Below are 72,089 nucleotides of genomic sequence, written 5' to 3'. Positions count from 1 at the left end.
AAAGAAGCGCGTCCATGCTCACAGGTGTACACACGGGTGCTCACAGACACAAACTACACCCTTTTTGGCTCCTACCTGAAAGCACACTGTGCGCTGTCGATCTTACGTGCTGCACAATAATGTTTAATATTTAGTATTTACTGTTATATTCCCATATATCATCATGATGTTGTTTATTGTATTGCTCTCGTTTTCTTCTGCTTGTTTTCTTTTTTCATTCTCAACAGGTGAAATTAAAAAAGTATCTACTGCTATCTATTAAAAAAAAAAGATTTTACCAATTGCATTAGAGAGGTGCGTGTTTCGGCTTCTTTTTCATTCTAAACATTTACCCAACATATTCTCAGGATTCAAACCCTCCTGTGAGCCAAGATTTGCTACATTAATCACTATGCAGTTGCTCAGTTGATTAATGGTTCCACATACAACGTAGTAATCACTGTCATCCTGCTTTAGATAACTAATTATAAGGTGAGCGGAAGCCAGCTGCATGACCTCCAGGCTTTGTTCGAGCAGCTGGAGGTTTCAGTGCACTACAATGACCATTTGGCCTGCACTGGTGACTGAGATCTAATGACTCTCTTGAGGCAAGATTACAAATGTATTACTTAGTGCTACTTGTTGGTGATCCATGAGAAATCCATTTTTAGTGGATTTGTAATTAAGAGCTTGATTTCAGGTTGTTTAGCCTCAGAGTGATTTGCCTGGCTAACATTTGCCATATTTGGAGTGCGTCTGTTTATAAATTCACTGTTAATTTACTACTAGATACCGAATAATAAAGTGAAAACACGACTCCTTTTTTTTCTGCAAATATGCTAAAAGTAAAAAAACTGAAATTTGTTCCCAGGTTTTGCACAGCTGGACTCTTCCTGGCAGATCCTGTCAGACTGGATGTGACGCATGTGTGAACTGCAGTCTCCAGACTTCTCCACAGATCATCTAAAGGCTTTGACTCGGCCCCTCAAAGACAGTTAGAGACTTGCCCTGAAGTCACACCAGCCTTGTCTACATGATGTGATTCACAGTTGTGCTGATAGGTAAACTGCCACCTCAGTCTCAGGTTGCTGCACTGTGAAGGAGGTTTTTACCCCAAGGACCTCTCTATATTTTAGTGCATTCATTCTGGTTTAAATTATGAAAGGTGTCCCTGTCTCTGCGTCTGAGAAGCACCACCCAAAAATGTTGCTGCTATCAATAGTAGTGTGCGATACTGAAAATTTTCGTATTGATCCAATACCAAGAAAAGACAGGGTTAGCTTTGGTGTTATTGACATATGCTGAACTTAGAGGATAGAAACAAAGTATTGATCCTCTTGCACTAATATTAATCCAATACCAATACCTGAGTTGGTATCGATACTATCGATATTTATTGATACAATCCACCCACCTCAAGCTACCACAGTTCTTTAATATCTGCTTCTTAAGTGATTATCGGCCCAACTTTTGGGTCCTACTGCATTCATTGAGGCTATTGTTGTTTTATTGTGTGTAATAGTTTTTATCTTGTTTTAATAAATATAAAGAAGGCCACAGGCTCACAATTTGCCAGACACTAAATAACTGAAAGCTTCAGAAAAGAATCTTTCTCAGATTGAATAAGAAGTTATTGAGGATAAGAAGCTCAAGATCACAAATTTAAAAAAAAAAAAAAAAAAAAAAAAAAAGATCACAAATTGTTCATAGAGAGTCATCCAAACCATGCACGAGATTATTAATGACTAAACTCAAAGTTTGAATTTATTTTCAGTGTCTTCTTCCTGCCATGTGTGTGCATTTCTCTCTGTCGATTTGAAAAACTCAGTTTGACATTTACTTAGGGCAAAAACGTAAACCCTCAGTCTCCATCTCGAATGTGCTAATGTTTTTATATTATCCTAACCATAGCCACCAGGTAGCAGACTATTATATGTCAGCTAGCCTAACTTCAGAAACCAACAAAAATCACTGCTGTTTAGTTTGTTGTTCTTTATTTTATGTCCAAAGTGACAGCAGAGCTGTACACTTGAGGGTTGTTTTTTTTCCCAAAAATCTTTCAGTCAGAAAGTGGTCTACATCATCTCGATAGAAACTAGCAGCTAACCTGCTAACATCTAATTCTTATAAAACCTGAGTGAACAGATACACTGATTATTTATTGGAGATGAAAGAATTTGGATTGCTTTTAGCGCTCAGTGATGCGGCTGCTTTATATTGACAAATTCTAAGGAAACTCTCGTGTGTCTTACTCAGAGTTGCTTCCATCTAGGTAGTCTGCTATCAATGCCTCATTAATAAAGTGAGCTGGTGAGCTGCAGGTTCTTGTATTGCTGCAGAACACATTTTTGCTAGAGTGACAGCTTGATTCCATATTTATTAGATGGAGAGATTGTTGTTGAACTTTTTAATGTATACTTGAATACCATCTAGATTATGCATTTAAAAGCTGCAGTCAAAAAGCTCATTGACTGCATCCATTAAAGCAAAAACCATACCTAATCTAAAGTTGACTGTTAGTCATTTTGCGCAGCAATACACCACTCCAGGGCTCCTGTCACGCCTGGAGCACTCACTGGAAGTCCTATTTAGAAAGCGCATTAAACACCATCTGCGTCACATGCTGAATATCCTACACTGTATCAAAAATTGGGAGAAGAGCATGAATTCACAGGGAGCCAAATCTGGTGAGCTAGGTGGGAATTTACATTTGTGTTGGTGCCAAAAATCTTGCATACTGTCGTGTCTTAGTTTAAGTTCCCTCCCTCAGGCGCCTCAGGATGTTGTAGCAGTAGACTGCATTGGTCCTGGGAGAAACATTAATGGTCTACAAATGAACCTCAAGAAAATCACTGACACTGCTGATGGTCACCCCTCTGATCTTTCTGGCTTTGAGATAGCAGAACAATCCTCAACACAACGGTTGGTCATCTATTAACAGAGATCCTCAGAGACTTTGACCGGGTACAAATTGCACTTTCAAGAGATGAAAAACTGTGTAACACAGGTCTCGATGCAGATCAGGTGATGCCACATGCAATCTTGACTCATGAAAGTTACCAGAGGCACTAGTTGGATTGCCACGATCCTTTGTGTTCAACAGGCCTCAAAACCTTTTTCATCTTACCACTTACATACACACTTTAGTTAGTCAGACATGGACTCCAGCCAAAGTTTTAACAGCACATTCCATATGATTAAAGCAAATGTTATTTATTTTATCCATTTAAATCTACAACTGGGCAGCACAGTGGCGCATGGGTTTGCCTTAGAGCAAGAAAGCCCTGGGTTTGAATCCACCAGCTGGGGCCTATCTGTGTGGAATTTAAGTGGGCTCCCTTCTGTCAAATGTGGGTTCTCTCCATGTACTCTGGCTTCATTCTACTGACAAAAAAATACATGTTATGTTACTCTGGATTGACCATAGCAGGGGTAGGCAACTCCAGGCCTCAAGTGCCAGTGTCCTGCAGGTTTTAGATCTCACCCTGGGTCAACACACCTGAATCAAATGATTAGTTCATTACCAGGCCTCTGGAGAACTTCAAAACATGTTGAGGAGGTAATTTAGCCATTTAAATCAGCTGTGTTGGCTCAAGGACACATCTAAAACCTGCAGGACACTGGCCCTCGAGGCCTGGAGTTGACTATCCCTGGACTATAGGTGTTAATGTAGGTCTCTGTCTATGTTTTAGCCCTGACCCTTTGCCCTATCACAGCAGGTCCCAGTGGAAGTGGAAGAAAAAATGAATGTAATAAATTAGCAACTCATCAAAGTCAAGGGGATCCAAAATCATCACTTTGATTTGAGTTTTACTTCAGTTGACAAATCAGTTTCAGAAGTTCCCATTATTCTTTTAAACTAATAAGCAAATGTTAATGCTAACAGGTTAAATTAATATGGCAAACAGTCTAAAACAAAACCCTTCTAAACAGGGATTTTAGGATCTCCAAACTAAGCTGTGCTCAGGTGTTGAGGTGCAAGCATTTGCAGACTGTTCTCTTTTTTTATGTTGCCAGCTCCTGCAGAGTTAATCTTCTTGACCCATGTGGATTTTTTACATTTTCAGCTTTCCTGAGCTTTTTAGAAAAAGCTCATTATTAATTACTGTCTTTTAAATCTTTGCATAATGTATCACTTTTTTCCTGTCAGATATTAACACCTACTCATTTTAATGATTTATCTACACACATCCTCATATGTATCCTAGGTAGTTAAGTACTGGATGTCTATTGATTTTATTATCCCCTTACATGTAAATTTAGACTTAATGGACTCTTCCACATTAAACCCAATAAAAGGGTTCTTCCATTAGACTAAAAGCTTCTTTCTGCTTTTGACACAGAGGCTATTGGCCTCCTTGATGCATTTCTTTTTGACCATGAGTCTGTTGTTTGAAGACCTTTCACTTGCTAATCCTAAGACTTGATACTTTCTCATCACACAGCTGAACTTTGATTCTGCAGTTTAATTACAAGAGACATTCTCCACCACAAAGGTTATTTCAGTCAGGATGGCATTCTTTCAGCAGTCTTTGTGTATAAATCCTGGACTGTATTCAAAGTCAGCAGGCAAAAACCAAATGACCTACCTCCTGACAAATTATCAAACTGAAAGAGAAGCTGAATGCCAGGGAAAAGCAAATGAGTCCAGTTCCTCAGAATAGCTTTGAACTTGTTGCCAGAAAGCAGTTAATTATGCGAAATTACCTCATTAGCTTATCTCCAATCAGCAAAAAGGAAAATACATTTCCCAGTACTTTTGCTAAGTCGTGAAATTTAACAGTATAATTTGGGGTATTGTTTGGCATTTCTAATGTATTTAGTTCGTAGCATTAACTATACTGGTGAAAGAAGGCAGGATTATTGAAAGATTCAGTCATGCTATTAATAGCTTTAAAATGATGGTCATATATTTTTTAAAAACAGAGACCCATTAGATCTTAGAAACAGAGATCAATTTCAACCTTATACAGATTTCAGCTTAATTCAGAAAGCTATCATCCAACAAAATTCAGCAACAACTGAAAATAACAAATTTTATGGTTTTCAACTTGGAAAACAGTGAAACTGTTTGTTTTAGTGCCAGGCAGTATCATATTACTTCTTTAATTATACAATGCAGTATTCTGCTAATTACCATATTAATATGCATTCAACTGGTTATCTATACCAGATACAACCCAAGTATGATTACGAAGCATACCGAAACCAAGCAGTTTTAAACAGGAGCAGATTTTGGCAGCAACGCACTGTTCTGTATGGATGTGGCTCCCACAGCTTCAGAAAAATCAAGACACAAAATTCCCAGTTGTCATGGAGACAAAAGAATCTGAGGTGCTTTGTATATAAACTACTTGTTGGTAATGTGCAGAACTGAGATGTCAGTCTCTTCCGTTAGATCTCTCAAAAGATAATAAAACAAGCAAACACGATTTAGAAAGTAATGTAAGAGTCAAAAACCCTGGTTCTTTGCGTCTAAGTGCATGTTAGTACAACACATAAACACAGACTCTGCTCAAGAATCTGCAATCAAGAATCGGATCCCTTTCTCAAAGCTTGAGTCACACTGCAACTCACAGTTCTGTCAGTTAAATAGACCAGATTAAAATGAACCCCTTTGCATGTACAAATGTACAAGCAGGAGGCAGAAATGAATGGCTGAACAGGACGTTAAAATGAAAAGTTAAAAGTTAAACTACAAGAACTGCAAAAGTATGAAAAAAAAATAAAAATGGAAAAAGTTCATCACATCAATCGGAATATCTGCTTGTTTACAGACTCTGAACTCCAGCAACCTGATTAGCTACAAATTGCTGAAGATAGAAGTTGGAGGGTTATAACGTAAAGGTATGAAATGCAAAGGTCACTTTGAAATCTTGATTTTCTAAACGTGTCAAAGATCTGATGGCCCCCTGCACAATTGCAATAAAATAAAATAATTAAATGGCCTTGCTAGGATCTAAGAGGGGATCAGGCCAATGTCAGTCACTTATTTAGCCACTGGAATGTAGTTCATAGCTAATCTAATATTATTCTCAGCTGTTCATTCAGGAAGCTAAGTCAACCCTGTAGCCATAATTGGCTCGGCTCATAAAAGTCATTACTTTTGGATAATGGGTGTGTAGGCTTAACTCAGACCAGCCGCTGGATATGTAGCTGCTAGTTAGCTAATACCAGGCAAACTCTAAAAAAAAGAAAAGCTAATGAACTGCTGTTTCATTTCATTAGAGAGCTTTTTTTAATATTTTGAGTCATCAAGATGCTTTTGTTTTCTGACATGCATCGAGTTGACATCAACATCACGAAATAAACTTGGCGTGGAGAAATAAAGTTGGACAGTGAACTATGTTAAAAAGCCCAAATCAAATGACCTACCTGTTAAATTCACAATGACTGGGCCATTTCTTACAAAATCCTATAATTTTGTGTAATTGAACTGATGAGAAGCATGAAAAATTGGAAGCACAAGACAAACTGTACTTGTTTGGCCAGCTAAAAGAAAGAAAAGAAAGAAAGTAGTACTCCAGATGGTAGAAAAAACACATTAATATGGCTGTGACTAATCTTAAACAACAGTAACTGAAGCCACTAAAGCTCTTAGATAAACATTAGAAATGAAAAGTGTTATAATAAAAAGCAAAGCTGTCAGTTTACCTGTTGATCTATATTTCTACGCTTGCTTATGGTCACGAGCAGTCTGGGTAGTGTTGTAATGAGATCATCGATACAAGAGTCGGAAATTAGTTTGCTCTAAAGGGTGGCTGGCCTCTTCCTCAATGATAAAATGAGGAGTGAAATCATTTCAGGGGGATTCAGGGCAGAGATGCGACTGTTCCACATCAAAAGGAGCCAGCTGAGGTGTCTGAGTATGATACGTCTTGGCTGCTTCCTGAGTGAGATGTTATGAGCAGGGAGGAGGTTCCGGGGAGGAGGTCCCAGGAAAGTCCATAATATGCCGGAGAGATTACCTCTTGGCTGGCCTGGGAACATCTTGGTATACTCCAGGATGAGCTGGTGGAGGTGGCTGGGGAGATGGAGGTCTGAGCCTCTCTGCTTAGGCTGTGGCCCCCAATATTTTTTAAATAGGGTGTGTCATTTTGAACATTTTAAATTCAGACTACATGGACAGAGACATAGATAACAAATGTGTGTGTCTCTTTTAAGCACACTGAAACTAAATGGCAGTAGTGTAATCAAGCTCACATGTTGCAAACAAGAATGAGTTAAACATTTTATAATACAAATATGGTATCATTTTCTCTTAAGGTTCTCCTGAAAAACAGTTTGCCATGGTACTTAACAAAAGTTTAAGCCAGTCTACAATTTCTCAGAGTCATACAGTATGTGAAAGCTTATATGTGATACATGTTTGGTTCTAGCCTGCATGCAAAGACATTATTAGGCATAACATATTTTTTAAATGAGAAAATGTACCACAAAAGGCACCAGCCCACAAGCATGTAATAAGTTCCGTCCTATGGACATGCACACACAGATGTTTGGCTTGGATAGCTGAAGAAAAGACATGCCGTGCAATTCTGAAGCTTAGCGATGCGAGCAAGCATGAAATGTTTGGCAGCCTGCGATGAGCACAGACTCTGGTGAGCTAAGACACGGCAGAGGACAAGTAAATCAAAAAGGGCTTTAAAAGCACAAAGTAGTATGCATGAAAAAGTCCAACAAAGAAAGTAGTGCTGGCTGTGTGCAGAATGCGTAATTATGAATGTTTAAATACATTTTTAAAGGACTACATGATAAGTGTGCTTTGAAGTAATGCATACTTCACGAGAGCTGAGTGCTGTACACTGTTCAGACAGTTTACAGTTTAAAGGTCACCAGAGCTGAGACTGTGTATCCTGACCTCATCTGCTGTGGCTGAGTCATGTTACAGCAACTCCAAGCAGTTATATAGAGGTAGGAAGTCAAAAATACTCACAAAGTACGGCACGAATTAAACATGCTCATTAAAAAAATAATTGATTTCAGACCCCCTTTTTGTCATACAGAAACATAAACTATTCCAGGCCATCCATCCATCCATCCCACACCCTGGATGGGTCACTGATGTATCATAGGGCTAACACAGAGAGACAAATAATCTAAAAAAGGTTCAGTTAAATAAACATCTACTTAGGCTGAAGAGGGGTGGAGCTGTGCTGGGAATTACTTTACATCACCAAACTCAAATTATTAACAACCATCATGTTTGACCATTTTGGTGGTGGTGTGAGCTTTCATAATGTTGACATATCTTCCAGATTTTTTTCTCTTTCTCCCTTCTTAGTTCCTACCAGTTACGATGCATAAGAGATGTTGCTTGCTATTATCTCAGAAGGTGTTTATTTACCTTCCTCCTCAACTTCATAACTTCATTAATCTGCACAGAGATGTGTGTGTTTTTGTGTAGATGTGTCTCTGACCTTTTATCCCTCTCTCCCATATCTGATCCTTGGGGATCAGGACGGTCCTGATCCCCAAGGACCCCAAGAAGGGACCGGTCCCCTCCAACTACCGACCAATAACCTGCCTCAGTACTACATGGAAGCTCCTGTCAGGCATCATATCGGCTAAGATGAACAGGCACATGGGTCAACACATGAGCGGGACACAGAAAGGAATTGGCAAGAATACCAGAGGCGCAAAACACCAACTACTGGTAGACAGAACAGTCAGCCGAGACTGCAAGACCAGACTGACCAACCTGTGCACTGCCTGGATTGATTACAAGAAGGCCTATGACTCAATGCCCCACAGCTGGATACTGGAATGCCTAGAATTGTACAAGATCAATGGGACCCTAAGAGCCTTCATCAGGAACTCAATGGGGATGTGGCGTACAACACTAGAGGCCAACTCCAAGCCCATAGCACAAGTCACCATCAAGTACGGGATCTACCAAGGAGATGCTCTGTCCCCACTGCTGTTCTGCATAGGCCTGAACCCCCTCAGTGAGATCATTAACAAGACTGGCTACGGATACCGACTACGGAACAGAGCAGTTGTCAGCCACCTCCTGTACATGGATGACATCAAGCTGTATGCCAAGAGTGAACGAGACATCGATTCACTGATCCACACTACCAGGCTATACAGCAATGACATTGGAATGTCATTCGGACTGGAGAAGTGTAGTCGGATGGTAACAAAGAGAGGGAAAGTAGTCAGAACTGAGGGGATTGAACTACCAGAAGGCAACATTGCAGACATAGAGGACAGTTACAAGTACCTGGGGATCCCGCAGGCGAATGGGAACCATGAAGAGGCCGCTAGAAAAGCTGCAACCACCAAGTACCTGCAGAGGGTCAGGCAAGTCCTGAGGAGTCAGCTGAATGGTAAGAACAAGATCCGGGCCATCAACACGTACGCCCTGCCCGTGATCAGGTACCCTGCTGGGGTAATAGGCTGGCCAAAGGAGGAGATAGAAGCCACTGACATAAAGACAAGAAAGCTCCTTACCATGCATGGAGGGTTTCACCCCAAGTCCAGCACCCTGAGGCTGTACGCTAAGCGGAAGGAAGGGGGCCGGGGACTGGTGAGTGTCAGCACCACAGTCCAGGATGAGACAACAAACATCCAAGAATACATTGGGAAGATGGCCCCAACTGACCGAGTGCTCAGTGAATACCTCAGGCAGCAGAAGCCCAAGAAAGAGGAGGGAGACGAGGGACCATCATGGAAGGACAGGCCCCTGCACGGTATGTACCACCGGCAGATAGAGGAGGTGGCTGATATCCAGAAATCCTACCAGTGGCTGGACAAAGCTGGACTGAAAGACAGCACAGAGGCACTAATCATGGCAGCACAAGAACAAGCTCTGAGTACAAGATCCATAGAGGCTGGGGTCTATCACACCAGGCAAGACCCCAGGTGCAGGCTGTGTAAAGATGCCCCAGAGACAATCCAGCACATAACAGCAGGGTGCAAGATGCTAGCAGGCAAGGCATACATGGAACGCCATAACCAAGTGGCCGGCATAGTGTACAGGAACATCTGTGCCGAGTATAACCTGGAAGTCCCGAGGTCAAAATGGGAGATGCCCCCAAGGGTGGTGGAGAATGACCGAGCTAAGATCCTGTGGGACTTCCAGATACAGAGGGACAAAATAGTGGTGGCTAACCAACTGGACATAGTGGTGGTAGACAAACAGAAGCAGACGGCCGTAGTGATCGATGTAGCGGTTCCGAATGACAGCAATATCAGGAAGAAGGAACACGAGAAGCTGGAGAAATACCAAGGGCTCAGAGAAGAGCTCGAGAGGATGTGGAGGGTGAAGGTAACGGTGGTCCCCGTGGTAATCGGAGCACTAGGTGCGGTGACTCCCAAGCTAGGCAAGTGGCTCCAGCAGATCCCGGGAACAACATCGGAGATCTCTGTCCAGAAGAGCGCAGTCCTGGGAACAGCTAAGATACTGCGCAGGACCCTCAAGCTCCCAGGCCTCTGGTAGAGGACCCGAGCTTGAAGGATAAACCGCCCGCAGGGGCGTGCTGGGTGTTTTTATATATATATATATATATATATATATATATATATATATATATATATATATATATATATATATATATATATATATATATGTTTGATTAAATTTTAATTTAAACACAGTCCCTGTGGTCCTCACACTGGGATAAGCCTATTTTAACAACAGAGGTCTTTGGGGGAAAATATACCTTTTATCAGCATAGCTCAGTGTCTGTTTTGGCAATCTGACTATGAAATGAAGCGATGAAGATTCAAAAATACAGAAACAGTTGACACAAAGTAGGCCTTTTCTTCCTTGTGTTGATATTTTATTGTTTAGTCATTTAGACAAGCACACTAGAAATCACATGAAACTAAATTCTCCACACTTTGTTTCACACAAAAGTAAACGTCGGAAAGGTTTTTTCCCTGAGTTTACAATGTGTTAATCCCAAATATTTAACATGGCGGCCTGATCTTTGGTAAATGTGCCAATATTTAGGAGTAAACACTGACTGTGGGCTTACAGTGCAGCTTTTCCATGTGGCTATGAGGACATATGGCATGTAAATGGTAAATGGCCTGTATTTATATAGCACTTTACTAGTCCCTAAGGACCCCAAAGCGCTTTACATATCCAGTCATCCACCCATTCACACACACATTCACACACTGGTGATGGCAAGCTACATTGTAGCCACAGCCACCCTGGGGCGCACTGACAGAGGCGAGGCTGCCGGACACTGGCACCACCGGGCCCTCTGACCACCACCAGTAGACAAGGGGTGAAGTGTCTTGCCCAAGGGGCTATAACAACACAGGGCTGCAGACTGGGAACATTTACAAGAACAAAGAAGGTACATTCGGACATGACTATTTATATGCTATATAAAAACTGAGGGCTGAATGGGTGCAAGAAACAGGAGGCAAACAACACACAGGTGAAAGTAATCAAGAGAAATAGACAGAAAGTAAAGCAAAAAACAAGGTGCTACAGAAAACCATCGATCAAAGTAAATCCTGAAACACACTATAAAAGACACATGGGACAGAAGACCCACATTAAACATGAAGGTAGAAAGAAGGGAAATACAATACAATACAAATATAATAATACAGTGCAACACATAATTACCAGTTGTTACTAAGGCATACAAACAGTAGTAGGGCATGTTGTGAATTGTGGGTGGATAGATACTGGATGGACACCAAAGCATCATCTGTCACAGAAGTCAGATTGTTTTATATAAGTCATGACAGTTATCATAAATAGACCTTTTTCACTGCACAAACATTTGTTGTGTCTTGATGACTTACGAGTGTATGTACTATCTATTAATTGTTGTGTCATTGTTGTCATGGACCTGAGTCTTTGACCCAGCGTTTTGAGTTTATTTTGCATTTGTGATTCTTTCCTTCAAGTTTTGTATGGTTTAGTTTTGAGTTTAGTTCTGTTAGTGTCTCTGAGTTTATTTGTACTTCTGGTTCATGGTTTCTTGTTTGTTAGGTTTTGTGTCTTTGTCTCGTCCCTGTGTCTTCTGTGAGAGTCAGTTGCGCCCTGTGTGTTTATCCTTTTGTTTTCCTTCTGTTCGTGACTGCCTCTGTTGCTCTCTCTGTCCTGCAATCTTTCTCTCTCTCTCGTCTCTAGCTCCCTGGCTCGCTCTGTCTTTCAGCTTTGTCATGTCTGTCTGCTATGGGTGCTATTGTATTCCCACGTCAAGTTGTGTGTCTTAGTCTGTGTCTCAGTGTGTTTCCTGTTTTATTTTGTGTTTAGTTTTGCTTCCTGTGTCTCTGTGTCTAATTTGTTCCAGCTGTGTTTCCCTGCTGACTCCACTCTCCTAATCACCTGCCTGTGTATTTATTGTGTCACTTCCCCTTTGTCTCTTGCTGGAGCGTCAGTTTGTCTCCCTCCATGTGTCTCACCTATGTTCCATGTTTCCATGCTACTAGTACTTCCCAGTTTAGGTTATCGTTAGTTTTTGTCTCCTTTTGCCTTTTGTTTTGTATTCGTGCGTGGTTTTCATCCAGCTTACATAAACAGCTCTGCTTTTTGTTAAGTCCAGTCCTGTCTCAAGTGTCTGCATTTGGGTCCTGTCTTCAAACCCAAATATCATATAGAAAAATCAAATATCCTATAAGCAAACTCAAAAACAAGCAAAACAAAATTTAGAGAAAACATTTTTTCCCTTTCTATTCAAATATTAATATGTAGTCAGCACTGTGTCCCTGACCTTATGGTTATCAGTTTTCTCTAAAACTGTTGTCACCATCTAATGGATCTAATGAACCCCTGTGCTGCTCATACTGTGATGCATCTATTTTAATAAGTCATAAGATATTATACATATTTTACTCTAAATACACACAATATACAGAGTGAGCATCATTTCTTTTATGGGTTACAGGTTAGATCAAGTCTAACCCCTCCTGATACTTGGTATCAGAATTCTTACATTTCTGGTTTATGTTACAGTTTTCAGATGATGCATTTCACATATAATATGTGTCCCACACAGACTTATATTCACAATGTCTCACTTTCCTTTTAAATATTAACAAATAATCATATGTTTATTCCCAAAACCACCCTCAGAAACAGTGAAGCCACACTTATGGCGCTACAATTTACAGCAAATTTAAACTGGTTGGGTACTCATCAGAATTAATGATCACTGTCTGTTATGTGAAAGCTGAAATAATGGTAATCTGTTGCAATCAAATCAAAGCACATGTACATTTTTCACCGGAGCCATTCAATCACGAGTCCTTTTCATCAGATTGTCATGGCAACTTGGGGCTCGGCGACTTGTGTGTGAGTCAGGATTTAATCATGTTGTGGGGACCTAAATCTGCTTCTCACAGAAACATTACTGGGGCATCTCTGCCTTATATCAGGAGAACAGCAAGACCCCAAAATTTAAGCCAAATTAAGACAAATAGGATGAGTGGATGAAATAATTTAAATTATATGCATTATTATATTTATTATAATTTATATAATAAATTAGATGCAGCAGACAGGTGGTTCCTTCTTCAAGTGAAGTTGAGCTATATTATGTTCTCAGCCCACAGAAGATTTTTTTTTTTTGCCTTTTTTCTAAACCAAAGTATGGGTCAATCAGATGGTGGTCTTTGGTAATAATTTTTTTTTGATTCATGAAGGAAAAAATAGGCTTAGGTTTCCAGCACCTGAGGGATTGAGGCCAATGCCTCTGGTGAGCGCGGTGAGATGGAAACAGTAAAACCGTGGGTGGTAAAACCAAAACAATGAATTGAAGAATAAGTTAAAATGTTTGATGCAGTCCAAGAGTTACAATGGAAAAATGTTAATAAAAGAACCACAAACCATATACAGCCATGGCAAAAAGGTTTTATACAGGATATAACAAAAAATGATCTAGTGTTTGCCAGGTTTTAAAATTAGATGAATTATAACTCATGACATCTTACACTGTGTTATATTTTTATTTAACAAAAGCTAAGACAAAATATAGTAGCACCGCGTGAAAAATTAAGTACACCCCATAGTTGACTAGTTTGTAGAGCCACATCTAGTAACAATCTGCCTCTTATGTCTGACGCCATTAGACGCTTTCAGGTCCAATATTCTTCTTCAGTTCCCAAACTCAAATAAACTTCTAAATTCTTTCATCTTTAATAAAATAATCACTGTGGCTGCCCTACCAGGTGTAACAATAAAGTTTAACATCCAGGCATCCATTAAAAGCAGGTTTCATGACGTTTAACAGCATTAAATGTTAGCAGGGAGTAGCTTTGATCTAACAATGATATAACACGTTCTGACTGATGGATTTCTGAAAAACGAAGACATACAGTTCTGCTATCACTTTGGACATAAATAAGGACAGAAAACTAAACAGCAGCAATATTTGTAATGTTACTGAAATTGGGCTAACTGGCATATAATGTTATGCTGTGTGGTGACCAGAGATGGGCAGTAATGCGTTACTTGTAACGCGTTACTGTAATCCGATTACTTTTTCAAGTAAAGAGTAAAGTAAGGGATTACTATTGCAAAAACGGTAATTAGATTACCGTTACTTTCCCGTAGGAACGCTGCGTTACTGCGTTACTAAAACCGTGATTTCTTTTTGCGAGAATGTCTCATGACAGTGACTAAGCAAGTGCGACGTTTGTGACAACAGCTGTCTGCAGATCAACAGTGGATAATATATGGAGTGCGGGAGAGAGTATGAGCGCGCAGCGTTTAAAGCGTGGAAGCACTGACCTTCCTTTAAGTTTGATTCCATAAAAAGTGACAAAAACATTAGCGTCAGTTGTGCGTGGGAAGAAAACTTCTTTTTAAAGCGAAACCCCCCCCTAAACTTCCAAGCAAATACCGAGTGCGCTACGACGTAATGGGAAATTCACAGAGAAACTCGCAGATTCTTCCACTGACCGCCGCGGCACACCTGCACCAGGGTAAACCTCCGCCTACGCAACTCCTGCTTTACAGGTGAAAATAGAGCAAAAGGACCGCTGAGTCTTTGACTTTATTTATTTTCTGCTGTGTTTTACTTGCATCTATTTGAAAGACTGAGTGTAAACACAAAAAATATTTTATTTTATGTGCTGGGATGTGCAGAAAATAGGTTTAAATATTAAACAAATTTCTTCCAGTCAGATAATGTTGCATATAATTACATTTTTGCTTGATGCATAAAGTTAAAAGATTAAAACTAATAAAACAAGTTTTAAAAAGAGACTTTTCCATTTGATTACATTTTGTATGATGGATTATGTAGAAAAAGTAGAATTGGGCTGAAAGATCTATCGCTTTATCACCTCTTCAGGTTGTAAATCGTGTTTTTAAAAAGTAACTAAGTAATTAATTACTTTTGAAAATAAGTAATCAGTAAAGTAACGGGATTAAGTTTTTGGGGAAGTAATCAGTAATTAGTTACTGATTACTTTTTTCAACTAACTTGACCAACACTGGTGGTGGCTAGCTACAGAGCTACAGTTAAGATAGTATAAATGCATTAGCACAGTGAAGCTGGTGGATCAATGCTAGCTTTTTTCCCCTTAATAGTTAATTTGAGGGTCACCACTGGACATTCAATTGCATGGCAGGAAAAAGATGCTGAAAACTGATTAGTAAAGAGAACCCCTGAAATGATCCATATGGAATATGAGGTTAGTCATTAATATACTGCTGTATAGTTTGGATTAGTTTGTGTGAAAAAATGTTTACTCCTCAGCTTTATGTACCCATTCAAATCTTTGTTAGCCTCAAAGTGAATCTTTTCTGACATGTTCAGGTATTTGGTTTCTGGCAGACTGTGAGCTAATGGGCTGAAGTTACATCATAAGGTTTTAAAACTTGAGCTTTAAAACACGCTGCAGATGAATAGAGAAATACAAACCCAGAGAGGCAGACAGTGATCACAGACTATTTTAAGGGCTTGTTCAGACTAAATAGAACAAGATACAAAAAAGGTTAAAAAGACAACAGCCTTAATAAACACAGTGTGGTTTGGACCCGGAAGCAGGTTTCATATGTCATCACTTAACAACTGGATAACGAAAGTAATCATTTCAGGTTGAGGAGTGAGGAGTTTGACAAATGCAACGCCTTCTTTTCTTTCATCAACCTTTCCCAGTTTGGGCAAATCTTTAGCTGTCAGACATCTAGTGTCTTACATTTGACACTAGAATACTTTGGTATTGAGAAGTTTATGGTCGACCCAATGACTGCAAGGTGCCTAGGTCCTGTGGCTGCAAAACCCAAATCACCACACTTCCATCACTGTGCTTGAGGTATTTTTGCCAACATGCTGTGTTTGGTTTCCTCATGATGTGGTGTTATGCACTATGGCCAAACATCTCCACTTTGGTCTCATCTTTCCAAACAACACTGATAAATTCAGTATCTTAAGTCTTGTGCTTTTTTCAAATGCAGCTTTACAACCTAAGCTGCTATTTTTCTCTAATTGTATTGTCATGAATGTTAACACATAACATGCTAACTGAGGCCTGCACTGTTACTGCAGTTTCTCTGAGCACTGCATGATCGAAACTTAGCAGAGAATTTACTTGGAATTCCACTCCTGGAAAGATTGACAGCTGTATTGAATGTTTTCCATTTGTGAATAATCTTCCTCTTTGTAGAAAGGCTGATTCAGATTTTTTTTTAAATGACCTTCTAATACTTCCTAGAATGAGAAGCAATAATTGCTTCTCTAAGATCACTGCTAACCTTGACAGTATGTCACTACATCTGAATGCTCCAGACCTGCAAACTGCTAAAGATGTCTGCTATTATAGAAGTAATCACACTTACTGATGATCAGTTAATCATAAATAAATTTGATTAAGGGCACTGAGTTACTACGCAAGTCGAAGGTTGTATTTAACTTGACCCGCAAAGGACCAGATTACTTTTTTTATGCATTTATATGTAAAACCTTTGACTATGAAGAGAGAGAGTCGTGTACTTTCTTAGCATCACATAACATCACTACATGCTTTGATTAACTAGCATGTCTAATAATGGCCTGTGCTTTTATTTTTAATAATAACATAAAAAATAAAGTAAATATAGCGACAGTCATTCTTGATGTTCAAATGACTACATATCTAATCCGCGAATGTCTAAAAATGTATTCCAGGAGCTTCACATTTTCAAAAAGAGGATAAATATAAAACAGGACAAAGTGAGCTGAAACCCAAAAGTTCATTTTCTTCAAAGCTTGTGACTTTTGAGAGGTGAGGTTTTGATCTGGAACCATAGCCAGTCCTGTCCTAACCATCTGCTCTGCTTCGAGGGCCGGGCTGCTGTCATCACATTCTGCCCCCAACTGCCCTTTTGTCCATGTCTCTCTCTCTCTCTCTCTCTCACTCACTCACACACACACACACACACACACACACACACACACACACACACACACACACACACACACACACACACACACACACACACACACACACACACACACACACACACACACACACTTTCTCTGCTCTCGTTTTTTTATACCTCCTTCTCTCCTCTTGTTGTCACTCCAGCTGGTGGTTTTCAGTGAGGGCTGTCAGATGCTGAGCTCCCTGATGCGGAGGCGAGGAGTGTGGAGAAGAGGACGAATGGATGAATAAAAGATCACAGGGCAGCTATCACCCTATTCTGTTTTCCAATGAAAGGAAAAATTCTGACGCAGATGCACATGAAATAAAAAATGCCACAGTGTTTTGAGACTGTGTGAGAGAAGAAAAGGTTGAGCAAGAGCAAGTAATCAAATATGTGCAGTTTCAAAGTTCGTTGTTGGGTTTTTGTTTTTTTTTTGGTTTTTTACACATGTTGACTGTTTCTTTTTTGTTTTTTACATTTTGGCTCATTAGTGAGAAGGAGTTATTGTGGACAGAGCAGTGCCCTTTTTGACAGGTTGTTCTTGGACTTTCTGTGGATTATATTTTACTTTCAAGATGAATAAATTGAGGTTTGTTTGTTTTTTTAAATTCTGCTCAGTGACTGAATGTGTCATCAAGCTCTACATCCTCTTACATTCAGAGGGACCTAAAATTGTGAGATCTGAGGGAATTACAGCTTTTTTTAAAGGGATCAGTGTGATCATTCCCCGTTAAATTTGCACTGACGAGCGTTTGGAATTGTACCTGTTCTGCCCTTGATCCTTTATTCCACACGAACTGGATACTTCACTCATTTGTAGTTTTTGGCAGAATCATTTGTCTGTTTAATTCCTTGTTGTTCTCTTGGCAAACCCAGTCTTTAGAAAGAATTTCTTAAAAAAAAATCTATTTCAAATGATTAAATAAAAAGCTACTTTATTTGATTTAAATTCGTATTTTAAGTTTAGTTTCAAATAAATTATTTGGTATGTGCAGAATGTCACAAATAAACGTGGAAATCTGTATGTAGATTTGTTCCTTGCATGCACTGTTTATAAAAGATGGCAAGACACTGAGTTCTGCGCTCCATTTTGAAATTTTAAGTGGAGCATTTGGGTGCTGTCATGATTATTTTCAAACCAGGTGAAACAGGATAAGAGGCTGCTAAACCGAGAACACTGTACACTCGTATGGTTTCATGTATTTAACTCTAAATATCTAAAATATGCAAAGTAACTGTCACACCTTTTTAAGTCAGACTTGAAATTAATTAAACCACAAACGTATTAAGAAAATATTTACTGAGGTAACAAGTCAATTGAAATCAATAAGCCTGTAGAGTTGCCCCCTGCTGTACATTAGAAATAATGCAGGTCTCTTGTTCACTAGGAGCCATCTGGGTAAGCCTAGAAATTCTGTCCATAATCTTGAAGTAAAGCCTCAAGAGTGAGGGAGAGCACCTGGTGGCCAGGGCCTAGCAAATGGGGCCCAGCTAAAGAAGAGATGGGCCTTCCCTTCTGTTGGACCACCATCTACAGGAGGTGCTGTAGGGGTTAGGTGCAGTGTGTGAGTGCTGAGGCTCTCACAGACTGATCCTCTGCTATCCAGGCTATAAAATGAAACACCATGCCATGCAGTTTTCCTTTTCTTTTTGTCCATATAGGGTATTTATCAGTATACATGCATGCTAACCACTGCTACTGAGTTTTAGAAAAATAAGGAGGATAAAGCAGCAGGTGATAGACGGGGCTATGGTGCACATTTTAGAGGATGGGAATGAGTGGGAGGGGAGAGTGCAGCAAGGCTAAATAAAAGTGACACATGGTTCTGCCCAGATAGAAACTGGATACGTTTTTCAAAGGGCTGACAGGTTAAACAGGACTGCCTATCATCAATGAATCAATCTAGTGTTATGTGACCGTGTGTGTTCAGTGCATTGGGTGTGCAGAAAAAAGTTTGGGAATAACAACAGTGTACATACCATAAATAAAAATAATTTTCTGAGTCAGCGAAATAACATAATCATGTTTCTTATTACAACAATAGTGGACATGCTTGAGCTCATCACCAGAGAAAAAATCAGCATCATATTTTCTTGCTGTGTCAGTCCATTTAATTCAATGCCAGCATTTTTTTTTTTTTGGGGGGGGGGGTGTAATGAAGACCTTACAAATCTGGGACTGACTAACTTTAATTTTCCGCTTTAACTTCAAAAACCTCTGTTCCTGTGTATCCATCCGTACAAAAAAGAAGCGGTTTTCCACGGTGTTCGCACAATTTGCCCACAAGAGCTCAATTCCTCTGTGCAAACACCACGTCCTCCCCACCTCCCCACACAAAGTAATTGTGTGCTTTTCCGCGCCCTGTGGTCCACAACGTTTCATCCCTGTGGCTGAACGTAGAGCTCGCTGTGGTAATTAGCGGGGTTAATATCCCGGGCAGCATCTCTAAATTAAATCTCCAACTCTGTGGCGATGAGGCTGAGTAATGCACCTGCTCACAGTAATTACAGATGCAGCTTGGGAGTGTGCTTGTAATGAGTTGGGATAGTCAAGGTTGAATCACTTTAAAGACACATCCTGCCAATTTGCCAATAATGTTTTTGTCTGTCTACATGGAAATAGAAATTATCTTCTGGCAAATGAAACCTGGGACAGCCTTCACCTTTCTTTAAGGTGGACTAATTCATTTTAAAGTTGGAGCGTGGGCATTTTTGGATAGAGGGATAGGATAGATTACCGTGGCCTCCAGAGGGAAAACAACAACAGTTGAGCTTTGATATTTCACCATTTCCTCTAAAAGCAGGCCAGACTTTGTATACATGCAGTGATCTGCTTTATCTACCAGATGGCATATGTTTCTGACCATTTTTGTTTCAGTACTGCTGAAGGTTAACATTTTTAATTTTGAGCAGAATATCCTGACATTGTGTTGAATAAAACAGATGTCACATGTGTCTAGAGGATATTCACTTCGATAAAACGCCAAATACATACAAAAATAATGGCAACAGGAGTATCCTTGGCTAAGACATTGGACTTATCTATACCTGACACTTGATTAGGGTGTGACAGTTAAAGCACTGAATATATACAAGAAAGCACTTAAACTTGGCTTAAATTTAGCTTGTAGCATAAACCTCCTTATTGACTATAGTGATAAGCTATTTAGATCCCTTCACCTTACAAGTCTCAATTCAGATTACACTCTCATATAGTACTCTGTGCACATAGTGTGATAAGTTGTATAGCAGTTGAGTTTAATCTCCATAATGTTGCCTCAAATCAAACACAAAGTGCAAGCTGTGCTCTCAGTGTAGTCAGTGTTGCCAACCATGCCTGTTTTATGCATTTTGTTGTGTTGACACTGTTCCCTAACATGAGCACTGGTAGTTTGATAGGCACCAGTAGTACTACTGTTATTTCATTTAGCCTTACGTTTATATGTACTCAGCTCGCCATTTGTCGTTTTGCCTCCATAGTCTTGCATATGTTCTTCTGTATGCTCCATTTTTGTAAAGTCCTGTTTGTCCCTGCATTTTTGATTACTTCTGCTCTAGAAATTGAATTACTTTTGAACTCATGTTTAATTTTTGGATTTGACAGTCCGCTATTACGACATCGCTTTTTGTTGGTGAACCCTGCCTCCTTTATCCAGCACCAGAAGTCTATATCTAGGTCTTTTCTTTATAGCAGTCTTTATTTCTGGGTTAAGCAGTCAAAAACACCTACTTAAATTTTAAAAGAATGCTTGTTGTAGCTACTGACATAAAGTATACATGACTGGCTCTACAGTTTCCATTGATTGCTGCAGCTTTAGTCCCAAGAGTCTTTTTTTGTTTGTTTTGACAATGTCCCAGTATTTAAATGAATGCCGTTACGCCACAAAGCTCCGCAGTCCTGTAAAGCAGTCTCGGACAGATCCCAAGCTCTTAGATCTCCTCTGACAATTTTCTCCCACCTTTGAGGCTGGCTCTCTGTGTAAGTATGTGCTCAGGCAAGATGGCCTTCTGCACTAATTGGCGATCAAAACCGGTTCTGAAGCAGGTGAAAACCTGGCCAGCAGGAGCCATCTCTGCTCTTCAGGACTGTTTTGAGAGCACTGACTGGAACATGTTTAGAGAGGCTGCAACTTACGGCGACTTCACTGACTTGGAGGAGTACACATCATCAGTGTCCAGCTATATCAACAAGTGCACCGATGACGTCACTGTCTCCGAGATCATCATCTCACGACCCAACCAGAAACCGTGGATTACTGCGGAAGTGCGTGCACTTCTAAGGACCCGAGACTCTGCCTTCAAAGAGGGAGATAAGGTGGTGCTTAGAAGAGCGAGGGCTGAACTTTCTCGGGCCATCAGAGAGGCGAAGCGCGCACACGCCCAGAGAATCCACAACCACTTCAAGGACAGCGGCGACACACGACGCATGTGGCAGGGCTTACAAGCCATCGCTAACTACAGGACGACACCACCTGCCTGTGACAGTGACGGCTCCCTCCCAGATGTGCTTAACAACTTCTATGCTCGGTTCGACAGGCAGAACGACGTGGCGGCGAGGAAGACCACCCCTCCTCCGAACGACCAGGTCCTGTGTCTCACTACAGCTGAGGTGAGGAAAACTCTACGCAGAGTCAATCCACGTAAAGCTGCTGGACCAGACAACATCCCAGGCAGAGTGCTCAGAGAATGTGCTGATCAGCTGGCAAATGTTCTCACCGACATCTTCAACATCTCTCTGAGCAGTGCCGTTGTCCCCACGTGCTTCAAGGCCACCACCATCGTCCCCGTGCCCAAGAAGTCTTCTGTGTCCTGTCTCAATGACTACCGCCCTATCGCACTTACACCCACCATCATGAAGTGCTTCGAACGGCTCGTCATGAGACACATCAAGACCCTGCTGCCCCCCTCACTGGACCCAATGCAATTTGCATACCGCCATAACCGCTCAACGGACGACGCCATCTCCACTGCACTCCATCTTGCCCTGACACACTTGGACAAGAAGGACTCACACGTCCGAATGCTGTACATAGATTTCAGCTCAGCATTTAACACGATCATCCCCCAACAACTGATCGGAAAGCTGAGCCTGTTAGGCCTGAACACCTCCCTCTGCAACTGGATCCTGGACTTTCTGACCGGAAGGCCTCAGTCAGTACGGATCGGGAACTGCACCTCCAGCACCACCACACTGAGCACTGGGGCCCCACAAGGCTGTGTGCTCAGTCCTCTGCTGTTCACACTGCTGACTCATGACTGTGTAGCAACACACAGTTCAAATCACATCATTAAATTCGCTGATGACACGACCGTGGTGGGTCTCATTAGCAAGAACGACGAGTCAGCGTACAGAGAGGAAGTGCAGAGACTAACGGACTGGTGTAAGGACAACAACCTGTCTCTGAATGTTGACAAGACAAAAGAGATGGTTGTTGACTTTAGGAGGACACGAGGCGACCACTCACCGCTGAGCATCAACGGCTCCTCTGTGGAGATCGTTGACAGCACCAAATTCCTGGGTGTACACCTGGAGAAGGACCTCGGCTGGTCCCTCAACACCAGCTCCCTGCACAAGAAAGCCCAACAGCGTCTCTTCTTTCTGAGAAGACTGAGAAAGGCCCGGCTTCCACCACCGATCCTGACCACCTTCTATAGAGGAACTATTGAGAGCATCCTGAGCGGCTGCATCACTGTCTGGTTTGGGAGCTGTGCCATATCAGACCGCAAGACCCTACAGCGGATAGTGGGAACAGCAGAGAAGATCATCGGGGTCTCTCTACCCTCTATTGAGGACATCTACACCACACGCTGCATTCGCAAAGCCACCAGCATTGTGGCTGATCGGACACACCCCTCTCACACACTCTTTACACTCCTGCCATCTGGAAAAAGGTACCGAAGCATTCGGGCACGCACATCCAGACTGTGCAACAGCTTTTTTCCACAAGCCATCCGTCTCCTCAGCAAAAAGGGACTGACTGATAAACACGCACACACACACATACACTAACATTATCACTCAGCTTAACTCAAATACCTCAAAACATTGAGACTGGACTGACTAACCAACACAAAGCGCAAACACACTGACCTACACCACCAAACCATCGCACACACCAACCTGTAAATGCTCTTTTGCACAATATTATTACTAGATATATTATATATTATTATTTTTTTATTTTTTTTTTATTTTTTTAAAAATTTTTTTTTTTGCACTAACTTGTCTTGTAGCACCTTGGTTCCTGGAGGAACGTTGTTTCGCCTCACTGTGTATTTTTAAACTGTATATGGTTGAAGTGACAATAAAGTTGAACTTGAACTTGAACTTGAACTAATTGAAGTCAATGACACAAGCTGCAGGGGCACGTGAACAAATTGCGTCTCCATGGAAACACACGGTGGCAAGTGTGTCCACTGAGGAGCCTGCAGCGCTACATAGGATTTGCTGTATACACTCATCTGAAGTCCCTCATCAAGAAAGAGGGGGGAGGGGGTGACAAATCAACCCCAGACACAGTAAATGAGAACAGAGAGCGAGAGAGAGACTCTTATTGTCTGAGCCAAGTCCTGCTGAGTCCAGTACATGTGGAAAAAGACACATTACATCGTCCCCTGGAAATTAAATCAAACGTGTGAGTGAGGTATTCAGATTCAAGTTCACATTAAATGAGGCTTATCTGGAGGGGAGGGTGTGAAAGAAAGAAGAGCAAAAAAAGTGTTAGATGAAAACATAATGACACAAGTTTATTATTAATTTGGTATATAGTAACACAAAATTAAGGGAAAAGTAAACTCAGACAAACACCTCACCCTGTCATAAATGTATAACTAAATATAAACAAAACAACAATGAACTTTGTGTCTGAACTTTAAAGCCTGCGCAGATGGAAATTTTAATATTTTAAATACCATGACAGCAGGGCAACAACTTTTAGGCACTAGTGGCACATTATTGGTGAACACAGCAGTAAATGAATAATTTTGCTGCAAATATATCACAAGTTCAAAAAATCCTTACCGATGAGAAAGCGATAAAAACAGTGAGTATTATATTTTTATGTTTTCATAAACTTTACAAGCTGAGAAAACTGTGCAAAAGAAGTTAAAACGTTTCCGAAACTCACCGTCTTGTTCGTTTGGAACAAACTCGGGATGTACAGGATGTGAGTATCATTGTTTTTCAGTGTCTGTTGAACTCTGTAATGGCATAGCTGCTATTAAAGTCCTACACAAACACGCAGATGTCAAGGCCCTTTGCCGTGCATTTCATCAAAAATGACTCCCAACATTCGCTAATGGTCGACCACGTCTGTGCGAGAATTTGTTTCCCTGGGGCTTCAGAAATCATCTTCTTTCATGCTTCTTTAAAAATAACATCTCTGATCTTTTGAGATGTTGTGGGCAGAGGTTTCTCAAGCAGTTACCATGGAAACAGTGGCCATCAAGCTACCTCCACAAAGAAGAAAGGCTGTAATGAACAACTGTGCCGTACCCTCCCCCTCCCCTTTCTGCTTCTATATGTGATTTAAGATGGTAGGGATTTGTGGGTGGATTAATGTACGACTGGAAAAAAAGAAATAAATATGGTTCTCAGGCAGCCACTCACTCATATAAATAGTGTATCCAGCACATATACGAGGACATTTATATTCGTTCTCCTAAGCTCTCTGCTGCTTCTCCTCGTGAATCTGTTTCTGTTAATGATCAGCCTGCTGGATCTATGTGTCAGGCCTCCTGTATCTCCTATGCATTCATCACAACAGCTTCGACAAACCTGGCTGAGACGCTGTAAATAGAGAAACAAAACTCCGGACGCATAAAAAAAAAAAAAAAATCACTGCTTCATGTGATACCTGCAGCAAAAAAAAATACAGGCTCAAGCTGTGTGCACAGCACACAGCACAGCTGTGATATGTAGTAATAATACTTTGGTCTGCGACCACTGCAGGATAATGCAGCATGATGAGGTCATCATCACTAGTTACTGTGGTTTTTATTCAACTCCACATTTTGACTCTCGGAGGAAATGCGTGCACTTGTTGTTCCCTCAAGCTCTCTTTCTTTTTATTCCTAAGAAAGTAGTTTCATTTTAATCTGCCAAGTTTAAAAAGCCAAGTGTGTTGACCCCACCTGTGAAGGAACCGGATCATTTATTTAGGGATGTCCAGGTCAAACCTGCGGGGTATTTGTTATGTAATTTCCTGTGTTTTTTTTTTTTTTTTTTTTTACACTGAATGTTATTTTTTTTACTTAATGTCTTTGTTAGTGACGTCTCCTTTGTGATTGCTGCCCTCCCTTAATCAGTTTCACCTGTGTTATGTTAGTCACACCTGTTTCCAATTACCCAATCACCTCCAGAGTACATAGCTGTTCAGCTCCAATCTGCTAGATTTTAAATCACTTTGCGACTTCTGTTCTTGAAACAAAAGTCACAAAGTACATAAAAGTATAAATGCAACAATTAAGGCATCTGCTCTGAAAGTGGTCACCAAAATTTTGAGATCCTATTTTACTTAAGCACTATATACAATGTGCCTCATTCAGCCACATGTGTCTAAGTGCTTTATAACCAACGTAAGGACTTTTGTTGCGTCTTCCTCCTCTCACCCCAACCGGTTGCGGCAGATGGCCGCCCCTCCTGGAGCCTGCTGGAGGTTTCTTCCTGTTAAAAGGGAGCTTTTTCTTCCCACTGTCGCCAAAGTGCTGCACCCCATCTGCCATGTCACAAAAACTGTGTAGTTAAAAATCTAGACTATGTGTTGTTTTTAGGGAAGCTTACATCAGTCAGTTCAGACTGTTAGGATGTGATACCATAGCAAAATGTGGTCCTTAATGTAATTACCACAAAGGTTTAGTTTTTGAAAGGTTTGCATTTTATAAATGCCCCATTAGTTGCCCCTTACCCAAAGTAATTAGAATATCTATTTTTAACTTCTCACAAGGTATCTTTACCTGATGTAAACATGTAAAACACACAGCTATATACTGGCCTAAGAAGTTTGTGTAACAGCAAGTATGAGTACATTGGAGGACAATTCCTAACTTGGGCTGTGTGTGCTTGTGCATTTTTTGCAGCACAGGTGTGAAGCCATAAGAAATCAGGAAACAGGAGAAAGTTCAAAAAAAGGAAAGGGGAGTCCAGCAGAGGAAAACGAGATCTGCTGCTGTGTGAGCAAAATGTCTGGCTGGCCTGCAGCTTGTGATGGAGGGTCCCAGGGCAGCAGGAGCTGAAAGTGTCTGGTTGAAACTATGAAACTATATTTGACAGGAGCAAACTGTCTGAGAGGGGCCAACGCGACCTGTCATTACCACTACAGGGGGCTGCAAATCCTGAGCAGAGAAAGTGTTGAGAGAGGAAACACACATACAGTGAGCAAACAGATGGAGGCACATTCACAAAGACACACCAGCGTGTCCGTGTGTCTAACCTCACAATGCATACAGACATGCGTAGACTGCTAGGGACACAGCGGCAAGTCCAGATCAGTGCTGTGCTCTCTGCACATAGACAGGCTGCCAACTCACTCAGACCCATCTTTATTCAGTTATGATAATGCAGTGTCACGGAGGTACAGGTTATGTTAAGGTGTCTGAGGGGAAGACTTTAATAAAGCATGAGAGGTCTCTAAACAGGAGTGTAACTGTGGACAGTGGGTGGTCTGAGACTTCATCCACTGCAAATTGGAGATGTTTAGGTCTACTGTACTATAAGTTATATGTTAGAAACACACAGTATTTTGACAAAGGATGTTTTTTTGTGTTTACAGTGAAGAGACAAACTATCCATTTTTTAAAATTACATAAGCAACTAAAATGTATTTTCCCTACTGTGTTGGGCTAATTCGCTGCTCTGACTGTACACAGGCTATCAAACACCCACCTATGCACAGTAAATGAATTTTTCATTTCATTTTACTGCCAGTAATGCTGATATAATACACATTATGATTGATGGACAGTGAGTCAGAAATCTGCACATTAGGATTAACCCATGTGCATGATTCTGCCAACCTCAACATTACCGTGCCAGCATTGTCAACAGCAATCAGTTGGAGCAATGTGAGATGGAGAACAATGTGGGCTAACGTCCTGAGCTCAAAGACTCCAGGGGGCTGCAGAGATCCAGGCTAAATGTGTGCAAGCTTTAGAATTACACACCATTACAGCATAATATGAGTGAATAAAAGGGCTTTAAAGACAAAACTGTTCTGCATTCCAAAAGAAGTTAATTAATAAGTTCTATTTAATAGGTTAGGTAAGATACTTTTTTAGGGCACTGTCTTGCACTATGAGCTCCATTTACACATGAACGAAGAAAAAAAAAGTTTCAAGAGTTTCTAGTGCATGCTATGATTAACTTCATTAGTAGATCTCTTATAGCATTAAACAAAGAACAACAACAAAATACTGTAATTCATTTTCACATCAATCATCAGATAATAAAAACAGACTTTTCTGTTGATTCTTCATCAGCTGTCACCTATGAGGTGCTAATATCTTCCACTCCAAACAAGAGCACATCAGAGATAATGTACCTCACACATTTTACTCTTTAGTTGCAAGGTGTTGCATCCCTTTTAATTTATGTAGCAGAACACAAATACAGTGCGTAACAAATTTATTAGACAACATGTCATAAAAAAGAAATATATTTTAGAAATCTGTCAAAAACTTGTCTAAAACTAAAAACCTACTTAATGAACTGATGTTGTGTTTTTATACCACGTTTGAGTCGGCATACTGGACTTTTCTGGGAAGTCAGAAATAAATCAAACATCCGACCACTAAAACTAATTAATCTGTTCAGGAATGCAAATTAAAAAACTGTAATTTGGCATCTTAATCAACAATAATAGTGTGCAGTACTTTTTTCTGTAAAACGGTAAAAAATAATTAGATTTTTAGAATTAAAAATATTTCAATCAAAAAGCTGGAACATGCTGGTGGATTAATGATTACAGACACATAAAACATGATTTTTGGTAACTACCAATACTGTGAAGGACTGCATGTGCTTACTTTTTTCAACTAGAAAAGAGAAGTTGGACTGATAAATGAGTTTTCGGGGGGGAAAAGACACACTTCTGTGTAACTGTCAGATACATGACGACGAGAGCAGAACAGCAGAGGAGGCTGTAAAGCAGTTTCTCCACCTATAAAGGAAAGTGTGATGTACTGTTATTGTGGAATGACATTTCATATAAATGTGCATCGTATGCACACTTGTGCAACAATGTGATTTTCCCCTTACACGCTCACACGTGTGAATGTCCCCATCTACATTCAACACGCAGTCACTATTATAAACAACCGCCTCCGACAGACACGCAAATTCATACATGTGCACAGCAACAGAGCAAATGACAGATTCAGTGAAGGCGACAGGCAGGAAGAGAGAAAAGCAGGAGAGAGGGGAGTCAGGGAGAGGGAAGGTGGATGTGACATGATTTACAATGAGATCATTAACCTTGAGAAACAGAATGGCCTGTGCGACATAAACACTATCTCTGAGACAAACACCCTCTTAGAACAATACCATGTGTACACGCACAGACACACACACACACAGACACAGACTGATGTACGAAAAGGCAAACACACATCCTGTGATCCTTAAAATAACACGACTTAAGCTGTGTCCCAGACACGGTGAAGATGTAATGGATTCACACTAGAAGAAGAACAAGAAGTGGCAAAATAAAGGCATAATGAGAAAGAAACGTGAAGCAAACTATACTCCCCTTCTCCTATTTTCTTTTTGGGGGTTTTTTGGGTAAGAAGACAAATTCTTAAAATGCAGTAAACACAATTAATGCAGTAGCTGCTCAGAGCTGAAGTGACTGCTTCAGGAGAAAGGGTGCAAAGCTTCAGCTAACCAAAAATATTCAGACATGCATTCTGATTTTAAAAATGATATACTAAGACATTTAGATGTTTATATCTGATCATGATTTTGTACAGCAGAGACAGTGGGCTTCAAGCCACAGTACTTCCAGTGTTGGTCCCAAGCCTGGAAAAAACTGGGATGGTTGCATCTGGATGGGCATCCGCCATGAAATCATTGCCAAATCAAACATGCGGATGAGATTTTCATACTGATTCAGTCAGGGCCCAGAACAACAGGGTTCTGGCGGAAAATGTGCAACTGTTGGACAAAGACAAAAGACGAAGAAAGGGGGAACACCACAGAGAAGATTCATAGATAGTGAAGGAGGGTTGGTGTGACAGAGGAGGATGGGGTAAAGATGGTAAAAACAGAGCTGCTGAAAGAAGAAATGAGATTTTTAATCTCAATGAGATTTTTACCTGGATACATTTTTAAAAAAGGATTGCTAGAAGAAGCGATTTTAAGGATATAGGTACAATATCCTGCACTTTGAGTGCAATGAGCTATAAGCTAATAAGAGCATGCTAACACAGGACATTTACAAGGACATGCTAGCACATGTAGTTCTGCATGTCAGGTACAGACCACCTAACAGTTCTTTGAGTACACAGTATATTTACAACAGTCTTACTGTACTATTTTAACAGAGTATCAAATTAAATTTATACCAATTATGAATGCAAGTTAACAATCTTAGTAACTAAAATACTCATATGAATATGATAAAAATGTAACTTACAATTGTATGCAAGTTACATGTAGTTTCCCTCAGATTTAATATTTCTTTTGTGTTTCTCAGATTTGTAATTTGGACCGTTTCCCCAACCTTTTCCCAGCTACATGCTGCCTATGTCTCTTTGTCCACTGCATTATGAGTACCAACAGCAGGCTGAGGAGTCTTTTGTAGGGGAGAGCGGGGTAAGTTGTCACACTCTTCACACTGACTAACTTTTACTGAGCACCATACATCACAACGTAATAAATGTTTCACCAAATGAAAGACGGAAGTCTCGGGCACATATGATGTATTGATTACATTTTCATATCTTATCTCATTATGGAGTTGTAGACTGTTGAAAGGAGAATGTGCACTTGTGACAATTTGCCCCATCGGCAGGTAAGTTGTCACACTAGATTATCTTAAAATATGAACACAAATACTTAATTATGATTATTGATTTTAATTGTTAAATTCAAACCAAAACTGGAAATTTGAACAATTATGCCAAGAGAATTTGGAAAAAAACAATTATTTCAATCCAATACACATTTTAATCAAAACATTAAGTAGAAAGAAAACTTTAGTTTGAACTTTAAACTCAAATGTTCTCTGGCTTGCACATAAATCCATCATAACTGAATGGAATGCTGCAAATAACTTGCTTTACTTAACATGTTTATCCTCTGAACAAAACAGATGCCTTATTTCTGATTAATCAGACTCAACTTCATAGTCACAATTCTGGCACACATAAATTGCCTGGCCTGAGGTGCAAGCATCATGGGCCCATTTGTTGCATTTTACGCATTGTACCCAGGTCTCTTTTGGACGACTGTTTGAAAATGGCTCCACACAGACAAGGCAGAAGCACTCTTCATCATCTGATGATGACTCTTGAATTATTTTTCTTCTTTTAGCTGCGTTGTTCTTCATAGGTCCAGATGTTTTCCCCCCTCGCGTCCCTCTCTTTTGAAACAGCTTTTTGCTAGATTCAGCCTTATTCTTTTCTTTTTCTAGTTGCTGCTTCACTGGCGTGTCGGTTAGAATTGCTGATTTGCGTCGTTTTCTTCCTTTGCTGGATGGTTTTCGGCGGCCAGCTTTTGGATATGGCTGGATGTCCTCTGGAGTTGGTAGTCCGCTGTCAGTAATTGCAGTGCGGTAATTTATGTCAAAATCCTTTGCTGTACTTGTGATTGATTTGTTCTGCATCTTTACCTGCCTGACTGCCTTTAACATAATGTCAGGTGGTGTTCTGCCACGCTCTGTCTTTCGTTGATAATTTCGAACCATCTTACTTTCTTCCTTCCTTCCTTAATTCCTGCCTCTCCTTCCTTTCTTCAAAAACCTTATTACAAATACAAATGAATTACAATATCACAATTTTTTGGAGCATTTATTTGTACTGGGGCAAGTTGTCACATGTGACGACTTGCCCCAAACTGACATTTATGCTAATTTTGGCTAAATGTCAGGGTTAGCTCAACATAGCACATCAGCTGAAGTATCAAAAGACACGTTAATGTCTCCTCTATTTTGTGTAAAATAATAATCTGTAACATCTATACCTAACAAAGTTGTACTGAAGAAAATTTAAAGTGATTTATTTTTCCTTTTAGGTCAAAAAAATAAAAAAGATGTGCTCACCTCAGATTAGAGCAGTCTTGACCACATGTGAACAGGAGGTTGACTATAGAAGAAGAAGTCACACAAAGTGGCTATTTCATTTTTGAGATAGAGCCTCTAGTGTTGGAGTTATGAACAGTGTGACAACTTACCCGTGTGACAACTTACCCCGCTCTCCCCTATTTAACATACCAACTCTGTGCTTTGAGAACATTTTGCTGCTTAGTGAGAAAAATGCTGTTAAGTTAACAACAAATGCAGTTAATGTGAAATTTGAGATTGTAGATGTAAAGTAAGGTGGGTCGGGAAATTTATCCTCACCACAGGGAGCAGTCTAACCCACAAGGTGAAAACTACACAGAAATCGTAAAAAATATATAATGTTATCACTCCAACTCCAGCAGTGTGGATACCAGCATTATGTGACTAAAATATGCAAATTAAAAATTGTTCATTCATTTAAAGCTGTTTGAATCATAAATAACGTGCTGCTGTTTCTTTCCAAAAATGTAACATAAAAATATTTTCTGCTTTTGTACATACATTGTACATTTTAATAAACGCGGTGTAACAACAACAGATCCAGTAGTCACCTGTTATGTAAATAAATGTTTCACTGAACGTATCCTTTTTCATCCCGAGCTGGTAAGATTGCTGTTACCGGCTTCTAGTTCCTATCCGCCATAGAAGTCGTACAGCCAGGTATGATCATGCTGTGGTCGGTGCAGTCAGGGCGTGACAGTCCCGGTACAGCGTCGCATGGAGCGCATCAAACTCACTGAGTTCCCTCTGGTCTTAATCAGCTCACCGAGCTCATCAAACGTTCCCCACGATAATCACTGTATCAGCTCCAGCACTGAAACCCTGTTGTTTACACCGTAGCTCCTCTGAGATTACAAGCAAAAATCACCCCCCACAGAGCATCTATGAAGGGGAAACTATCTATATAGGCCAAAACTACTTTCTGTAAACATGCCTTCTAATGCTTCACAGTTGGGGATTTTAACATCAGGCTAGCTTTTACTCCTTGTTAACCTCACAACCTTCAGCAAATTCAGCTGAATTGCTCCTCTGCAAACCGTACATGCGTGAATGTGCATGGTAGCTCTTCTGGTGGTTGTCGAGACACTTCCATCGTGAGCAGATTGACATCCACAGACCAGTGTGGCTAAAAAACAATGTGACCATCAAATACATCACAGTGATATGCTTCAGATTAAAATGCAACCACACATTCATCACACAATCCTTATTTATTAACCATAAACGTACATCATTTCTAGTATAAATATTTAGTTCTCATAAGACGTGCCGGCAGATTCCCTCTGGTAAATCCAGCTGTAAACATCTACAATCAAACACTGCCTACATATGGAGGAGAAAAAAACCTCATTCATCATCTGGCACAAAGGCTCATGGGATACATATCGACAAAAAGCCCTTTCACAAAGTGCATTATACAGCAGTCATGTCGCAGTGTCTTTAAATAGAAACTCCCATTTAAGAATTGTAAAATATATTTGGCAACTTGTCACTCTTAATGAGCGGATGTATAAAAATCAATTAGCATTTTTCCTTATTTTCTTTTCTCCTGTCAGTTCTTCACAACATAAATTACAAAATGGGTTTAAAATGGTGGAAGAGATTTTGTAAAACCTCTGGATAGAGCAAAGCAGTTAAATCAATGTTACTCTGTCAGTATTGTTAAATGATGAGACACTGAGAGGATTGCTGATTGAAAACTTGGATCATCTTCCACATTAAACCTTTTAAAGGTCCACATATGAAAAAATTCAAGTATTAAAGTAACAGAATTTTTGGACTTGTGTGATTTAAAGGCTGAGGCTCGTGTTTTCTGTTTGACACACTGCAGGTTTTGCACATTTCTCATAACAAAACACTCTAATTAACTCATCCAGAACATTACACAGCAAAAGCATAAAAAAACCCCAAGAAAATCATTCTAAAGATGATTCTTTTTTCTTTCTAGAGACAGTAACAGCTTTGTGCTTTTCATGAGAATTTGTCCCATTTTTGCTCACTTTAAATGTAAAACCATCAAGAGTGATGGTTAAACTGATGGGGAAAAACAACTAAATACTGAAGCACTGAAACTTACATTTTGATATGTGCGTAATGAAGATGGGAAAGCTTGCACACACTCTTAATGTTTGCATGCACAGAACCCAAGCAGCCACATTCCCCTCTGTCTTCAGCTGCAACCACTAGAGACAAAGCACTGAAATAAAGCCTGTTTACTCAAGATAAATAAAACCAAATGCTTTCCGGGTTCTTCCTGTGGTTCTGTTTCTTCCATTTAAGCTTCGTCATGATTGCAACACATCCATTTCATCTAATTTCTGACAGCTGAAAAGGCAACAGTAAGAAAGATATGTGAAAGGACTGCTGGGCTCATTCTACCGCAGCATTAATGTCCACTGATGCGTCAGTTAAGACTCTGTTAACATCAGAGTTGAATTCTTCCACTGAAAAGTTTTACAATCAAAGTTACCGTTAATAAATCAAGTGATTAGATTTGATCTCAGCTTGCAACCACAGACGCTTTCACAACAAGAGGCTCCCTGTTTGATTATGACTCAATCGCATGTGTTTGCCAGCAGTCAGAGCTTTTCTGGGAACAATGTACTACAATTATTACTGTATATTATTTTTTTTCTCATAAAGAATTTTTATCTTATTTACGCAACACCCCACATCCCTCCCTGTTTTTTTTTTAAAGTGTATATAAACACTTTCTCAACCCTTTTTGTTTGATTTTGATACTTTTGGATATCAAAACATAAAACTTCTCATACTATGAAAAGAAGATTTTAACTGACACACACATTAAGCGGTCACATTCAAATACGAAAGCGCCTGAACTTTGGATATCCTTCCTTATGTATATTTAAACTAGCTTTCATAAAAGTGCATGCTGACATACCGTAGTGTAATATTGTTATTTACTTATGTGTTTTAATGCTGTGACCTTTCCGCTGAGGCTGCTCAGCATCAGAAGACTCTGAAGTGATACCTATGCGCTTAAACAGCCTTGACAGTTTGAAAAAGTCAGTGTTACACATCCTCGTGCTGCTCCTGCCACACTCAGAGGAGGTCGGTTCCATCGTAGACCACAGGCTTGTCTAGACTCAGATGATACAGCACTTTCTTAGAGATGAACCTGACAAACAGGAGAGAGAGAAAAGGCTTTATGTTCTGCTTTGTTCAGTCTTATTCTGAACAGTTGTTGTTTAGAGCACAGCGTGACTAACCTGGAGAAGGAATTGTCAAAGATAAGTGTGTATTCTCCAGGATTTCTGACTTTTAGTTCCCCCTGTATTGTCTCCTTGTGGGAGTTACAACGGGTCAGAGGGATCAAAACCTGCAGAGAGCAAAGGAGAGAAATCCGGGTTAAGGATTTCTTCTGTGTACACAAGATGGCAACAGGAGGCAACATTTTACCAACTGTGAAACCAATTCAGAATCAGCTTACTGAATCTAAATCCCAATAAATGTGCAGAAAAGCTGTCGGACTTTCTCCACTGCTCCGTGACCTTTTTTAACCCTGTCCTGACACATTTTTATGTTTGTTGCCGGGCAGCTTACACAGTGGGCGGCTCTGCTACGGCTGCATAAGAACCACAGTAGAATAAAATATTAGCTCTGCTTTATCACTGAGGAAATATGAACTGAATAATTTAGTTGCTTCTGCATGCACACTGCATATTACATCAGGGGTCACAGAATACAGCCCCACACTATCAGCAGGCTGGGAAAGGCCGCTTGTCCCTCTCTGACTTGATTTATTGCTAATAAATATTTAGGAAAAATCCTGCAGCAGTCTGAGGTGTTTTGATGACTTTGATGAAATAAACTGACACAAACTTTTACTTCAATCACTGGTGGTTAGACGGTTAGGCTAAATACACATCCACGGTATTATTAAGGTTACACTATATAAACAATCTCTAAACTGTAAACTATAAACTGTAAACTATACATGTACAGTTTATCTGTCATTGACTGCCTGGCAAATAGAAAAAACATATCCAAAATAAAAAAAAAAACAAAAGTAAAAATACAAAACTATATCGTTAGCTTCATAGCATAAGTGCCTAAGTCATTGACTTAGTCAAATGACTTAGGCAATTATGCTATGAAGCTAACGATATACAAAAGCATGTGTACATATACCCGTATGCACATCTGTGTATATGTCAACCCATCAGTGCCAGAATTTAAACGGGAAACACTGACCAATCAGGTTTGAGCGGGCTTTGGATGCACATAGGTGAACGATCTGTATAGAAAGCAAAAAAATGGCGGCATTTGCCAGAAAACATCTGAAACAGTCAGCTATCGTCTGACAGCGTTTTAATTTTTTTAAATTAATTTTCATTTGTAAGTAATGACCTGAAAGCTTAGCCCCGACAACTGCTGCAAGCACAGGAAGTCCTCCATATTCTAAGACATCAGACTAGCAGATTGATTTTCATATCGCATCAGTGTTAAAGGTTGGCTATTAACACATCCATTACTATTCATTTGGAGTCATGTTTGTGTGGCGGTAGTCACGGCAGTAGTGCCTTTTGGTCACTATCCTCTCCTGAGGGGAACATCTGGCTATTTAGCTGCTGAATGCTCCACTGCGTTCAGCAGCTGTTAAATTGTGTTTGTTGAACACCAAGAACACTGAGACTGAGTCAGTGCTAAAAAAAATCAGTTTGAAAGATAACCAACAAACCCAGTGTTGTGATGAGCTGCATATGCGAGCGACTGTTTTCTGTAGATCAATTCTATTCTTTCATATTGCTTACCCTTTTCATTTTACAACTATCAAATGAGATCAAATGTTCACGTTAATGTTCACTGGTGAGTTTATATTCCTTTGGAGATCGGTTTACAGTTGAATAAATCCACTTTATTGGAATGGAATTGGATGGAAATGTATCTCTGTGAGGACGTGTCCTTCACCCATGGTTATACACATGCTGGGCTCTCACCTTGGCTTGTTCCAGTGGAGTCTCAGTGCTCTCCCTGTAGACCACACTGAAGGAGATGCTCTTTGGTTCAGATGTGAAGGTCCAGGACACGGTAGGACCACGGTTGCTCATGGTGATGGGGATGGTGCTGTAACAGCTGGATTTGATGAAGAGCTCTCGGGGGCTGTCGCCAAACGCTGCGATGTCATCCACCGTGAAGTGCACAGAGAACCTGCAGCATGTGGAACGAAACATTTCACGCTGAAACAGTGGCACTGCAGTACCCAACCCAGTTTAATCCCATATCATTTATCCATTTTTTAAACAAAATCCTAATTTCCAATTTACTTGATATTTTTCAGGTTTTTTTTCAGTTTATCCAGTCACTGTGCACAAAAAAGTATTCCGATATCTATCAAACACCTTAAGAAACACACCACATTTACTGTTAATGAGCTAGAATAAGTAACTTCAGGGTCATATTTCTGTTAAACTGTAAAAAATATTAATTACAAATATAGTTGGCTGGTATCTTATGCTACATGACTGAATTTGCAGCAGGTTGAGAGCAGCTAAAACGCTAACATTTCTCAAAACACAGTGGTAATAAGAAGTACCGTGATTCCCGGACTACAGAGCGCACCTGATTAAAAGCTGCATGCTCTAATTTTAGAAAGAAAATAAATTTTGTACTTGTACAGGCCCACCGGATTTTAAGCCGTATGCATTTCACCTGTAATATGAGATATTTACACAGAAATATTACATGTGAGGACTTTTAACGTTTAATTTAATCCGTAAAGTAACATAAACATGGTAACATAAACGTTATGGTAACATAAACGTTATGGTAACATAAACGTTATGGTAACATACAAAAATTCATACTGCAAATGCTTCTTTTCCTCGAACAGCGCCTGTAACACGGCTACCTTTAAGTACACGTACGTATCGTAACACACAAATTACGTTGCTTATGGTTTTTTTACAATGTCTCTTAACAACCGGTAAAAATATATACCGTATACAGTGGGGCAAAAAAGTATTTAGTTAGCCACCGATTGTGCAAGTTCCCCCACCTAAAATGATGACAGAGGTCAGTAATTTGCACCAGAGGTACACTTCAACTGTGAGAGACAGAATGTGAAAAAAAAAAAAATCCATGAATCCACATGGTAGGATTTGTAAAGAATTTATTCATAAATCAGGGTGGAAAATAAGTATTTGGTCAATAACAAAAATACAACTCAATACTTTGTAACATAACCTTTGTTGGCAATAACAGAGGTCAAACGTTTACTATAGGTCTTTACCAGGTTTGCACACACAGTAGCTGGTATTTTGGCCCATTCCTCCATGCAGATCTTCTCGAGAGCAGTGATGTTTTGGGGCTGTCGCCGAGCAACACGGACTTTCAACTCCCGCCACAGATTTTCTATGGGGTTGAGGTCTGGAGACTGGCTAGGCCACTCCAGGACTTTCAAATGCTTCTTACGGAGCCACTCCTTTGTTGCCCGGGCGGTGTGTTTTGGATCATTGTCATGTTGGAAGACCCAGCCTCGTTTCATCTTCAAAGTTCTCACTGATGGAAGGAGGTTTTGGCTCAAAATCTCACGATACATGGCCCCATTCATTCTGTCCTTAACACGGATCAGTCGTCCTGTCCCCTTGGCAGAAAAACAGCCCCATAGCATGATGTTTCCACCCCCATGCTTCACAGTAGGTATGGTGTTCTTGGGATGCAACTCAGTGTTCTTCTTCCTCCAAACACGACGAGTTGAGTTTATACCAAAAAGTTCTACTTTGGTTTCATCTGACCACATGACATTCTCCCAATCCTCTGCTGTATCATCCATGTGCTCTCTGGCAAACTTCAGACGGGCCTGGACATGCACTGGCTTCAGCAGCGGAACACGTCTGGCACTGCGGGATTTGATTCCCTGCCGTTGTAGTGTGTTACTGATGGTGACCTTTGTTACTTTGGTCCCGGCTCTCTGCAGGTCATTCACCAGGTCCCCCCGTGTGGTTCTGGGATCTTTGCTCACCGTTCTCATGATCATTTTGACCCCACGGGATGAGATCTTGCGTGGAGCCCCAGATCGAGGGAGATTATCAGTGGTCTTGTATGTCTTCCATTTTCTGATGATTGCTCCCACAGTTGATTTTTTCACACCAAGCTGCTTGCCTATTGTAGATTCACTCTTTCCAGTCTGGTGCAGGTCTACAATACTTTTCCTGGTGTCCTTCGAAAGCTCTTTGGTCTTGGCCATGGCGGAGTTTGGAGTCTGACTGTTTGAGGCTGTGGACAGGTGTCTTTTATACAGATGATGAGTTCAAACAGGTGCCATTCATACAGGTAACGAGTGGGGGACAGAAAAGCTTCTTACAGAAGACGTTACAGGTCTGTGAGAGCCAGAGATTTTCCTTGTTTGAGGTGACCAAATACTTATTTTCCACCCTAATTTACGAATAAATTCTTTACAAATCCTACCATGTGGATTCATGGATTTTTTTTTCACATTCTGTCTCTCACAGTTGAAGTGTACCTCTGGTGCAAATTACTGACCTCTGTCATCATTTTAAGTGGGGGAACTTGCACAATCGGTAGCTGACTAAATACTTTTTTGCCCCACTGTGTATACTACTTATCAATTTTATTGGTCTTCTGTTACCAGGCAAAATGTTTTTGGCCGCATGAAAAAAAAAAGATGCATTAGCCACATGTCAGTATAAGCTGCAGTGTTCACAGTGTGGGAAAAAAGTAGCGGCTTATGACCCAAAAACTACGGTATGTTGAAGATTTCTGCAGAATTCCATAAATCTCTGTAGAGCTGAAAAGATTGACGTGCAAAAACACAAGCTCACATTGCAACATTTCTTTTCTGATTAAAAAGGAATTTGAAAAAGTTATCTTGGAAATGAGAAACGTCTGAAATCCTACAGACCAAACCTTCATTGATCAGCTGTCAGATCGATTGATAACAAGAAGAATAATACTAGCAGTGTGCGGCTAGCAAGCAACCTTGAGCTGCTCACCCCTTGTGGTGATGAGAAAATGATTACAAAAGTCTGGAATTTCACTTCACTCTTTTTGAATCATTTTAATCTTGACTGGTTCCATCTGACGCTCACTGAGTGGCATAAATCATCTCGTTATATGACTCGCTTTATACCATGTTTACACGTTTGAAGTAGTGCATTCCCTGAATCTATAAATAGACTGTTTCCCTTTAAAATGTTGAAATTCAAAGTCCTGTTTACAGTTTTCGACCTTATCAAAGGTGTGTTCTTTAACACTGTAACTGAAAAACAGTGCTAACAGCAGAAAGTTTCCACACAGCCTGAACAAACCAGCTCCAGGTTACACCAGAAGTGAAACTGTGGATCTGCAACATGTACTGCACAATATTTAGAGAAGTTGATAACCCCCAAACCAGATTTGCTTCATTTTTCAGTTCCCTTTTAGAATGTAGTTCAACACTTTTATCACAAAAAGACAAGAGAAACTTCTTCTGAAAATTAGAAACCCAAACAAAACATTTGACCTCACAAAATGCAACTACACTTGTGGCTTTCAGGTGTAACTTTCACAGAAACTTACGTCAGTTCTCCAGATTTCAGCAGGCAGATCTCTGCGTCCTGTACCGCAGCGCTGAGGTCGTCAGTATCCTCTGATGTGACGTCTCCCGCACTGGCACTGCTGTTTCTAATCAAAACGGCATTTATATTTCAGATCAACACATACTTTACGGCTCATTATTCAAGCATTTTTTGAAGCTTACAAAAACACTAGACTGAATACATGTATGAGACTGAGCAGCAGTCTTGAGCTTCCCCTTCTTTCATTATATTTTGCTAAACAAATGAAAATTATTGTAAGAAGGGCATATGTGGGAGGCAATATTTAAGAAAATCAGAACAGTTATTACAATAAAACACTGAATTTTGGAAGCAGTTGATTCACAGTCTTGTAGACATCTAAAGCATCAAGAAATATATCTACCAAAGCCTCATCGGGCAAGTTTTGATCATTTAAAAACAAAATCTATTTAATAAAAAAAACTCACTAGTTTTTCAAGTTTTACAAAATTGTTTCAGTTTATATAATCCAGTGTTTTTAATTTTAATCAGACGTCTAGTTTTTATTTTTATGGTAGTTTACTGAAATGTAGTTTCAGTTAGTTATAATAACCATGGCAGCAACTGATAGAATCATGCGCTCACACAAATTGAAAGTCGATATTTGTTTTTCTTTCTTTCTTCCCCCCTTTCTCACCGTCTCTTCTCCCCTCTGTTTTTCTTTCTCTCCCTCTCTTTCTTTCATTCTTTCTCCCTGTCCTATCCCCCAGTCATGTCTGTCCCGTTTGTAACAACCGAAAATAAAATAAAATAAATACATAATTATAATAAAGGTCAATCAAATGGACCAATATGGCAAGGCCATGATGATCCACATGGTAAAATAAATCCGCTTGGCATCTTTTTTGGCCTTAAGACAACAATTCTGATGGCTAAAGATCCAAACGGGACAAAAAAAAACAAAAAAACAAAAACAAAGTTGATATTTGGTATGAGCACCTTTATTCTTCAGCACAGCCTGGCCAAGTTTTCTTGTGATCTCTTTAAGCAGTCATCATAGAACCATAGAGAAGCCTGTAGAAGTGCACCAGTACTTCTACAGGCTTCTTGAAGTGCATTCAAAGCTCTTCTTTGGATGTTTCTACCTTTTGTTTTGTTTTCGGGCGATCGTGGCTCAAGAGTTGGGAATTTGCCTTGTAATTGGAAGGCTGCCGGTTCGAGCCCCGGCTTGGACAGTTTCGATCGTTGTGTCCTTGGGCAAGACACTTCACCCCTTGTCTACTGGTGGTGGTCAGAGGGCCCGGTGGCGCCAGTGTCCGGCAGCCTCGCCTCTGTCAGTGTGCCCAGGGTGGCTGTGGCTACAATGTAGCTTGCCATCACCAGTGTGTGAATGTGTGAGTGAATGGGTGGGTGACTGGATGTGTAAAGCGCTTTGGGGTCCTTAGGGACTAGTAAAGCGCTATATAAATACAGGCCATTTACCATTTCTGTCGAGATGATGCCACACTGTTTCAATAATAATGTTGATGTCCAGTCTCTGGGGAGGACAGTGATCGTCTAACTGGCATTGTGTTTGGGATGAACGCTGTTGCCAAGCTATAAATTCCAGATGGCATTGCATGGTGGATCAAAATCCGATGGTACAAGTTTTCTGTTATGTGTAGTCACAACACTGGTTCATCCTTCGAGTTAGGTGACTTTCTTGAATTACTCATAGATCAGTGTTGACTGGCTTGAGTTTGTTAAACAAAGCAAAAAAGAACATTCTTCTGAAAATGATCCAGTAAAATGACTGGAGTGGGAAGAAGTAAAAAAGCTGCCAATGTCCAAAGAAAAACTGAAAAAAAAAAAACAATAACGGGAAAATCGGACTGCTTGGAAGAAAAATATGAAGAACTGAGGAGTGGCTCAAGACTTTTGCACATTACTTAAATACATTTAAAAACAACAATAAAAGCCAAATAAATTAACAATAAAATCCTCAAGAATAGAGACCTCAAGTACAAGTAATAGCTTATTGACTTCACATACCAAAGACGCCAACGTACTGCTAAAGAAGTACAAATCTATGTCTTAGAGCATATGTCATTTGTTTTGGGATATGCAAATGTGTTAAATATAAAATTGTAATTATATTCCGGGGTAAGTGAATTTTTCAATAATCACTTTAGCAGTCATGCTTATTTCTGGCTGCTTCTGATTAATCTGGAGCACACTAAGTAGACTGTTTCAGAGGAGGCATGTTGCAAAGGACAGGTGCAAATAGAAAATCTGTTTTGGTGGCTGTTATTAATCTGCCATGCAGTGTCTGATAATCCTGTTGCTTACTATATCTGTCCATCTGTGTGTGAGATACTTACAGTTGTGCTGCCCCCTGCTGTCCATGTCCAGGCGAGCAAGCGGGGACAAAAGACAGGGATTCACTGTCGTACGCCCCAATCACTTCTTCATCTGTGATAATGTCAAAAACACCATCGTCCAGTTTCTCATCTCCACCTGCTCCTAGAAGATAAACATCATATTCACCATAGATCTTTATTGTTAGCTCTTACTGTAGTGTGTATATCACTACCGTGTCCCCAATATAAATTAAATATGTAAATATTTTATCCTTTGACACATTAATCCAGTGAGTGTGTAGGAGACTACCTGAAACACCGCTTACAGCCAGGCCAGCCTGCAGAAAGCGCCTAAATGGTGTTCCCGGTGTGCTGTGAGTCACTTCTTCCTGCGGGTGGCGCTCAACTACTGCACTGTGCTGGTTGTAACAGTCCTTACAGCAGCGCTCTCTGTTGCCACCCTGCTGGGTGCTCACTGTGTTGCTGCAACAGTAGTAGCAGAAAGGACGACCACACAGCCTAGAATAAGGCAAAAAGATTGAGACAGAGCGTGTTAGTGCAACTCGCTGTGAAATGTTCACTGGAGAGAATTGACCTGTGCGTTGTAGTTCCTTTTATGTGAAGTATAGATTTGCACAAAAAGAAATGAAACTATCAAAGGTAAAAAAAGGGCATTAAAAAACAGAAGACGTGTAAAAATGTAACTTGTAGGACTTGATAGTTCCTTAGTTTTCAGCCTTCATCTCTGGGTAGTCAGCAGTTTTTGATCTAAAACCCTAAAGCAGTGCTATGGGACAAAACATGTGACTCATAACAGCCACTTCAGAGGTGGAGTGGATAAACAGGAAAAAAGCTCAATTGAATGACCTATGAGTAAAGCTTGAGCACTACTGATGTAAGGTAAAAGTAAAGGAAGAGCATTTAGGCATGTAAATGTGGTTAAGACGACCTGCTGAAGCTCCAACAGAGCATCAGAACAGGGAAGAAAGCTTTAAGTGGCGTTGAACTTGATCGTGTTGTTGGTGCAAGACAGGCTCGTGTGAGTGTTTAAGAAACTGCTGATCTACTGGAATACTCCCACACACCCATCTGTAGGGTTTACAGACAATGGCTTTAAAAAGAGGAAATCTACAATGAGCAACAGTTCTGAGTAACAGTGCCTTGCCAGAGGTCAGAGCTGAATAGTAACGCTGCTTCAAGCTGATAGGAAAGCAACCACTTGTTACTACCAGTTTATGCAGAAGACCATCTCTGAATTTAGAACACACCGAATGTTGAAAAGGACGGATTGCATCACCAGAAGATTGTACCGAGTGTCACTCCTATCAGCTCAGGAAACGTCCCGCAAGTTCTCAAATTAGTGCCATGAAGGTTTGAGGCAACTATGAAGGCAAAAGAGGGTCCAACCGGGTACCCGACAAGGTGTACATTTGCTGAATTGAGAGTGATGCATTTGTGAGGGATACCATTCAGTGGTAGAACAGAGTGTATCTGAATAATGATCACAAAGCTTCATGAGGCACAAAGAGTTCTGTATCATAGTCACTTTGACTTTGTCTTCACTTCCCTCAGGTCACTGAGGGTCACGGTCATGCATTATCATGTCCTACACATGTGTGCATGTTTTGAATAAGCACAGTCTTTTGCAGAACTAAGTTTGTAGAAGTGCTTTGCAATGCTCAATGTAAACCAAGTGAGGAATGTGTGAGAAAACAGTTATCACACAACCACAGTGTAAACACGCAGTGAATGACCTCAGAGTGTTGAGAAGCTGTGAAAGAAATGAGTGTGCTTTTACTGGTTGGTGCTTCCAAGCAGTTTCTGTTTTGATGGACCATCACCTGCAGCTGTACTTGCGGAACCACCAGCTGAACTGAGTGTGGCAGCCCAGACAGTAGTTAACGTCCCTCTCCGACTCCTCATCCCGCAGCTTCTGCTCAAACTCCAGAGCGTCTGACTTCTGCCAAAGGGCATCTTTCTCCCTGCAACAAGCACAAGCATATTTTTACACTTTTCAAAATCCGCCCTTCCAGTGTGGATGTCACGGTACCAGAAATTTAGATTATACTGATACCAGTAGAATGATTTTTGACAGCCAATTTGATACGGACTGTTCTTAAAGTTAAACTCCATTATTAGGAATGTTGGAGGCAGTTTATTTAAAATGCTAACATTATATTTTATGAGACAGACTGAAATGTGATGGTTGCAGAATAGCCTAACCAAAAGAAAAAGGTAAAAAAGAACTTAAGAATAAAAACAAAAACCCCCAGAAATGATTTTGTATTAAGCTAATCTGTGGAAAAAGAAAAGACGTTTATACCTGATGAGCTCAACTCATCAGTTCGACCTTGGAGAAGCTCACATTTTACAGTCTGGTCTCTTAGCTTAGCTTCGGTTTCCTGGAGCTTTTCAAGTAACTCTGCTTGGCTTTTCTGCGACGCTATAATGTTCTTCTCTAACTTTTCAGCTTTGGTAGTGAATGAATCCAGTTCCTGTTGAGTTGTGGCTAACTGTTTCTTCAGTGTGGACTGACTGCCGAGAAGCTCAGTATTCTCATGCTCCAGCTTCTTTAACTGAGCATCAGATTGCTCCCTTTGCATAAACGCCTTCTGAACCATCTCCTCCAATTTCAGGTTTTCATCTAAAAGCTTTTTCTCTCTGTCTTCCACACTCATCTTTGCAGCTTCTACTCTACTTCTGAAGTGCTTCTCAGACGCCTTCAAAGAAGCTAGCTGGTCTAACAGGGCAGCCCTGCTCTCAGTTAGCTCGGAAATGCTTACCTCACTTTTCCTAACCGTTTGGAGAAGCTTAGCATTTATTTCCATTAGACTGCTGAACTGTGTTTTGTCATCTGCAGTATTCTCTGATTGACTGCAAGATGTTATTTCATCATCAATAATTCGAGGGGCCACTGTTTCTTTCCCCACGTTTAGCTTATCTAACTGCTCCTCCAAATGTTTGATTCTTTCTGAACCCCCAGAAATGATTTTGTATTAAGCTAATCTGTGGAAAAAGAAAAGACGTTTATACCTGATGAGCTCCACAAGCCTTTCTTCCAAATTGATTTTGGTACGGTAAAGATCATCCAGTTCAGCAGCCATTTTCACGTCAAAGCTTTGTTTGTCCTGTGTGACTCTCCGTAGGTTTTCAGCCATCTCCTGACAGGCCCGCTGAGCAACTGCTAACGCCTCCTCAGATCTGCATATAGCACAAATACATGCTGACCAAAAAAACATGGAGGATCGAGCATCCATGCAGACCTTATCCCAGCTGTCACTAGGAAAGCAGGGTACACCCTAGAAAGGCTAACAGTCATCACAGAGCTAACACACAGAGACAAGCAATCATGCTCTCATTCACACCTACGGCCAAATTAGACTTGCCAGCTCACAACAGACAAGATTAAAAACTTTCATCAGGAGCTTTAATTTGGTCCAGAATGTGTGATTATGAATACAGTATCTCACCTTGATAAATTCCCTTTCAGATGGATTATCTCGTCTTCTTTCTGCTGGATGAGGTTTTCAGACTCGGCCATCTGGATGTTTGTCTCCTCAATCTGTTGGCAGTATCTCTGATTCTCAGCCTGCAATCAGCGCAGCAAAGCACAGCCTTATTTCTTTCTCTTTGTGAATTATGTTTGTGAATATAACATTATGGTTACTTCAATTGACAATATACAGAATGGAACTGCAATTTGTTTTCCCATTTATCAACCCCACACATGAAAATGCAGATCGAGCTGCGCAAGCTACACATGCGTTTTGTCACGCATCATCCTCCAGCGATGACTTTAGTGTGGTCAGTGTTAGACAGCAAAGAAGTTCCATTTCCACATGTAAAACCACTTCACTATGTGAATACTGTCAGCATGTTGACCACAACTAAAAATCTTCTTGCAAAATTAAACCAATGCGAGTTTCAGGTGGCTTTTATGACGATGAATAACAGACAAAGAGCCTTCAAAATAAATGTGGGAAAAAAAGAACTATCTCAGGGAAGTTCTCTAAAATAATTAGAGATGTAAAATACAAAATGCTTCACATAAAGCAGTATTCAGAAGCTGTTTTCTTTGCATGAATTTCCCACTCAGGACCATAACCTGTTGGTTTTAATGGTCAAAAACCAACAGAAATTATTTTTAAGAGGAGTCTGTTTGTTGGTAGTTTGGCTCTTTAACTTTCTTCTTTAACCCAAGTGGAGGAGTTTAAGCATCTCGGGGTCTTGTTCACGAGTGATGGGAGAAGGGAGCGGGAGATCGACAGACGGATTGGTGCAGTGGCTGCAGCGATGCGGACGCTGTACCGGTCTGTTGTGGTGAAGAGAGAGCTGAGTGTAAAAGTGAAGCTCTCAATTTACCGGTCGATCTACGTCCATACCCTCACCTATGGCCACGAGCTGTGGGTAGTGACCGAAAGAACGAGATCGCAAATACAAGCGGCGGAAATGAGCTTCCTCCGAAGGGTGGCTGGCCTTTCCCTTAGAGATAGGGTAAGAAGTTCGGCCATTTGAGAGGGGCTCAGAGTAGAGCCGCTGCTCCTCCACATCAAAAGGAGCCAGCTGAGGTGGTTCAGGCATCTGACAAGGATGCCTCATGGGCGCGGTTTTCCGGGCATGTCCCACCGGGAGGAGGCCCCGGGGCAGACCCAGGACACGCTGGAGAGATTATATCTCTCGGCTGGCCTGGGAACGCCTTGGCTATGCTGGAGGAGGTGGCTGGGGAGAAGGAGGTCTGGGCTTCTGTGCTTGGGCTACTGCCCCCGCGACCCGGCCCCGGATAAGCAGAAGAAAATGGATGGACTTTCTGTTTACAACACCGTACTGAATTTTTTATCCTCTTACCTCTAGCCCCTTGAGGTTGTTCTCCAGGGCAACTACCTTCTCATGCTCAGTCTGGAGCTGCAATTTAACATCCTCTAACTCTTGAATCGTGCTCTAGATGGACAAAAAATAATCAGAAATTCATCATTAACGTTGAGCAGGGTATGTAGAAAACATATCTAGTTGCACTCTAGCCGAGTTGGTATAAATCTTTCTATACATTCTAGTTATTTTCAAAATCATGGCCTAAATATTTTAGTAGTAACAAAAAAGATGACTTGTTTATATTGCTCGTGTACAGTGCAGTGAGACTGTGCAACTTTTTCTAAAAGCACGTGTCTGCATCTTAGCAAGAGTTCAGTGGTATGGTTACTTATTCTCAGGACTGCAGATGAAATTATTTGAGAATATGGGAATGCGTTTGTATTTCTCTGTAATAACCAGTGATTTTCCCCGATAACCAGGTGCAGGTTCTGTCGCTCACCTCACTATATTAAAAAGTGGAATCATCAAACAGCTCTGTAAATTGCTGTACAATTTGAGGATAATATTATTTCAAAGAAAAGTGTAGGCAGCAGATAAAAACTTCCACGAACTGACATAGAATTTGTGGAATTTCTGGCAGTTTTACAAAAACGCAAAGCGTGAAAATCTCCTCTAGTGCCGGGGAGGCTTTCACATGTAAATGAAAGTGCAGTACAAATGCAAATTGGGACCACTGCTCCAAAAGTAACACCTTTTTTCTCAAATGTCCTGACTCCATTTAAGATCTTGTATGCTATACTTAGATCAGGCTTCATTTATGTATGTACTCATGACTGAAACTTGAATAATCTGCTTTATATTTCCAAACACATGATGCTGAATGACATTATGTGGCAATACTCATATGCAAATGCAGCACGTAGCAGGGGTTTCAATGTCATTTTTGTTGAGTGCTCAACTTTAGCGTCATTTCAGCTCATCGTGTAAGATCTGAATTTTTGTAACCGACCAGACTCGAGATAAAAGTGCACAAGAGGGTCAGTCTGTACTAATATTTCAGTTATATATCAAAGCAGGAGCAAAGAGATGGTCAGAAAAAGGAAAAAATAAATAAATACCTGCTTTATTTCCTTCTTTAACTTAAGTAACTCTATACCAGCACTGATGGGTTGCGACATATTCATTAAGAAGAACACATGAACAATGCCAACCAACCATAATCACAGCTTACAAGGACAAGACTGATGCACAATCCTAAATTTGCATTAAAAGAATGAGCTCAAAAGTTAACATTAAAAAGAAACCTGTAATTTCGCTAACAGATTTCTTTCAAAAAATTAAGCTGCGTAAAACTGTTTTTCAGTTTATAAGAAACAGTTTTGTTTACAAGGAAGTATGTCATAAACGGGAAGACAACAGTAACTTTGTACATGTATACTTTACTCTGCCTGACCTGGAGCTGGCTTTCATGGCTCACAGCTTCACTGCTGAGCTGCAACTGCAGTTGTTGATTCTCTTCCTGGTTCATCTCCCGCACAGCTTCGACTTCCTGTTGGGCCTCCCTCAACTGTTTCTCCAGTTTCTCCTTGGATGCCATCAAATTCTCAGTGTTTGGGAGCTGACTGTGGAGCTCCTGGTTCTCCTTGCGCAGCTGCTCCATGCAGGCATTCAGCCTTCCTGCTTCCTGAGCCGCCTCCTCCTCCAGCTCCTGCAGCTTTGTTGACTGACCCTCCCAGCGCAGCCGAGCCTCCTCGTTCTCAGCGGTCAGCATGCACACGTGCACGCCTAGTTCTGCGGTCTCTGTGTTGGCTCTGTGAAGGGCCTCCCTTGATTCACTGTTCTCCAGACACAAAGCATTGTAACGCATCTTAAGCTTATCAAGCTCCTCTCTAGAGGCCGTCACCTCTGCAGCAAGACCGGCTCGAGCCTGTGCCTCGCCATCTCGCTCACGAATAAGAGCCTCCTCACGCTCGCGAGATCTAAGAATTTCATCCACATGCCGGCGGTTTAGTTCCTCCACTTGGGCCTTCAGTTGTTCTACTAAAACACGAAGGTCTTCTCTGGAGGCTTCTGTCACCTCCTGCAGGGCCTGAGCTTTCATCCTCTCCTCATTTCCTGCCAGGAGTTGTGCCCTAAGCTCCACCACCTCTTCCTGGAGCCTGGTTACCTCTCTCACGTTGACTTCCAGTTGTGCCTCAGCTATAACCAGCCTGAATGGGGCCTCTTTGGATTCCACTGAGGAAGTCTGGTGCTCACTGTGAAGCTTTTGCATTTTTTCGTTGCTCTCTGCGGCTCCTTTTTCATCATGCAGCTCCCCACTCCTGCTTTCTAGCTCATCAGTTCGACCTTGGAGAAGCTCACATTTTACAGTCTGGTCTCTTAGCTTAGCTTCGGTTTCCTGGAGCTTTTCAAGTAACTCTGCTTGGCTTTTCTGCGACGCTATAATGTTCTTCTCTAACTTTTCAGCTTTGGTAGTGAATGAATCCAGTTCCTGTTGAGTTGTGGCTAACTGTTTCTTCAGTGTGGACTGACTGCCGAGAAGCTCAGTATTCTCATGCTCCAGCTTCTTTAACTGAGCATCAGATTGCTCCCTTTGCATAAACGCCTTCTGAACCATCTCCTCCAATTTCAGGTTTTCATCTAAAAGCTTTTTCTCTCTGTCTTCCACACTCATCTTTGCAGCTTCTACTCTACTTCTGAAGTGCTTCTCAGACGCCTTCAAAGAAGCTAGCTGGTCTAACAGGGCAGCCCTGCTCTCAGTTAGCTCAGAAATGCTTACCTCACTTTTCCTAACCGTTTGGAGAAGCTTAGCATTTATTTCCATTAGACTGCTGAACTGTGTTTTGTCATCTGCAGTATTCTCTGATTGACTGCAAGATGTTATTTCATCATCAATAATTCGAGGGGCCACTGTTTCTTTCCCCACGTTTAGCTTATCTAACTGCTCCTCCAAATGTTTGATTCTTTCTGAACTCGCAGCTAGCTCTTTCTCTCTGCTTTTAAGCGTTTTTCTTAAATCCAAGCTCAGACTCTCAAGTTCCTCATTCTGGCTGCTACTGAGACTACACTGCTTCTCTACCTCCTCCCTCTCTTCCTGGAGCATTTTTCTCAGTTCCTCCGCCTGCCTTTCCCTGCATTCCAGTGAGGCCTGCAGGTCCTGAAGCTGTGCTCTCAAATTCCCTGTCTCTTTCTCTTTCAAAGTCAATGCCCCCTGAATTCGACCAACCGCACTCTGGAGCTCCTCTAACCGCATGAGCGCTGCCTCCCGTTCGTCATCAGCTCCAGCTTTTACTTCAGCTAGCCTCTCCTTAGCATTCTTCAATTCTTCTTCCCTGAGTTTTAGTTGCTGCGACAGACATTCACAGTGCCTCGCCGTGTCCTCAGCCTCTCTCTTAGCCTCCAGCCTCCCCTCCTCTGCAGACTTGAGTTTATCCAGGAGTTCCTGGATTTTCCAGGCTGATTCACAGTAACTAGCAGTTTGTTGGCCCCTTTCTTTAAGAGCCTCATCTAACTTAGAAAGAAGCTCCATATTTTTGTTCTCAGCAGTTGTGAGTCTATCTTGAAGTTCACTTCTTATCGGTTCCCTGCAGGTTTGATAGTGATTAACTCTTTCTTCACTGTATGTTTCTGGGTTACTTTGGACTGCTGTAGATGTCGAATTGGCAGACTTCTGAGCTGACAACTGTTCTTGAAGGTGTTTTACAATATCTTTCAGCTCCGCAGCCTCCTTGCCTAACTCCTGAACCCGCACCAAAAGCTCCTGCTGTCTGAGCTCGGACTGGTCAAGCTCAATGCGCAGATTCTCTGCAATGCTGCAGGAAGAAGGTTCCCCCAGTTCTCCCAGTTCATCAAGACCACTGTGGCTCAAGTCTGGGACTGGAAGGAACTCCTGACCCTGTTCAGTGCATGGAAAAAGAGAGAGCAAAGGTCAGGTGCATTAAACATTAGTCACATTTAACCAGAAAATTGTGGGAAATACTGATATAACAGTTTTTGTGTACCTGTGAGTGTGAATAACTGCTAACCAGACTGTTCACACTAGAGCAGCGACTCGGGGGTTTCCAAAGGTAAGCTGAGGAGCCAGATCCTAATGTTCGCCTTTGTTAATGAGACACCAAATATTAGGGTCACATAATGACAAACAGTGAAAATGCTTTATTTTAAAGTTCTGCTAATTTTCTGTAATATATACCAGAAAGAACTGTATTATTTAGAAATGGTTAACAGGAAGTAAAAACCACACCTATATACAATACACATACCAAGAACATGCCAAGATTTTAAAGAACCCAAGAAAATATGCAATATTTACAGAGTATAACTGAGGTCATTTTAAAAAACTCTTAGTTCTTCATTTTAAAAGGAACTATCTTGCCTAATTTTACTGTGGGAGCCCACACATAAAAAACTAAAAAAATCCCATAGACTGCCATAAAGTCTACTTTTAGATGAGATTAGTTCATTCGATGAAATGAGAAAAGTTAATTTAATTTTAGCAGTATGTTAAATGGACGAACAGATTTGAAATGTAGTCCAGCTTTTATGCTTTTCTTGTTAGTGGGGAAAATATGAGTCAATTTACACAAATACAAGCAAGGAAGTCACTCAGACGTTACACATTTCTTCTCTGGAATTAGAAAGTGATGATTTCATGCTACTCATTGGAAATAGAATTGACAACCGCAGCAAATTCTTTTTAAGAATTTCTTAAAAAGAGTGCAGGACTCTACTGTCTTCTTTTCTAATAGCTTGTAAAAATAGTAATAACAATACATTTTATTTATAGGCACCTTTAAAAACCCTCAAGGTCACCTTACATTATTTCAGCAAAATAAAAACATAAAGTAAACAAATAAAATCACAACTATAAAACTAATTGAGGTAACAATAGACTAAGACCAAGTTATAATGAAGGGTTTGCAGTTCTGAACAGATTGAGTCGTGATTTAAATGTAGAGGGCATTTATAGTCCGGAGATCTGGTGAAAGTGCACTCTATATGTATGTAAGATCACACAAATACGGAGGAGCAAGGTTATGAAAGTATTGCTTGAATTTATTGCAACGAAGTTGAAAGTTTTGACAAAGCTGCTGATAGAAGAAACAATGATCCAAGTTCACACACTGTCAGCAACCACACACACACACACACACACACACACCTACGCACACACGAGCAATACAGCAAAAAGACAGAACTGTGAATGTGCAGGGAGATAAGATAATTAGGTGTTAACTTCAAGTTGTGAAAAACCCAGTACGCTTTCACCACAATTCAACATTTGCAAAAAAATAATGTGTTCAGTCTAGATATTTAGTCTCTTACACCTTACATGTTTTCCAGGTTGAAGAATTATGTGTTATAAAGTTTTTTAGTCTTCTATTGTTCATACATACATACCTTGCAAATTTTGGCCAATCTGCATCAAGGTCATAACCTCTGGCTGCCACATCAAATTGGATCTGGTTGAGTTCATAAAGATTGTTGATTATGTCTCCAGTGAGGTGAGACTTGAGGAAAGGACTCCGGGCATAATACCAGTCACTTTATCGGAAGAATAGAAAAAAAAAGTTGAAAAAACAACTCACAAAATGAAAGTCAGAGAATTTCAACTAGTAAAAACAGAAACATTCAGAAAAAATACATTTAAAGGTATGATATACATCACAGACATTGGCATACAAAGCTAATATTCAAATTAAAGCTTTCCCTTTATGCCCACAACTTGTCAATAGAAACAATGGCAGTAAAAAACAGCTTTAAATAGCACTATAAAGCAATACTGTCACCTTGTTGTTGTTAACCTTGTTAAACGTGACAAGATATTTTATCTTTATATCTTTATACCGTACCTTTTACATAATGACAATACACATCACACTTTTAATAATAATTGTTTCCAAGTTATAAGACTTCTTGTTAATTTTCAACCAGTAACTCATTAAGTTACCCATGAACACCTTGGTGAAAGTAACGCAAATTTTAAATTTCTTGTTAACATGACTCTACACAAAGTTGCATTAAAATCCATTCAACGCTTATACATTCAAATTCAACAATATATTAGTTAAATAAACAGCAGCCTCAGTGGAGGCATGTGGAGGAACCATACACACAATAGCCTGGCACCTCCCCATTATGCTGGTCAAGAACTTGGTCACACACTGCTGTGGGATGGTTCTTTGACCAGAAGTTGTTACAAGTTCACCAGTGTGGTTGTGTCGGTCAATCTGTCACAAACAGCATGCTCAAGCTTAAAACAAGTCTCAGTAGTTGCTGCTCAACCCCCAAATATATTTTCCTCCCAAATTTGGCACCGTGGAAAGGGAAACCAAAAAAATAAAATAAAATGTATTTATTTATATCAACCAAATATCAATATCCTTGCTATTCCTTTTCCTTGCTCTATCAACAATAATAAACACTCCCTCATATACTGAAAAACAGAAGACATTTTGCGCTATCTAGAGAACAGAGAAATAAAGGTTTCAAAGATTTAAAAAATAATTCAGACATAAAATGAAGACAAAGTAATGAGGCTACCCTTTCTGAGAACGCTTTAATTGTTTAAATAAAACAACTGTCAGCATGTTTGCAGTGTAAATCTGATGGCACAGTCAGCATCCAGTTGGCTTGTCTTACATAAGCTGAGCCTATAGACTGAAAACAGGGAAAGTTTTTACTGAAGTATTCAAAGTCTTGAAATTTAAAAAAAAGAAAAGAAAAACTATTTCTAGGCACTATTTCTAAGCGCACTCAGTCCAGCACCAAAGGTCGTATGAAATGGTATTTTGTTTTTTTCATAGTTCATATTGGGAAAAATGCTTTTGCACCCCAGAGGTGAAGAATTATTTGCTCAAACATAGAAGCTGCCACCCACCACCAAAACACCAAACCTGTTTCAGGTCCATTCCTGAGGTTCCTCATTCCAGTGTGTTTGCTAACTACGCTGAATCTCTACTGAATGTAAAATACTTACAAAACCCACTGTGTTTAAATATAAGTTAAATATTTTCTCTTTCATACTGCCAAACATGGCCCATTAGACTGCGTCTAATTTGTACAGCGCTTCCTTTATTTGCAAAAGGCACAGATACTGCATCTCTGGTTTTTAAGATGAGCTATATTTTTTTTAACTCATTTCTTTATTTGTTAATTACTTATTACTTAAACCTGCATTTTGTTATTTGCATTTTTATTTTCTTTACATTTTGAATATTGTTTATGTGAAGAGAAACTTGCAAACTTAGCATGTCATTGGTGTAAACTGCTGTGTTTAGTTTTACTATGCGTGGAGAATAAACTACTTCTTTTTTTCCTTAACGCAAAAATAAAACTGACATTTTGATTTGAGAAAAGACAGGAACTGAGCAGTGCTACAAAGGTCTATGGTCAAGTTTTTTTTTGGTTGCTGTGATTTCAGTCGAAAAGGAGAAATAGGACATAAAAAAGGAAGGGAGAATCACACTTCCTAAGAACATCCAAAACAAAGCAGTACAGTATGCCTGGAGTAAAACACACATCTTGGCAACAGTTTTCAAACTGTCATAGTCAGGAACTGTAAAATGTATCAATTTATCTTCAATAACAAGTACTCTTTGATGAATTAGGACATTTAGAGATAAACCACTGTTCATGTTGCATGTAGCCATGAAGGAAATGCATGCAGTCAACAGAATTACACATTCTAATTAGCTTTGATTAATCGGTTAGTCCAGGGAAATACTTTAAGCTTCCATTATTAAATTATATTTTCCTAATTTTGTTTTGTCAGTTTTTTGTAAATAATTTCTTTTTTTCAGATAAGTGGAGATTAAACCTTTACTGCAGTCATTTGCGCAATGTCAGCTTTATCACTGCCCAGTATCCAGAATTTTGTCATTTCACAACTTGCAGCATAGAATACATTAAAGCTGACCTTTTAGATTTCAATATCATCAGCTACCATGAAAACAATAGTATTTATGAATTTAAGCCTAAGTGTGCATCGAAACGGGTTTAATATTCTCACTAAACTGAACTGTCATGGAACATGTCCATAGATCTCAATGTTTAAGTCAGGCATTCAATCTGATATCATGTTTTTTTCTTCTTAAAGCAGACATGAAACATACCATCGGGTCCTGCTTGCATAAACTGATACAGACTTAAAACTAGATTTTAAAAATAAGTGTTTAAAGTTACAGATTTTGGGGCATGTTTAGCGCTACCTTGTCCAAGTACAGAAAATGACATCACTAGGAAGTGATCACAGAAGCAACTGCTCAATGTAACTAAAGCACATAATATCCACTTTAAAATGTAAAATAGTGTTACAGATAGTGTTTCCAGTTTCTATCATTTACAGAATTCTTTTGCCCATAACACTAAGACTAAAAATAATCATCTAATTATTTTTAGTCTTAAATGTTACGATATTTCGATGCGTTAAGTGAACATTAGATTAATCTGAGCTGATGTGTCCTCTCACCTTGTGACCTTCAGATTCATAAAACATTGCTGCAGTGTGTCAGCAAGACGCTGGTGAACGAGCGAGTAGCGGATGAAAGCCCTTCCTTTCCCCAGTGATGTCTTCAACTGAGGACACACAAAAATAGACTCTTTTGTCATAAACATGCACAACACTGGCAAACTCAATCCAAGGTGGACTAACCTCCACTGTTTTTCTTATCTAACTTGTTAAATAGGTCAGACGTCAGTTTCTACTTCCTAAAATATTATTGTATAAAGCATTAAAAGGAAACTGTTAAGACTTTTAAAAATAAGACTACAGCTCTTTTGCCATTTTTGAGGTTAGTAAATGTAAAATCTGTTCATCGCAGACTTTAAGGATCAAAGTTTTAGTTGTCTTCAGCAACAGTCTTGGCCATTTCAATTTAACATGGAAATGTTTAATTCTACTGCATAAATCGCAGTTCAGCTTAAAGATATCTAAATTTAAAGATGATCACCATATAGAGAATAGATGTACAATGTTATTTCTAAGCCTAGACTCTCCAATGCATTGGCAGATGGAGGGATTTAAGTAAGATAAGAGACACAGATACACCAGACAGACACCAGCTGGAGACGTCTTTATGTCTCTGACCAATGGACAGCAAATAAAAACAGTAAAAGAAGAGAAAAAAAATAATAATGTTTTAGGTTTTCAGAGTGCCAAAGGTTTTTAATTATTAATTATCAGTCAGATGTTATTGACTAGACTGTGTGACTTCTGAAAATAAACACGCTGACCCATTTAAACCCCACCCCTCCCCCCTCAAAAAAACTTTAAACCACAGATCTGTCTTCCTTATGTTATCAAATCAAGGATTACTTAACAGCAAAAAAATATTAACAGGCTTGTGATAAACAATTACAAAAATAGTTTAAAAATAGATGATAAGTCAAAAATGATCTGGCACATAATTCAGTACCCTAAAATTATCATCTATAAAAGTGGGTACCCAACGTCTATTGGAATGCAGGAAAATAACCATGAAATATGCAGATAATGAACGTAGTCATAGCTGTTGCCTTTACAAATAGAACAACATAACTTGTAAATGCTAATAACCAATACACAAAGAACACTTTGATCACTTAACCACCAAATATTACTAACAGTTCAACAGGAAACCAATTCATTACAATACAAACTAGGACCAAATCATGAATAGTTATTGAAGTATGAGGCTCACCAGTGTGAATTTCCAGGACAAAAAGTGAGGAGGAAACAGTACAGGTGGCACAAGTGTAAGATAGCATGTGAATTAGCAGCGTTGAGCCTTAGTGCACCTGATTGGTCGGAATATTAGTTACATGGTTATACGGTCACTGTCTGTATACATGTGCGCATGTGTTTCACGCCATGGAAGGGCTGAGGCACGAAGGGTGACTAAGTGTACGCGTGTGCTGCAGAGGAGGATTACCTCAGGGATGGACTTAACGAAACGGATGCCATCGTTAGCTCCCTTGATCTTAATCAGGCAGTCGCAGAAGTAATCCCAGTAGTCTTTTCTCTGGCCAAGAAAGGTTGTCTTCTCTTTTTGGTCAAACTAAGAGACACAAAGGACACAAAATTATTGCATTCATAAACAACGTGCTCTGTAATGTGGACTGTACTACATCACCGTGGTGACTGAGTTGCTAGTGTTTAGTAGTTGTTAATGTAATTCAAGAAGATTAAGGGAAAGAAAAAGACATAGTTGAGCTACACAAATGTGTATTTTCTTCAACTTGGACTTTACAAGAACAGCTCAAGCACATTAAAGAAATTACTCACTGGTATCAGGACTCATAACCTTTAAATACAGGAAGGCTTGTGAGATGAGTCTTGTGAAATGTTTCATTTTAAGAGTTCATAACTTAAGAACACTAGTCTACAGCACTCCCAATAGTACTGACAAGTCATGTTTGACCAGGCTTCTGTTACATGCAGGTAAATAGTTCTGTGTTTTTTTTTTTTGCAAGCAGAAATGGATCTCTTTGCTCAGAAATCCACTGGCTACACCGGGATCCCCTTAAAATTAGCCACTTCCACCAGAAGCTAATGGTGTATTCACACTAGGCAATCTATACAATCCTGGAGAGTATTTACTGAGTGTGATCGCTTCGTGCCATACTCTGGTGTGATTATCCTTACTGTGCCTTGATCTGGTTGAGAAAGAGCGGGGCCCAAGGTTTAGGTCAACTGGATCGGGTAAAGCATGCACATAGTTTGATGGCTAGACATGCCTCAGGAACTGTCTTTCTAGTAACGGCTCCAACAGAAATAGCTTTTGCTAAGCAATTAACAAATATGTTCAAGACAATGTGTGACCACTTCCCCAGTTATGCAGAAAAACGCATAAAATTGTGAAACCACAAAAGAAAGAATGAATGAAATAAAGGGAAAAGCAAGCATTAGATGGAAGTGCTGAGATGCTATGATTAACTGATGCGTTCTCTGGCTCAGATCCATTAAGGGCTATGTGAGCACATACGATAAAGGAAGAGTGTGTGGGGGGAGTGGTAGGTACTTATGGTTTAATTTACCCAATGCTACTCTCTTTGATATGGCGACATACCTGCAGCAGGTATTCTAGTTTGTAGAAGAACTTGTGCAGGTTGGCGAAGTCGTCCGTTATGGGTTCACCACACTCCCTGTGTTCCTTACTTAACTCTATCACTGCATCTACATTTTAAAAAAGAAGAACAAGAGCATTATTAACCCAAACACAAATATGTGATTTTGTGTAGATAGATTTTTTTTTTGTCCCAGAATATTTTTGTGCCATTTAAACCAAGCAGCCACGTCACTCAAGCCATAGACAGGTGGAGTGAATACCTTTGGTCGTGTCACTATAATACCGTGTTTGGCCGGGAAATCTTGGGTCATGTGGACACTACCAAGACACACTTTAAACATAATTGCAAAAGAAGACTATTCCCCAAGATAGTGACCTCCCACAGCAAAATTATGAGACACACCAAAAAAAACTGATCCTAGTATGTTGACTTAGCCTCTAAACTTAATGGGATGTACAGAAACATGACCTATTTACAGTATGGAGGCCCAAGTAGGGTTTGGATACTGAAAAGCTTTTAAAGGACTTTACTGTAATTGATTATTTTTTATGTTTTCTGTGAGGAAAAAAAGGAATCTTGCAGAGTTATTTTTAATGTGACTGCTTTGTTTCTTTTTTTTAATCTGAACACACAGTGTTGATATACAGTATGAAAAAAGGTTCTGTACATATCAGGTGTGCAAAAACTCAAACTCTTCAGCTATGAATAAAGTACATGAAAAGCTCGGTGACACCGAATTTAGACCAACTGCACAAAATTGGACCCTTAACTGATTCCCTATTCTTGCACCCCAGGACATTCCCAAACGAGCTGCCAAAATATGGAACGCCAGGACTGCCATAATGAATTAATTAAATACACCATTAAATAATTAATTAAATGTGGCAATAATTAATTAAAATTGGAATTAATTAATTAAATAAATAGTTATGACACATGTAATTAATTAATTATTGACACATTTAATTAATTATTTATGTATTTCACATTTTAATTAATTATTGACACATTTCATTAATTATTGACACATTTAATTAATTATTTAATGATATATTTATTTATTTCATTTTGGCAGTCCTGACGCCTGGCTCTCATCATGAAATAATTTTATCTGTCAGCCTCACCCATCAAACTCAGGGGGCGGGGTTAACGCTGATCGAGTCAAAACCATTGCTTTGGCCTGGTGGCCATTGTTTCTAGCACACAACAACCGGCATGTGGAAGCTAACAGAACTGAGCTTTGAAAAACCCTGTTTGTGTGTTACCAAATACCGTTTTAATATTTTTTTAGCCGAGAATGTAGTGGTTTAATCTTCATGTGTCTGGTCGGTTTGTCAAGATACAGCCTCTTTGCAAAAGTGTTTCGATGATTTCGGAGATGTCTGCCCAGTCTCACGGCAAAGCGTGGGATAGACCCGCTCGCCTCGCAAGCAATCCCACCGACAAAGCGCAGGCCCCGGTACACAGCTGTAGTAACCCCCGCTGACTTCTTTTACTGAGGTTATATTTATCGATGTTTTATTTCCTGATGTTCTTATGTGTCCTACGTGTTTCAGTCGCCAATTCTGAATTATAACTAACATTAAAAACATGTTTAAGGAGGAGAGAGAGCAAATAAATCTGTTTAACATCTGATCTTTGGGTTTTTGTTCAGTAATCAGCGTGACCTGTGTATAAACACATAAAAGAGATAACGTTGGTGTTTCCGTCATGTAGTAACTGCTGGCTTTAACTGTACAAAGGTTGTTCGACACTATGAAACACATACAGACTTCATGATGTTCGGCTAATATTTTTATTGTGAATATTAATCATGCTGACCTCGCTCTGTACACCACGCAGCGAGGTCAGCATATCCACGATATCCTCAGCTCCATGAGTTAACACAAAGTTTCCCAGCTGACTATCTAACTGCCAACTATTCCAGAGACGTGAAAATATACAGCATAAAGAAAAGTGTAAGAGACTCAGCAGCAGATTAGAATAACAGTTATACATTTAATAAATCACCAAATGAATCCAAGAAACGAGCAAACCTGTTCCGACAATTTGAATTTGTATTCCCTCAGCTGCAGACTCGCTGCTGTTTAAATGTTTGAAAAGGAAGATTAGATATAAAAAACGTCAAACATAGACTCAGTCTGCCTTCACATTTGATATGAGGCCAGCACGTATAGTGGCCTCAGCAGGCTATTACTGAAATACACGTGCTATATCATAAACTATGATATAAACAGGGAGGTCCTATTAACATGTTTAGTTTTAAAGGACACCTTCCTGCCTTTAGTCTCATTCATGAGCAGTATTAGTTTTCTTCTAACATCCAGAAGTCTGCACAATGTGTTTCATAGTTTGTAACAAGCCTTTGACAGGTAAACATAACATGACCGAAAAAGCAAAAAAAAAGAAAAAAAAAAGAGAGAGAGTGTTGACATAAGAAGAGAAAATTCTCTCAATTATGGAGACAGACAAATGGTTCATTTATGTTTGATGTGTGTTTATTCCTCCCTAAATATCGTCGGTGAAGTTTGCCATGCATGTCAGATTTTCCTGCGCATTTTTATACCTCTGCCAACAGAGAGAGAAAAAAAATCACATTCTAACAGACAGCTGGTGCTTAGAATACAGTTGAATAACTATTAAAAAACAGATGATATTTAGATGATAGTTCAGTCTAACACATGTGCCAGTGAACCATTAAACGTCTGTGAAACTATGCAGTTATGAAACGTAACTTTAACCTCAGCCAAACCGATTTGCTCAGTTGTAAATAAAACAGCGAAGTAAACGTGACCCGACAGACAGAACCTGAGTGAATGAAGTCCAGCGTTTAACCACTGAGAGCTAAAACTCAGCTGAGGTTTCAAAGCTGTGTGCCGGTGATTGGACATCAGCCGCTGATAAAGCTGTTCGCCTATAAAGTGCTCTGTAAGGAAACGAGCTCCAGCAGCTCTGCGCTCGGGGAAAACACTATATTTACTTATCTAGTGCAGAAAAATGCGCTGACATTGCGTTATATCGAGCACCGGCTGCCCAGTTAAACTGTGACTATCACCAGGTAACTAGGCGTGTTTCTTGAATTAGCAGCAGGTGTTAAACAGCTGACAGATGAGGAGGAGGATGCATGCAGGTAAACTGAGGGTCTGTTGAGCTGATCGCTGGTTTCGTGAGAAAAATGTCAGCTCGTTCTTTATGTTACAGAAGCACAGAGACACAAGACCAGGCGGAAAGAGACGATCGTTCGGTGAAAATGAGAATCTGCGAATGCAACATGTGGAACACGGAGAGTGGAATATGTAAACAAACCGGTTAACGTAACCCCCTCGGTGCACTCTGCATGCTAACTGTTAGCAGAGCTAGTGAAATCTCTGAAAACATCTGAGCACTTTTGCAAACATGTTCTATGTTGACAACCTGACCAGACATACGTCGCGACATTCGCGGCTAAAACACTGTTAAAAGTGTAGCTGGTGACAGAAAAACGGGGTATTTTAAAACTACACCACCACCATTGCTGCTTGTGATTTGATCTGCATTCTGGGATAACTGGCTGCCCCAAGTCTACACAAGCAATCGATTTTCTAGGATCGACCTGTTTTGACTTACTTTGCACGGCAACCAATCAAATGTTAGAGAAGCTGCATGGGCAGCGTTAACCCCGCCCCCTGAGTTTGATGGGTGAGGCTGACAGATAAAATTATTTCATGACGAGAGCCAGGCGTCAGGACTGCCAAAATGAAATAAATAAATATATCATTAAATAATTAATTAAATGTGTCAATAATTAATTAAATGTGAAATACATAAATAATTAATTAAATGTGTCAATAATTAATTAATTACATGTGTCAATAATTAATTAAAATGTGAAATACATAAATAATTAATTAAATGTGTCAATAATTAATTAATTACATGTGTCATAACTATTTATTTAATTAATTAATTCCAATTTTAATTAATTATTGCCACATTTAATTAATTATTTAATGGTGTATTTAATTAATTCATTATGGCAGTCCTGGCGTTCCATACCAAAACAGCTCAGACAGGTCATAGCTTTTTTGGTGGCAGGTGGAGACTTGACACAGTATTTGTCTGGTGATGCTGGTAAATGCTGTAACTGGTTAGTGTATAGTTCATCTGGTAAAACAAACAAACAAACAAACAAACATTTACATATAAAAAAAATCTTTGGCTGATGTAAATATTGCAGAATCCTTTGGACAAGACACCTGATGCATATTGCATGATATTGTATCTACTGTAATGCACATATGGGGTTTGCTGTATGTGTGGAGAGCTTGATTACCATGCAGATCTCTGATTATCCTCTGCAACTGTTTATCCCCAACTGAGGTGGAGGCCATTGTAGGGATGTACTCAGGCAATTCTTCACAGAGGGATAAAAAAGGGAAATTCAAGTTATCTAGCACGTCATCACGAGTTCTCCAGAACACACACACACACACACACCGAAAACACTCGGAGGTAAACAGTGCAGTCCTAAATTAGTTCCTCCTGCTGTAAAGTAGGAGGTTCATGAAGGCTCTGGTGGCTGTAAAACGAAGTAACAGTAAAGTTAACAAAATTTAACTGCATGTACAAAGGAACAACGACAGGTCACAATTTGTCGCTACATCGTCTTTGTCAGAGCGCACTGGGACAAGATTTGTCTAGATTTATCCACCGTCGCCATGACGAGCCAATAAAGTTGACTCATATCACTTTAAAATGCAACAAACCGCGACATAAACATCGATTTGTCAAAACAGTGAGCGCTACAGGATGGACATGCACCTGCTCTCAGCGACTCGTTTCCTGGTTTATTTCATCTACATTTCTGTCGCTAATCATCCTACTTTGGCTGTAAATAAGGATAAAGACTTCGTTGTTGAATAAATCACAATACAAAACACGTACTTGATGTATAAAATTGTCCGGACTGTCCAGTTTATCAGTGGTATAGCAGAAACTTGCTGCCGGTGAGGGGCGGGCTCTGGAAATGATTGACGGCTGACTAACCACGGTGTATGGCCGAGGTCTGTTCACGTTTGGTTGAGACACACCATAAACAGAAAGCTGAAAACATGATATGTTTATATGACACGGAATACACATGATAGATAAAATAAATGCAAGGTAAAATAGAAAGCTGAATACAGTCTAATACTGGATATACACGATACAATATATAAAATAAATACAACGTAAAACCGTTTAAGAGTTCAAATTCATAATAGAAAGTAAAAAATTAGTGCAGGGTATTTAAAACCAGTTGTTAGAATTCAAAAACGTAAGAACTTGTTGGCTGCTTAAATAAAGGGACCATTTCACGTAAAAATAAATAAATAAAATAAATAAATAAAAACAAGCTAAATAAAAGAATTACAAAACAACTGACTGACATTAAATATCTGGGGTACACAAAGAGGTCTGAATCTGAATTTATTTAGAAAAAAAAGCTCTTGTTGTTAGTTTAGCAGTCTCATAAGGATAAAAATACCAAAGTGACCACAGACATATGCCCTCAAACAAGCACGCACAAAATCAGTGTGCATTTATTCACATTATTGACTTTTCTGTTCTAGTTATTGCTCAGACTTTTCTTAACACTCAGCATCTGGGTAAGTAGGTTAAATAACAGCCATGAAGTGACATCAAATGTAATTTGTGTTTACTAAGGGTTACATATTAATAAATTAGACACATACTTCTTTCCATCCATCCATCCATTATCTTCCGATTATCTGATTATCATGGTCGCGAGGAGGCTGGAGCCCGTCCCAGCTACAGTAGGAGGACAGGGAGGCTACACCCTGGACAGGTCGCCAGTCTCACGCAGGGCTAACAGACAGACAGACAAACATTCACATTCTCATTCTCACTATTCTTACATGGGCAATTTAGAATCATCCGGCTAAGGCAACAGCCCTTCCTGAATGTCTATTTATTGTAAAAGGACTACCTTTGATGCATTGGAAAACTGATTTGATATCTCTTCCCTATCGGCTCTTTTCATTGTCTTTGGTTTATCTGCAGTAATGAAAGTTTCTCAATAAACAGTTACAGGTAGAACACAGATTTACAAATGAAACCTGTACACACCACTAAGTGTTTTCAGTTACAGGGAACATGTTTTCATCACATGTGAAACACAAGTCCCACAATCACTGCTTATTGGATGAACTGAAAAAAATGCGTAGTTTCTGTTCACCTTTGTGATATTCAAAACCACTCTCACCAACCTTTCGCTAACAACCTTGCTGAGGACCCTGGTGTGCAGACCCCCTTTGTGCAGGTACAGTATAGTTTTGATTTTCTTTCATTTCAGTCAAAGTCTAAGGTTGACCTTTGCTGAAAGTGACGTTAAAGTTTAGAGTGTGTACAGGTTCAATCAATGTTTACAGAGTGGGAACATTTTTCAGGCGTGACTGCTATTGCAAATTTGTGCACACATTTTGATTAATTTGTGCATTTGATTTAGTGAAAACCTGGACACTGATTAAGGAAACTATGGAGAAAATTGAAAACAATGACACACAACAGCACTTTGTGCACTGCACACAATGAATGTATGTAGCCTTTTTGTGGCTTTCCCCCCTTTTATGACCATTAATGCTATCTTATATTCACTGAACAAACTGAGTTGCATTGACATAAATAAATCTAGAACTCTACGTTTTAATTAGAATGTTTTCAAAAAAAATCCTACTTATTACTTAGAATGGATTTTTGCAAAAAAGTTCTCAAGCAAATTATACTAGCAACACAAAACAATTTCCTTTTTCTCAAATTACAAAACTTCTTGGAGTAGCTTATCTTTATTCTGTGTGGTAAGGTAATATTTACTTAGATTTACTAACTTTACACCCCGATTCTGATATGATTTATTTCATTTTCTACATGATACTTCTTGTGTTAACATAAGCCTTGTATCACAAGGCTTTCATAAAACATGAAATTACAGATGCTTTAAAGAACAGGCCACCAATCCTGATTACTTGCAATATTCCAACATTTACATATTGATCAACATTAAAGATGCATTGATTTTCTTAGTCAATTCCAATTTCCAATTTTTTGTAAGTGTCTCTCAGTACCAATTTTTCATGTTCCAGTTTTATTTCTAAAACCTGTACTTGATGGCATAAACAAACAAAATTCAACTTTGTGTCTTCACTCACAGTGAAGAGCTTCCATGGTAACGACACATTAGTATGCACCTGTGAGTATCTGTGCACAATTGAATGACACTTGGAATGAAGTTCACAGTCAGACATATGGGAGGCTGACTTACTGCTCAGGACAGAGAACTCTGGCAATCAGATGGCTCCTCTTCCTGACTGGTCGATTAGTGCATCTCTAATTACCAATTAGTCAATCAAACTTTAAACAAAATCACCTTTTGTGTGTATGCCTAATAATCTGATAAGAAAACTGAAAAATATACTTAGTAAAAATAAGAAATAGCAAAACAGCTAAAAGTACGAGCTAAAATATAGAAAATAAACTTAAATAATATAATCTACACATACTATATTATTTTCTTTTGCTTTCTAATCGCTCTCCATAGTGCATAATCAGTTAAAAGTCAGGGTGAAAAGGTAAAGTAAGTTTTGGTTTATGTTTAAAGCTTTGAGCCCTTCATCTTCTCTAAGGTTCTCTACCAGACTGTTTGGTCAGGCAATTCACAATGTGCTGTACCTTCTCAACCTGCAATGTTTCTCCAAGCCAGTTTGTACCCACTGCAATGACTAAATATACACAAAAGTGGCTCAGTCACAAACAGTCCTTGATTAGTTTTTATTTGCTAGCTTCTAGGTTTGCTGCATTTCTTCTTTGATGTTTTCGTTGATAAAATCCTGTCAAAAAACACAAATCAGTGCATAGAATATACTACATAAATACATTTTTAAGTCCATAAATATAAATAACTTTTAAAATGTATTCTTGGTTAAATATTATAATAGAGAGTAAGTGAGAAAAGTGAGATATGCATCCAAATACAGAGTCACTGACCATTAGCTAATATTTGTTAGATAGCCTTGTCTAACAAAGGTTTATAATATTATAAGTCCTTAAGTAAGACTGTGAAATTTGACCTACTTGATATACCTGTCTAACAGTCTTTTTTAAATTTCCCTTTATGCTGGAAGAAAGTGGATACAATGGATAACGTAGATACTATCAGCACCAGCCTTGACTCAACCTCGTACCCCTATGATTATGACTACGATGAACTCTGCAACAAAACAGGTGTCATCCAATTTGGAGCGATCTTCACTCCAGTCTTTTTCTCCATTGTGGTGATTCTCAGCATCTTTGGCAACATCCTGGTCCTCGTGGTGCTGGTCAAGTTTGAGAATTTGAAATCCCTCACCAACACCTTCATCCTGAATCTGGCTGTATCAGATCTCTTCTTCACAGCTTCTCTGCCCTTCTGGGCCTACTACAACATGCACGGATGGACCTTAGGGGAGCATGCATGCAAAATAGTGAACTTTATCTTCTGCCTTGGATTCTACAGCAGCGGTATCCTCCTCATCCTGATGACTGCTCACCGCTATATAGCTGTTATAAATCCTCTGTCTGACATTGTTTCCACCACAGGGTATTACAGTATTGTAGCATCTGCGATCATTTGGGTCGTTAGCATCCTGGTTTCCAGTCTAGCTTTTGCTTCCACCAAAGTTGCAGAGTCAAAGTACTGTGTATATGCAGATTCTTATTGGAGCTTGTGGGGAATCTACCAGCAAAACATCCTCTTTCTAATTACCTCAGTGGTATTCATGTTTTGCTACACTCATATCATGTGCAGGTTGCTTCATCCTGTGCAAAGAAGACGAAACAAAACTTTGAAACTAATTTTTATTCTCATGGTTGTTTTCCTTGTTGGATGGGTACCTTACAATTTAGTGATATTTCTGCAGTCCTTTTCCTACTGGCCCAGAGAAAGTGACTCATTAGGGGAAGATTGTCAATATAGCAAAAATCTGGATTATGCGCTTGAGATTACTCGACTTTTTGCCTTTTCACAATGCTGCCTTAACCCCGTGTTTTATGTGTTTGTGGGGGTTAAATTCAAAACCCATTTGAAGAAAATGCTAAAGAGCTTGGGCCGCAAAAAAAACAATAACAGATTTCGCAACAGACAAAACCGGCACACAATAACATCGATAACAAGTGGTGAAGAGTTGTCACAGGCACCTTGATATTGTAAAAAAACAGAACTAATACATCTTGTTCATTAACATAGTTGATTCTCAAAATGTCTCAAACGGATTTCATTGTTCTTTTGAATCTGGGTTCACTTGGGAATGAACTGCCAATATGTTTTTCCAAAATGATTTCCCCCAATGTTGGTGCTTTTTACAACCATTTTCTGACTCTTCTTTAAAATTACTGATCAGTAACCTATATCAATGCAGCATAACGGCTTATTTTCATCAGATTATTGCTTGCCATTTATTATTCAGTCAAATATGTTTATATTAACATTCACTAAATAACATTAAATAAAAAATAAAATGCCAAAAATAGACTGAGCAACATAACCTGCTACTTCTTTGTGAAACTGCATTTGGTTTCCTAATGTCTTTAGCCATCAGTGATCAAAGTATGCACACATATTCAAGAGGTTTATTGTCATCATAAACATCATAATGGAGTGTGGTCTATATGATTTCAAACCAGAAGAGCTGGTTTGATTGTCTCAGAAACTTTTTGAGATATCTGGGATTAAGACTTATGTTTCTGGAGTTTACAGATAATGGTATAAAAAAAAAAAGAAGCACAAATTGAAATGACTGGCAGTTACTAATAACAGAAACTGACTTTTTAATGCAAAGTCTGAGTAAAATATTATAGAGCTGTTCATCCTGCCAAACCTATGATCGTAACTCAAACAGCCTCATTCAGATGATTGGATCATAAAGACTTCAAGTTGTTCTGGGGTCAGAGTGCAGTCGTGTAATTTACTGGAAAGGTGCAACTGAAACAAGAAGAATAGAAAAGTGGGAAACTTCTGTTTAACATCGATGGTGTGTAATATGTTGTAATATTTTGTAATATGTTGTAATATGTTATGTTTAATCAAGTTTGCTTCATGTACTTATCTGTGGTTATAGTTTCTGACCAAACTCTTCTATGATCAAAGAACCTTTTGTTGCTGTAGCAATTTCATTTGTGTTTAGATCTGCTGATTATGCTGTACATGGTATTACAGATATATATATACATATATGTCACTTTGATTATCCATGATAATAATAAAAAAAAAAAAATCTTTCCAGTTTTCAGCAGAACATGACTTCTTCCCAACAGAGTATTGGGTATTGTGCTTATTTTCATATTCTAATACCATCAGCATTATTCTTTTGCTTTACAAAATAATAAACAAAATAATACATGCAGTTATTTTTGTGTTCATTTTGGCTAGTGCTGCATGCTTGTAGTCTGTTACATTTTTAATAAAACTATGAGAAAATATTAAAATGTACTTTTAATTTTGTTTAAGTTGGATTTTCAATGCAGAAAAACAAGTTGCCCATGGTTTTTGGGCATGTTTTTTTTTTTTTTTTTTTGTTAAGACGGCCTCTCTGACTTAATGTGAAACAAAAAGAGGAACTGTTACTTTAGTCAAGACCATCAGAGCTATCTGACCAGAGCGCAATTCAACACCAGAGTTGACAGCTGATTGTTGAGGTAAGTTGCTGTATTATTTCTCCTAAGTTGGACTTCAACTGGCTGCTCCCACTTGCTAACATAATGTACAAAGATTAAAACTAAAATAAAGAATTCTGTTATTTAATAGAGAACTGCTCAGTTAACGTCTTTAATTACATTTTAAAAATCTAGTTTTTTGTTTTTTGTTTTTTAGAAAACTGACAAAGGAAAACAACTTCACAATGAGTGACTATAGACTGAGTGATCATGTTGAATTTCTTTGTGAGACTGACTTTCCAAACATCACCGGCCCCCTTTTCATCCTGATCTTCATCCTCAGTGTCATAGGCAATGGTCTCCTCTTATGTGTTCTTTTCATCTACGAGAAACTGAACACAATGACAAATATTTTCATCCTGAACCTGGTCTGCTCTGATTTGATCTTCACCATCACACTTCCATTCTGGGCCGTTGATCATTTACACCACTGGGTCTTTGGGGACTTTGCCTGCAAATTCATGACTGCTGCATACTTTGTTGGGCTGTACAGCAGTGTCATTCTGCTGACTGCCATGACAGTGGATCGCTTCATTACCGTGGTGCTGCACAACCGGCTGAGCAACCATGCTATAAGGCAGAAGTCTGGAGTTGGTGCCTGTATAGCTGCCTGGGTCATCAGCATCTCGGCATCCCTGAGTGATGCTATGATAGTAAAAGTAGTAGACTGGGAAAATGTTACCTATTGCGAGCCTGAATTTGATGACAAGCTTGGACATTATCTCCAAGTATCACTGCTATTTTTCCTCCCATATGCCATCATTATTTTCTGCTATTCTGCCATCCTCAAGACAGTTTTACAAGCTTTAAACAGAAAGAAGCACAGGGCTGTAGCTGTGCTGTTGTGTATTGTTGCAGCCTTTTTCTTTTGCTGGGGGCCATACCATATTGTGCTTTTAATTAAATCTCTTTATAAACCGATAGGTTGTAAGGCACAGGAACAGTTAGAAGTTGCCTACCATATTTGTGAAATGCTTGCCTATTCTCACTGCTGTATGAACCCTCTGCTATATATGCTCTCACAGAAGATGCGAAAGCATCTGTTGAATCTTTTGTTCAGGAAGAACAGGGAGAGAGACACATCTCTCAGTTCTGTTAGTCAGAAAGCAGTTTTCATAGCTGGGAGTTCTGCTATAAACTTGGAACTGCACAACAATCAGTTAAACAGCCACTTGTGAAGTTAAACATCTGTAAATATTCTTATTTAATTTGACATCTTTTTTATGTTCTCCTGAAATTAAGTAGAAATTACATGCATTTTTAATTTTAATGTGCCAAGTAAAAGCAAAATGTACGTGTGTAGGAATCTGTTTTCTACTGCACTTTTACAAGCAATGCTGTTTTTGTAAAAAAACAAAATACAATGTTACTGAAATCCAGTGAAGCTGTTTTCACTTCTCTCTTCTCTCTGCACATGTCATTATAGGCTAGATGGAAAAAATGCAATGAAAGCAAATTTCTGTGGTCATATTAGTACGAAGTGTAAGTGTATTAACACAATCAGTGAGGGAAACACAGAGTGCATGCACAAGGTAGGCTCTTCTTGGCTGTTTTTCTCTTTTGAATTAGGTGATAATACTCATTAGAAATGATTCATGTAATAATAAAATATTAGTATTTATTATTTATTATAATAACAATAATAAAGTATTATTTATTTATTATTAACAAAAATAAATGTTGTGACAGAAATACAGGAAATGTAAGGAAATGTAGGAATATGGAGTGGAATTTGATATAACTGCGATATGAATTAACCAGGGAATATTAAATAAAACTGCAGTGCTGTTATGCAAGCAACATTATATGTTTTGACCATTTTCTTCACTGGTTCACAATAACCCCTGTGGACATGCTTTATTTGCCATTCATAGATTTATGATGTTATATCATTCTTTTTACATTTCTACATTTAATTTTTCCTGAATGCTGTTGAAGGCATGAATATTATGCTGTTCAACTTTATAATCATTGGTTCTAAACTGTATTAGTTTTTATCTTGACTAACATATTTGTACCAAAATGCATTAATTATGTTACTATATATAAATAAATAAATAAATAAATCATCTTCACAGTATAAGATTTTTTTTTCATTTCCTCAACAGTACTTTCCTCCCAAGACCTAAACAAGTAAATCATGGCCTTGGACAGTGACAGTTATGATTACATACACTTTAATGAGACTCACAGCAGTGAGACCGAGTATGACATTAAGATATCAGAACTTTACTATCCTGCTGCTGTCAACAGTCTCGTCTTCTGCATCAGCCTTCCTGCAAACAGCTTCCTGCTGTGGGTCCTCTGGACGGAACAAGCTTGGAAGATCACATCGGATATTTTACTTCTTCAGCTCACAGTTTCTAACCTCTGCCTCACTGTGACATTGCCTTTTGCAGCCTGTAATGCACTCCATGGGTGGGTCTTTGGAGAGTGGGCCTGCGGAGTAAGTGTAGGGATTTATTTTCTGGGACTATTCACCGCCGTGGTGATCCTCACTGCCATGTCTTTGCATTCTTATGTTACTGTGGTTCAGCCTTGGTGCTTGTCTGCACAGGCCTTAACAAAATATGGTGTTCTCATAGGTAGCATTGTGATGTGGCTGGTGTGTGCTGCTGCAAGCATTAAACTGGCTGTGAGTTGTAGAGTCATCGAATTTGCTGACATTAAAGTGTGTGTAAATTTGGTGGAGTCACTAACCATGAAACTCACTGTAATCTACACACAGATTTTTCTTTTCTTCCTCATTCCTGTCCTTATCACTTCATTCTGTTATGTTCACATGTGGATAATGGCGAAGCAGGGCAGGATAAACAGCCAACAACAGCCTTCAAAATTGATTTTAGGCATAACTGTCAGTACTTTTCTATGCTTGGCTCCTTCTAGCATCCACATGTTTATACAGTCCTTGCTACTATTGGATTTTTATGAGTACACACATGAACTGATATATGCATTGCACTATGCTTGGTTGATCATTCATTCCATCATTCACATCTACTGCTGCTTTATCCCTTTGGTGCATTTAATAGGAGTACAAAGGTTTAGGAGGTATCTTCCCATG

At 39.5% G+C, this 72,089-nt stretch overlaps 4 protein-coding genes across 4 annotated transcripts in view; 3 read left to right on the top strand and 1 right to left on the bottom strand.

Annotated features, from left to right (window-relative positions):
• Positions 1-32,798: 32,798 nt before the first annotated feature.
• Positions 32,799-63,286, bottom strand: fyco1b (FYVE and coiled-coil domain autophagy adaptor 1b). The gene is made up of 18 exons (XM_085378252.1): positions 63,224-63,286; positions 62,613-62,693; positions 58,300-58,406; positions 57,163-57,288; positions 55,722-55,828; positions 52,652-52,795; positions 51,253-51,349; positions 48,705-51,146; positions 47,288-47,380; positions 45,913-46,031; positions 45,476-45,643; positions 44,284-44,424; positions 42,753-42,961; positions 42,464-42,605; positions 40,126-40,230; positions 36,546-36,756; positions 34,815-34,924; positions 32,799-34,723 (listed from the first exon to the last, which is right to left on the bottom strand). The coding sequence occupies exons 2-18, from the start codon at positions 62,668-62,670 to the stop codon at positions 34,648-34,650; spliced, it is 4,455 nt and encodes a 1,484-aa protein (XP_085234378.1). The 5' UTR covers positions 62,671-62,693; positions 63,224-63,286; the 3' UTR covers positions 32,799-34,647.
• Positions 63,287-66,471: 3,185 nt separating this feature from the next.
• LOC146613267 (chemokine XC receptor 1-like) lies at positions 66,472-67,515 on the top strand. The gene has a single exon (XM_085378193.1). It carries the CDS (start codon positions 66,472-66,474, stop codon positions 67,513-67,515), a length of 1,044 nt encoding a protein of 347 aa, XP_085234319.1.
• A 1,436-nt stretch (positions 67,516-68,951) lies between these two features.
• Positions 68,952-70,203, top strand: LOC146613266 (chemokine XC receptor 1-like). Its single transcript, XM_085378517.1, has 2 exons — positions 68,952-69,007; positions 69,183-70,203. Exon 2 carries the CDS (start codon positions 69,211-69,213, stop codon positions 70,201-70,203), a length of 993 nt encoding a protein of 330 aa, XP_085234643.1. The 5' UTR covers positions 68,952-69,007; positions 69,183-69,210.
• Positions 70,204-71,165: 962 nt separating this feature from the next.
• LOC146613265 (chemokine XC receptor 1-like) overlaps positions 71,166-72,089 on the top strand; it is a 1,014-nt gene continuing 90 nt past the window's right edge. The window contains exon 1 of the mRNA XM_085377940.1: positions 71,166-72,089. This exon is cut by the window's right edge and continues 90 nt beyond it. Coding sequence (XP_085234066.1) covers positions 71,166-72,089 — 924 coding nt within the window.

Source organism: Diplotaxodon limnothrissa, linkage group LG18 (genome assembly GCF_057381915.1).
Source record: "Diplotaxodon limnothrissa isolate DT_005_m linkage group LG18, D_limnothrissa_male_GT1.1, whole genome shotgun sequence".
NCBI classification, from domain to species: domain Eukaryota; kingdom Metazoa; phylum Chordata; class Actinopteri; order Cichliformes; family Cichlidae; genus Diplotaxodon; species Diplotaxodon limnothrissa.
Note: the sequence above shows the minus strand (reverse complement) of the source record. Positions and strands in the feature narration are given on the sequence as shown.

Coding starts and splice junctions, on each gene's coding strand:
- LOC146613266 (XM_085378517.1), top strand. CDS start 69,211: ATGAGTGACTATAGACTGAGTGATCATGTTGAATTTCTTTGTGAGACT.
- LOC146613267 (XM_085378193.1), top strand. CDS start 66,472: ATGGATAACGTAGATACTATCAGCACCAGCCTTGACTCAACCTCGTAC.
- fyco1b (XM_085378252.1), bottom strand. CDS start 62,670: ATGGCCTCCACCTCAGTTGGGGATAAACAGTTGCAGAGGATAATCAGA. Junction 57,289..58,299: donor AACTAGAATACCTGCTGCAG/GTATGTCGCCAT, acceptor TGTGTCTCTTAG/TTTGACCAAAAAGAGAAGAC. Junction 51,350..52,651: donor GATTGGCCAAAATTTGCAAG/GTATGTATGTAT, acceptor TCATTAACAAAG/GCGAACATTAGGATCTGGCT.